The 60948-nt window shown below is 42.1% G+C and overlaps 1 protein-coding gene and 1 pseudogene across 3 annotated transcripts; both read left to right on the plus strand.

Moving 5' to 3' along the window:
- Window positions 1-12635: 12635 nt before the first annotated feature.
- Window positions 12636-60485, plus strand: fam169aa (family with sequence similarity 169 member Aa). 3 transcript variants are annotated; one of them, XM_086170038.1, is made up of 10 exons: window positions 12736-12834; window positions 40485-40621; window positions 43007-43192; window positions 43746-43920; window positions 44230-44409; window positions 44533-44655; window positions 46366-46499; window positions 46603-46618; window positions 46743-46839; window positions 47996-60485. In XM_086170038.1, the coding sequence occupies exons 2-10, from the start codon at window positions 40487-40489 to the stop codon at window positions 55443-55445; spliced, it is 8496 nt and encodes a 2831-aa protein (XP_086026164.1). In that variant the 5' UTR covers window positions 12736-12834; window positions 40485-40486; the 3' UTR covers window positions 55446-60485. The 3 variants fall into 3 exon arrangements, with proteins under 3 accessions (XP_086026167.1, XP_086026164.1, XP_086026165.1); XM_086170039.1 differs by lacking the exon at window positions 12736-12834 and adding an exon at window positions 17019-17036; XM_086170041.1 differs by lacking the exons at window positions 46743-46839; window positions 47996-60485 and having other exon boundaries at window positions 12636-12834; window positions 46603-46719.
- LOC147221787 (uncharacterized) lies at window positions 30282-35242 on the plus strand (annotated as a pseudogene).
- Window positions 60486-60948: the final 463 nt, after the last annotated feature.

A 60948-nucleotide genomic window follows, 5' to 3' on the forward strand; every position in this document is an offset into this window, starting at 1 on the left:
ATCCTCACACTGCCACCGATTGAAGATGGTTCAGTTCCACCACTGGATGGGCTTTCCTCACTATCTTATTGAGCCTATCAACCTCACCACTCCTGTCACTGCCACCACACACCAAAAAACCTCAGTTTCCTCTGGAGGACCATCCTACTCTGACCCTTCCCTTAGAGTGCATCAGTGGTGTGTGACCTGTCCAGTTTGTTAATGATGTGGACCCCAAGGTTCTATCTAGTCCACTATCTCCATCTCTTCACCCTGGATGGTGGTTGATACCTGTCTCCTGCAATTCTTCCAGAAGTCCACAACAACCTCCTTAGTCTTGGAGACACTGAGTAAGAGGGGATTCTGGTTGTTCCACTCAACAAAACTCGCTATCAGACCTCTGTACTGCACCTCGTCGTCATGGAGGAATGGAGACTGGACAGTACCGTGGGGGACTCCTGTGCTGCACACCATGGCTTTGGAAACCCAATGCTAACATGCTGCAGCCATCCTGTGAGGTAGTCCAGGATCCAGGCAGTGATGTCAGACTAAAGTTGTGTACTCAGCCGCTTATCCTTGAGGAGGGTGGGCTGGACGCTGTTGAAGGCAGTAGAGATGTCAAATACGGTGACTCTCACAATGCTTCCTGAACCCTCAACGTGGGATAGGGCTTTACGAGAGAGGATGATTGCATCCTCCACATCTATGTGCCGCCTGGATGCAAACTGTAGAGCAGGGGTGTCAAACTCATTTCACATCGCGGGCCACATACGGCCTTGGTAGATGTCAAGTGGGCCGGACCATTAAAATGATAGCATACTCAGCAATAAATAACCAAAATATCATGTCTTTCCTCTGTTTTGGTGTAAAGAAGTACAAGGACATAAGGAAAATTTTGGAATTTAATGAACAATCCTTTTACAAAACATTTCATGAAACACCTCATATTTCCCTAGACAAAAGTGCAATTTACTTTTATCATTCACATGTTTGCATTGTGATCATGCGATCCCACTGATCTTGCAAAGGCACAAAACTTTAACAAGTAATTGGTATTGAAAAATATAGAAGTGCACTTTTAAGATTAAATGACACATATAAAGAAAGGGATTTTTAAACTATTTACACATGTGCATATAAAATCTAAATTGAATCACTGCCTTCACCCTCCAAACTAAAAAGAGTGCGATTAAATGTGTAAGGAAGAAAGTATTTACCTGTCCTGTAAATGTGTAAACTTCATACATGAAACATAAATACACATACAACACATACTGAAAACGCATGGAGTTGCATGAACAGTAGAATTCCAACATACTCGTTTGTAGTGAAGCTGGTGACTAACGTTAAATTGCACATTTTCGCTAGCAATTAGCTAGCTGGCTTTCCGCTGCGACACTGATTTCTCGGCTATGGGTGAAAGTGGACGCAAGTTTCTTCAGACCTGCCAGCAATTCGTCGATCTTATCTCTTCTCAGTTTCTTTGCAAGCTGTCATATTTTTCGCTGTGATGAGTCTCGTAGTGGGGCCGTATATGATATTCCTTAAATACCGAAACTTGTTGCAAACACGCCAAGCACAAAGGTTTCCCGTGCGTCTCCGTAAATAAATAGGACGTAGTCAAATTTTCTTTGAAAATTCAACACTCTTTAATTACTTGTCTCTATTTTGATAACGACATTTTGGCTAATGAGGGTGTAGCGGGGAGGTCAAGAACAGGGTAGAAACAACGTCATAACAAGCAGCAGGTGGTACATTGATAACGTCTGCTGATTGGTCCGTCTCAGTGATGCGGATTGTCGTCTACTCTGACCAAAATAGTGCGCCTCCTAGCGGAAAATTCTTGAATTGTACTTAATAAAAAAAATTAAATCCTTGTCTTTTATGCATTTTTTCACTTTCAAATTATGCTGCGGGCCTGGTCGAACCCCCTTGCGGGCAGGTTCCGGCCCGCGGGCCGTATGTTTGACACCCCTGCTGTAGAGGGTCCAGGGATGCGGACAGCCAGTCTTTCAGGTGCTGGAGTACAAGCCACTTGAATGACTTCATGACATGTGACATTAGTGCCCCCGGCTTGTGGTCCTCAAGAGTATTTGGACGTCCCTTCTTGGGTACTTCCATCTAGAAAAAAAAATGCCCAGGTGAGATAGTTTCTCTTCCAGGACATCTGGAATGATAGTGCTGAAAGCAGGGCTGAAGTCCATGAAGCATCCTGGCATAGTTCCCTGGGTGTTCTAGATGACTCAGCACAGTGTGGAGTGCCATGCTGATAGCGTCATTGGTGGGCGTGTTGTTTTTGGGGAGTTGTGTGTATGTGGTTCATCACTTTCTGTACATTCTGGCTCTGTAAGCATGCTTAATATTTAAATAAGCATGGTCAAGAGTTTTATCCCCTCTAATGAATTAACTATGTCAGACCAGAATACAGTTTTGCTTTTCATCACCACAGCGTTACTTTTAGTTATTTCACATTGTCCACTATGAGAAAAAACCAAAGCTATTCTCAGACTTGCGTAAATATGGATAATATTAATGTTGGTAAGATGGGTTTGAGACATCAGTGCAGTTGACTGAGGCCCAAAATTTCACTACCAAGGGCATGCACAATTATCTTGTCTTGTTCTACTATGGTCAATTCTACCTGAATAGAAATGTTTTTATATGAACAGACATGACGTTTGCATTGTGATCAATGATAGCAATATTGGCACGCTCCTGACATTTTCAGCTGGATCTTGGTGGATAGACCTAATGATGCACCAGTATGAAAAACATGTGTAAGGTGAACAGGGAAACATGAATGTGGGAAATATTGTGAGGGAATTGTACCGACGTGTCACTGCTTCATCAGACTCCAGTGGTTTGGCCATGCCCACTCACCAGTTGCAGCCCAGGCTCCAGTCTCTAACTGATTAGGACTTGCTGTTCGACGGCCCAAACCTGTTCTGTGTTTCTCTAATTCAATTCACTTGTTTGCTCCCTTTAAAAGAAACCCAAAGACCAAACATTGGTTGTGTGGTCTTTTTTTTGTTGTTAATAGGACCCCTTCAATTCTTGTGTTCTGGCTGCTCTCAGGATTCCCTGGCTCCTGTTTAGGACCTCAGGCCAGTGTTGTTTTGTGTCTCAGGCTGCTTTTTTTATTCCAAGAGGGCAGCCTGTTGCAGCAGCTCCAACCATTTTTACCTCTTTACTTTGTGAACTTATTGATCTAGCCACTCCTCTTTTGCTGATAGGACAAAACACAATTTCTATTGTGCATTGTGTTGCTTGGCACAGTGTTCCCCCTACCAAAACTAAGAAATATAAGACACCTGGGAGGAACTTTTCTAACTAAGGAAAAGCGGTGGACTCCCTGCTGTGCACATCCCAGAGGAGCTATGGCGGAGCACCCACTGGGGGTCGAAAGTCGGTGCGAAGGTGAGAGTGGACCGAGAGATCGGTGATGCAAGCCCTTCCTGACCTCAGTCATCATGGGGAATGCACGGTTGCTTGTCAACAAGTCGGCCTAACTGGCAGCCCTCATCGACGGCCATTATGTCCACGGGAAATGTAGCATGCTGTGCTTCAGAGACATAGCTACAGATTAACCTACCAGACTGTGTCATTGATCTGCCCGGTTTCATGCTGATAACGCGCGGACCGCGGGAGGCAGAGCGACAAGGGGAGGGCTTTCTGTCTACATTAGCAAGAAATGGTCTAACTCTGGTCATATCACCATGACTGTCTCTGTGCGCAACTCCAATGTGGTGCTTATGTCTGTAGGATTTCGCCCCTGCTACCTCCTGAGAGTTTTCAAACTCATCCTGCCACTTGTCTGTGGCTGAAGCCAGTGCTGGTGACATCATCCATCCGGTGATCGCAGATGTGCCAATCCTGTGCTCTCATCCTGGGGACTTGAAACACGTCTCCCCCACCCCATACATGGACTGCATAACGAGTGGGAATAAAACCTTGTCTTCCTGTATGCAAATGTGAGGGATCCATAAAATTCTTCCCCTCTCCCCCCTCTGATCATAATCTGGTGCTCCTAAACACCAATGGTGAAGCGGCAGGCGGCCAATCTGGTCCAAGACCACAGAGGAGGCCCTGTACCAGTGCTTTGTCACAAACTGGAGAATTTTTGCAAAGGACTTTGGCAATGCCAGTGCGGGCTTCTCCCATTGCATAACGGACCTCATCAAATTCTGTGAGGACAACATAATCCCATCAACAAAGGTCTGTGTAATAAATCATGGATTCACAAGGACATCAAAGTGCCTACCAGGAAGAAGAGGTCCTTCATAGCAAAGGACCACCGGAGCCTTGGGGCTGTCCTGAGGGAGGTAAAATTCAACTATGGAGAAGGTTGAGTCCAAGATGGAGCAGACCAAAACAAGAGGTTCAAAGGGAGCTGAGGACGATGACAGCTCCAGATTGTGGGGAAAACCCCAAACATTTTAGCAGCATCTGTGGACATATCGTTCCTCATTGTTCGGAAATTTGAAAGATTCAATTCAATTTTTTTACACAACATAGGCTTTAAAAGTTAGTTGAGAATCAATCAACAGTCCGAGATACTTCTACAGGGTGACAATCTCTAGCTTTTCCCCTGCAACAAATATTTCTGGATCTGGAGAGTTACTGCGGGTTTTGCTGAAAAACATACCCATAGTTTTAGAGACATTCAGCTGTAAGCAGTGCTCATATAACCAGGATGTGCCAGAGGGGGAAACCTCCCTTCAGGCTCAATTTTCCAACCTCTGCCAGGGGAAAGAGTCCATCGTGGAGTACGCCCTACAGTTCCGGACGCTAGCAGCCGCCAGTGGATGGAATTAGCCAGCCCTACTGGCCAAGGTTCGACAAGGCCTGAACACCTCCCTGCGCCTCCACTTATGATGACACCATGGGGTTGGAGAGGTTCATCCAGCTTGCCATCCGGGTGTCGCAGCGGAGAGAGGCCTGTTTCTCTGGCCTGGGAAGGCCTACCACGGCCACAGGACCATCCCGGAACCAGCTGGAGCAAGCAGAAGAGGCCATGGAGGTGGATGCCCTCCAAATATCAACCACCGAGAGACGCCGACGCGTAGACAACCGCCTCTACTGTGGAGATAAGGATCACCGGATATCTCACTGCCCCACGAGACCTCCAAAATGCCAGGTGGGCGCTGTGACTAACAGCTATTTAACTCCATTGAATATCCCAGTCCAGCTTGGTGCATCTAACTCTACCCACCTTGTGCATGCACTCCTAGACTCGGCGAGGGAACTTCATCTCCGGTGCACTCTGCCGACAGCTACAAATTCCGCGGATCCCATGTTCCCTCTCCTTCATCGTACGATCAGTGATGGGAAAACCTCTATCTCCCAGGCAAGTCAACACACAAACTCCTCCCCTCAGCTTAGAATAGGGGTTCTACATGTGGAGAACATTTCATTTCATGTCCTGGAGGAGTCACAGCTGGATCTGGTGCTAGGCAGACCTTGGTTGATTGCGCATGAGCCTACTGTTTCCTGGGGAAATCCTGTGCTGGGGTGAGAATTGCAAGGAGCAATGTTTTCCCCAGCTCCCTCTAACGAGAGTAGTGCCTCTCAACGCCACATCAGTGGAAAGCCCCAAGCCAGACCACTGGGCCCAGATCCCTTCTCAGTATGTTGGTTTTCAGGACGTCTTCGGTCCCCAACGTGCCGCAGCACTGCCTCCACATCATCCCTGGGACTGTGCGATCGCTTTACTTCCAGGCCATCCTCTGCCGAACGGAAAGATCTACCCTCTCTCTCCCAGAACAAGCTGCCCTGGAGACCTATATAGAAGAGTCCCTGCGCCAGGGCTATATTCGACCATCGAAATCCCCTGCGGCCTCGCCATTCTTCATTGCAAAGAAGGTAGGAGGGTTAAGGCCCTGTGTGGACTACTGGAACCTGAACCAGGCCACTGTAAAATTCAGTTACCCTCTGCCTTTGGTGCCAGCTGCTTTGGAGTCCCCCCGGGGGTCCAAAATATTCACCAAACTGGACCTCCGGAATGCCTATAACCTGGTACACATCCAAACAGGGGATGAGTGGAAAACTGCCTTTGTAACCCCCTCTGGTCACTGGGAATAAAAGGTCATGCCATACGGCCTAGCCAATGCCCCCTCCGTGTTCCAAGGCTTCATGAACGAGATATTCAGGGACTTCCTCCAAAAATTTGTGGTCGTCTATATACATGACATCCTGGTCTGTCCAGTCACATTCGCCATGTCACCCAGGTCCTTACCAGGCTTCGCGAATGCCAACTGTTCCTCAAGGTAGAGAAATGTCTGTACCACTGTCCAGTTCCTCAGCTACCACCTCCATCCACAGGGAGTGAGTATGGATGGAGACAAGGTCAGTGCCGTCCACTCATGGTCTCAACCCCAGACCATCAAGCAACTCCAGAGGTTTCTGGAGTTCGCTAACTTCTATCGACGGTTCATAGAGAACTTCAGCCGACTGGCTACGCCGCTCACTTCCCTGTTGCCCGGCAACCCAACACCTTCAATGGAACCCAACTGCCTTCCAGGAGCTCAAGAGAGCCTTCACGACCGCTCCTCTGCTGCACCACCCGGACCCAGATCTTCCCTTCACGGCGGAGGTTGTCATGACTCATCAGGTCCCCGGCCAAGCTGCACAGCAATCAAGGCAAGGATCTGCCGCGCCTGGTGAACATGCCACACCAGGGAGCAATCCTGCTAATTAGGCCAGAAGTATAAAAGCGGACCCAAAGTTGCAGACATTGTCTGATCTTGTCGCTATGAGAAGTTGGCGTTGTCTTCTACCTCACGTGTGTATGACGAATCACTTATTTAACCATCTATGATCCTGTGTCTGTCCTCCTGGGAGCCAAGTGTAACAATGACACTGAGTTGTGATCATGGAAGGTGAAGCAAAGCTATGTTTTTTTGTTTTTTTTTTTCCCTGACAAAGTTTGTTAATGCTGTCGCTATTACTGTTCTGGCAACTGGACTTTAATTTCTTCACTTGAAGACATTTCATCCCTCACCTGAGGGGCTTCTTTGGTTCTAGTGGCCTGTGAGGAGTTGCCGACCAGAACTGCCAGGGTCGTGGATGGGTCTAGGTTATGATTGCTTGTTATGCAAATGGTAGAGTTGACCGCCGAAACTAGATCAATGGGAGTTGTTATGCTTCTGGGGATGTTAGGTGGGTATCCCAGTATGCCCTTAGGTTGGTGAAAGTTACTTGTTGGAGCCTGTCTCCTACCTCGAAGATATTTAGGCTTCAATCCGCATATAATTCAGCAGTCAAAATAAAGTAGGCGGAGCACTACTTCTCCCCCAAGATGTAGCTTCTGCTGATTGGCCCGTCATTATCCTTGCATCTTTTAGGTTCCTCCAAGTGGGGCCTGCATCTTAAAGTTTGTGTTTGCAGCACTCCTCTCCCCTATCTAAAGAACCCAGTACCCAGCCTCTACAGTACTGAATTGTTTGTCTTTGTTTAGCATCTACGAAGTTGTTATCCATTTCTCTACAATCATGTTCCTTTACTTGAGGCCCTGTGCGGTCAAGTATAACAGTTTCTAGAGATAAAGAGCAATGCACTGTACTTCTCCATCCTGAGCTGCCCTTACACATAATAATGTTTTGGTTGAGGACACATTGTCCTGCTCCTCATGACTCCATAAGGTTTTGTGATTTAGCTTTATGAACATTATTGTAATGATTTTTTAATGACTAATAGCATGTTGACAATGGTTGAGCATGAAAGTGAAGCTGTGCAGTATAATGCCATACTGGGATCAATACCGAGAGGCATAAGCACACACAGGCCAGGCCAATCTGCAACCTGCAACTAACCTGTGGAAGTTGCCAGGAGGTGGTTCTGGTGGCTTATCCCTCCAGGAGCCTCAGTCATTCAACTTCTGAGAAGTTTTGTCTTTTCCTTTACACATTCTAATCCATGTAATCCCCCAGGAGGTCTTTCATACCTAAGGCTATCAGACTTTTTAATTCCTCTTTCTTCAGCCGAAGGGAATATTCAAATCTTTGTACTTTTTAAGACCTTAAAACACTTTATAGCCTTAACTTTGGCACTTTATATTCTATTTGTATTTCTTATTCTCCCTCCTTCCTACTATTATTGTTATGGTTTACTTGAAACTCTGGCACAACAATTTCCTTCGCGGTAAATAAAGTTATTCTTAAATGTTGGTCCTTTGTCCCCACCTAGCAACACCCTATTAGCACAACAACCTCCTTCAACCTAGTTTCTGCTGATCAACGCTACCGTTTTCATAACAAGCAATCATAGTCTAGACCCACCCAGACAACGCTGGCAGTTCTAGTCAGAAACTTCCCATAGACCATTAGAACTAATGGAGTTTTTTCAGATGAGGAGGGAAACCTCTTCAAGTGAAAAAATTCAAATCCAGTTGTCACGACAGGAAGATTCTGACAAATTCACCATGACGTGCATGACTAAGAACTTGTAAAGACAACTCTGTCCCTAATTTTCCCTGCCACCTCCAGACCTGTTCCTCCTCTCCTCGGAGATCCTATGTGCAACATGTCCTTTACTTCCTACCTTCCAGCATGGACAGTGCGGAAGCGAGCATTCCTTCACTGGCCAGGAGTGAAGGGGACAGTGCCACCAATATTTGCAGTGCTGGGCACTTCATTAGGTTGCAGAAGGTACCACTGGAACGACTGCTCTTCCAACAATGTCAGCACTCAATTGAGTTTGCTCAGTAGTTTGTTTGCTGATTTTTTTTTTTTTTTTTTTTTTTTTTTAATTCTTTTAAAAGGCCTGTCAAAGAGCTGTCATTTGGTGCTGATAAGTGTGTGTTCTTTGAGCACAGGGTGTTGTTAAACTACTATTTCAGTAGTTAGAGGGAAGGTGCAGGCCTACTTTGTCTGCTTTCTACCTCTTGCTTTCAGAACTGCTGCTGGCTAGCCCTTTTGGTGAATGTACTGGCAGAAGACTGATGCATGAGTTGTTTTTTCAAAGTGTCTCTGTCACCAAGACTCCTGCCAGGCCTCCTCGTGGCACACATGGTAAAAGGCTAATGGAGCACACCCAGACTGATTGTTTGTGTTCTAACTTTTTCATCGAAGGATGACGTAAAGGACCACTTCTGCCAAGCATTAGATGAGGCCCTCTGGCATTGAAATCACCCAAGAAGACCTCGTCCTCCTTGAGTATACGACAGAGTGGGGGAAGGACAACAGGGTGTGGGAGGGAGTCATTGGGAGTCACGGTATCATTCAGGTCTGATGGCATGCAGCTGTTCAGTCGGTGTTGAGCACAACTTGACCATCACAAACACCCTCTTCCAGCACAAAAACAAACAAAATATCCTGGATACTGTCAGTTACACAATATATCATGCCACCAGAGGTTCCTTGTAGTAGTGTAGTACTTTTGCTTCGGTGATCTGCTGTCTTGACTTTTTTTTTTTTTTTTTTTTGCCTTCTGGGGCCTTGCTTATATGATCACCATACACAATAGTCCCAATTTCCTGTCGGAGTTTGTCACCAATCTTTCAACAAAGGGCATCACTGGAATCAAGACCACCGTTTTCTTATTCCAAAGCCAATGGGAGGGTTTGACAGACTCTGTCATTTGAAAATGCGCAACTACAGGGGTAGCTCACATTATGCTCTTATATCTTAATTGTAATAGTCATTAAGTTTGTTGCCTGATATTACTGGGATATTTACCTTTCTTGTGTAAAAGTTTTTTCTACTGGTAACTGTCAGTACTGCCTCAGGGGCACACATGCCAGCGTCTTTTTGAATCAAGCCAGTCCTAAGCCCAGATAAATGCAGAGGGTTGCACCAGGAGTGGCATCCAGTGTAAAATTTGTGCCAAATATGTAAATCAAATCTACAACTTACAGACTAGATCAGTGTAGGCCCAGGTTATCAATGGCTGACATTTGTACCAATAATCCACAGGCTACTTGTGGAAATTGAGATGCTGTGGGTCAAAGAAGGAGAGGAGGAAGGGTTGTTCAAAAGTAGAGAGAACAAGCAAGAGTCTGGGACTAGGATTAGGGACTTATTAGGACAATGGTTGACATGACCTTTGTCAATCGTTTTTTTTTTTTTTTTTACTTGAAACTCTGGCACAAAAATTTCCGTCGGGATTAATAAAGTTGTTCTCATCTCATGACCTAGAGAAGGAAAGTGGATATATTGTGGGTCCAGGAGACCAGGTAGAAAGTTAGCAAGGCTGAGAGAGTGGAAATTGGTGCGGACTTCAATAGACATGTTGGTGAAGGCAATAGAGGGGATGAAGAAGTAATGGGCAGATCTGGTATCCAGGATAGGAATGCAGGAGGACAGATGGTGGTAGATTTTGCAAAAAGGATGGAAATGGCTGTAGTGAACACGTTTTTCCAGAAAAAAACAGGGACATAGGGTAACTTATAAGAGCGGGGGTAGGAGCATGCAGGTAGACTACATCCTTTAGAGACAAGGTAACCTGAAAGAAATCAGTACTGCAAAGTAGTTTTATGTGAGAGTGTAGCCATACAGCATAGGCTGGTGGTTTGTATGATGACTCTGGTGACAAGGAAGATCAAGAGGACAAAGGCAGAGCAGAGGACAAAGTGGTGGAAGCTGAAAAGGGAGGAGTGTTGCATGGTTTTCAGGGAGGAGTTGAGAAAGGGCCTGGGTGGTCAGGGTGAGCTTCCAGATGATTGGACAACTACAGCTAGTGTTATCAGGGAGACAGGTAGAAGAACTTGGTGTGTCATCTGGAAGGAAAGTAGATAAGGAGACTTGGTGGTGGAATGAGGAAGTGCAGGAGTGTATACAGAGAAAGCGGTTAGCGAAGAAGAACTGGGATACTGAGAGGACTGAAGAGAACAGACAGGAGTTCAGGGAGATGCAGCGAAAGGTAAAGATAGAGGTAGCAAAGGCAAAATAAAGGGCGTACGATGACTTGTATGCTCGGTTGGATAGTAAGGAGGGTGAGAATGATCTATACAGGTTGGCAAAACAGAGAGATAAAGATGGAAAGGATGTACAACAGGTCCGGGTGATTAAGGACAGAGAGGGAAATGTATTGACAGATGCTAGAAGAGTGATGGGAAGATGGCAAGAGTACTTTGAAGAGCTGATGAATGTGGAAAATGAAAGAGAGGCAAGGGTAGAAGAGGTGACTATTGTAGACCACAAAGTTGCAAAAATTAGTAAAAGTGAAGTGAGGAAGGCATTGAAGAGGATGAAGAGTGGAAAAGCAGTTGGTCCTGATGATATACCTGTGGAGGTGTGGAAGTGTCTAGGAGAGGCAGCGGTAGATTTTCTGACTAGATTATTCAACAGGATCTTAGAGAGTGAGAAGATGCCTGAAGAATGGAGACAAAGTGTGATGGTGCCTATTTTTAAGAATAAAGGGGATGTGCAGAATTGTGCCAACTAAAGAGGGATAAAGTTGATGAGCCATACAATGAAGTTATGGGAAAGAGTAGTGGAAACTAGACTGAGAGCAGAGGTCAGCATATGTGAACAGCAGTATGGCTTTATGCCTAGAAAGAGTACTACAGATGCAGTATTTGCATTGAGAATGCTAATAGAAAAGTAAAGAGAAGGCCAGAGGGAGCTGCATTGTGTTTTTGTAGACCTAGAAAAGGCATATGACAGGGTGCCAAGAGAGGAGCTCTGGTATTGTATGAGGAAGTCTGGAGTGGCAGAGAAGTATGTTAGACTGGTGCAGGACATGTATGCTAGCTGTGAGACACTGGTACGGTGTTCCGTAGGGGTAACAGAGAAGTTCAAGGTGGAGGTGGGACTCCATCAGGGGTCAGCTCTGAGCCCCTTTTTGTTTGCAATGGTGATGGATAGGCTGACAGATGAGGTTAGACAGGAATCCCCATGGACCACGATGTTTGCGGATGACATTGTGATCTGTAGTGAGAGCAGACAACAGGTAGAGGAAAATCTAGAGAGGTGGAGGTATGCTCTGGAAGGGAGAGGAATGAAAGTTAGTCGCAGCAAGACAGAATATATGTGTGTGAATGAGGGGAACTCGGTTGGAACGGTGAGGCTACAGGGAGTGGATATCAAGAAGCTGGAGGATTTCAGGTACTTAGGGTCAACAGTCCAGAGCAATGGAGAGTGTGGAAAAGAGGTGAAGAGACGGGTCCAAGCAGGTTGGAATGGCTGGAGAAAAGTGTCAGGGGTACTATGTGATAGAAGACTATCAGCCAGAATGAAAGGATCGGTGTACAAGACAGTTGTGGGACCAGCGATGATGGATGGACCAGAAACTGTTACAATGACCAAAAGACAGCAGGCAGAACTAGAGGTTGCAGAGATGAGGATGTTGAGGTTCTCTTTGGGAGTGACCAGCATGGATAGGATCAGGAATGAGTCTATCAGAGGAACGGCACATGTTAGATGTTTTGGAGAGAAGGTCAGAGAAGCCAGACTGAGACGGTCATGTACAGAGGAGGGATAGAGAAGATATTGGTAGACGGATGCTGGAATTGGAGCTGCCAGGCAAGAGGTCTCGAGGAAGACCAAAGAGAAGATTTATGGACATAGTGAGGGAGGATATGAAGGTAGTTGGTGTGAGAGAGGAGGATACAGAGAATAGGGTTAGATGGAGAAAATTGACCGGCTGTGGCGACCCCTGACGGCAAAAGCCGAAAGAAGAAGAAGAAGACGTAGGAGAAGAAAGATGTGACATCTCAAGAGGACGGTATCAGTACTCGGTGTAATTTGGGCTTTAAAGGATTTACCCGTTACGTAACACGGCACAAGCTTGAGGACAAGCGTGACGCATGCGCGTTGTAACTCTCGACGACAACACAAATCATAAGCGTATATACGGAGTGTGAACCGAGGAGTGAGTTTTTTGAGATAAAAGGGAAGCGTCCCTCCAGCACCGAAGGTATGCGTCCTTATTTCTGAGTGTATTTGAACATATGCGTTGACGTTGGTTGTCTTTCTCGATGAAAAGGTCGACCGCGGCATCTGATGGAAACGGGGCAGGTATTAAATGTTGCCCGTCGTATGGAGGCTCCGGGCTGGGGGAAGGTCTGTGGCAGCACCGAGCATTTTGGATACAATGCTTCCCCCTTAAAATTCCCATTGTTTAATTGGCTACAGTGAGAGCACATTGAGGCTCATTTTGTAAAGCTCATCTGTTAAGATTATTAAGAAGTCATGATCAGGTTGACTTAAATCCAACTATGTCGATTTCACTTTGGTTTGGGGCAAGATTTGTTACGCAACGCTACTATGTGAATCCGCGTCTGGATAACTGTTTTTAATAGTTATTTTTGTTGAAGTTAGAAGAGCAGAAAATTAGAATACACATTTTTTTAGTGATGGGCTTGTCCGTTTGTTTGATTGTTTTTTACCATTTAGTGTTTTCAGCGTTCGCCTCGTGCCTTTCCCCCGTCCCGCACGCACGCACACACACACACATCCACACACACACACACCCACCACACACACACGGCGGCCCGTCCCGCTCCTAACGAACGACACTTGGGAACTTTGTGTTCCCTTTGGCTGAAAGGCAGTTTATGACCATGGAATATACACTTTCCCTCCATCGAAGCATTTTATTTTTTTTGCTGCTTCTCTTGTGCGCCGACTGGTCACCGGCTGCGTTTGAGCGCGAGAAAAAAAAGTGCGCGCTCAGCGCTTTGCTTATACATCTTGGCGTTTGCATTATAATCTGTATCATCTCTGCAGCTCTGGGGTCAGAACACTTGTCTTAAATTTTGCCTTTTAGTGTTAAAGTACTGTAAATTATTTGAACGAGTGGAAGTAACTTGTGGCCAGTCACATGTCCCAACCATGTTCCTGGAACATCATGTACCATCAGTGCCTACTGGGATTGTATTCTCAGCTTGAAAAAAACTGATGGTCTTTTGTTATGGAACCTCCCCCATCCATTATAAATGGCGCATTAGCACTAAGGATGATCTTCAGATATAGTTTGATATACAGTTCTCAAATGGTGAAGAGGGAGCGGAGCCAGAAGGCGGAGCTCTCAATTTAATTGATCTACATTCCTACCCTTACTTATGATCACAAGCTGTGGGTAGTGACCAAAAGAACGAGATCGTGGATACAAGCATCCGAAATTAGTTTTCTCTGTAGGGACTGTCAGAAGTTCTGTCATCCAGGTGGAGCTCATGGTAGAGTCGCTGCCCCTCCGCAGAGCGGAGTCAGATGAGCTGGCTTGGACATTTGGTCAGGGTGCCTCCCAGGGGAGGTATTCCAGGCATGTCCATCTGGGAGGAGGTCACAGGGAAGACCCAGGACACGCTGGAGAGACTGTGTCTCAAGGTTGGTCTGGGAACACCTAGAGGTCCCCCCAGAAAAGCTGGACCATGTGGCGGGGGGAGAGGGAGTTCTGGGCCTCACTGCTTCAGCTGCTGTTCCCGTGACCTGACTCTGGATAAGCGGTGCAAGATGGATGGATGGATATTTATCGCAAAATTTGTCTCATATTAAAGAAATACTTTACTGCTGAACCACAGACTTTATTACAAAAGCTCTCCATCATACTGTAGAAGTCAGGTTGTTGATTTTGAAATTGACAAATAACTCCATAAAAGTTCACCTTAAAAGATTTAGTTGGTTTCCCTTTAGCACATTTAAATTCAGATTTTGGGAGATCTTTTTTATTAAACCAAATCAAAGTATGACATGTGATTTGTGTGCAGTTATCATCGTAATAATCATAACTTATTAATCCCTCACCGGGGAATTCCTTCTCTACATTTAACCCATCATGGATGAACCATGAGCAGTTGTCTGCCGTCTATCAGGGCCAGGGGAGCAGTTAGGGGTTCAGTATCTTGCTCAACAACACTTGAACACACTAGGAGGAGCTAGGAATTGGATCAGGAATATTGGGCTCCAAGGATAATTGCTCTACCTCCTGCGCCACGCCGTCCCGATGTGATTTGTATTTCTACTATTTAGATTACCCAGTGGTCTCAGAGTTCAAAATCGAACGACAGAGCATCCCATCCATCCATCCATCCATCCATCCATCCATCCATCCATCCATCCATCCTCTGTCACTTATTCTTTACACAGGGTCTTGGGGGATGCTGGAGCCTATCACAGCTGTCATCGGGCAAGAGGCAGGGTACATACTGGACGCCAGTCAATCTCAGGGCCACATATACAAACATACGATCATTCACTCATTCGTGTCATTTTTTTCCCAATTTTCTTCCAATTAACCTGCTGCATGTTTTTGGACTGTGGGAGGAAACTAGGGGAAACCCATGCAGAACATGCAAACTCCACACAGAAAGGTCCCCTTGTCGGAATTCAATCTGGTGGCTTCATGCTGTGAGACCGAAGCGCTAACTACTGCGCCACTGTGCCACCCAAAACCATCACTCTTGAAAAATGTTTTATGTTTCCGTCTTGTATTTCTGAGTAGAGCTGAAAGTAATAACATAAAATGCTGTAGCTTCTGCAAAAAAATTCTGTCACTAAATTAAAGTTTTTTTTCTGTGAGAATTTGAATTGCCATTTGTAAGTGTATACATACTGTATTGATGATCTAAGTCTTTACCTGAAGGAAACACAACTAAAGAACCATTTTGGGAGTAAAGCCCATCATGCTAATATTAGGAATGATGCTCATGCCAAGTCAGGATTAGGACTAGACTTGCAGAGTGCAAATCTGTCCACTAAGCACCAACAGCTAAACTTTTCATACAGCTCGCATTTGAAAAGGAAGTTTGCACAAACCGTGTTTATTGAGCAGTGAACGTCATAAACAACTTTGTCAGTAGCAATGTCTGTAGGAATTGAACAGTAACAATTTTTTTCAATTTCTTCACAACATTAAAAGTATTTTCAGCTTCCTCCAAAAATATTTGTGAATAAGGAGTTATGACTTAACACATGATAAACTTAAAACGTTATTTGTGTTGAGAGTTCTCAAATATATTTTGAATTTGGATTATTTTTGTGATTAACTGTTTTCTCTAATCAATTGACAGCACCTCATCTATTGCCTCAATTTTTTGGGGTGGGCCATATACAGTAATAGGCCTTGTAGGTTAATGCGCTGTCAAGCTCACTGTCAAAACTCCTCTCATCAGCTTTTCACAACAATTTTAGCAGTTTGCTTATCAATTTTCAAATGTCGTCCAGTGTCTCAATCAGTCCAGTGTCTCAATCATAGCCCTTAATCAAGATTCAAGATTCAAAGATTTGGAGTTTCTATTGTCATATGTACAGTGTGGAAATGTGTTTCCCCGGTACAATCAAATTCCTAAATTGCTGTCCAGTGCATTTGGATTTGTATTGACAATGAATAGGCAATGTAAACATTATTATATATATGAACGGTGTTGGCAGTGCAAGTAAAATATTGAATGCAGCTTGGTGTGCAACTCACCGAGTGCAGGCTGATATGGTGAGTACAGTTCAAATGTGCAGTCTGGCATTTAAAGTGCAGAAAAGAAGAACGAGTGTCAGCTGTTTAGGAATCTTGATGACAGTGGGGTAGAACAAGTTCTTCAGTTGTGTCCTTTTACATTTCACATTCCTATATCTCTGGCCTGAGGGTTGGAGTGTGAACAGTCTGTGGGTGGGCGAGGTCCTTGGCAAGGGAGGCAGCCCTCCTATGAATTCTGCAGTGAAGGATGCTCTCTAGATGCTCTGCAGAGAAGGCAGCGGGGTTCTGGTGATCCTCGCTGCCGTCTTCGGCAACTTGCCAAACCTCCTCAGGAAGTACAGCTGCTGTTGAGCCCTCTTAACCATCTGCGTGGTGTTGAGGGACCAGGTGAGATCCTCACTTACTGTGGGGCTAAAAAGCATTTAGTCAGCCACCAATTGTGCCAGTTCTTCCACTTAAAAATTTAAGTGGCCTGTAATTTTAAGAGGCCTGTAATTTTCATCATACACCTATCATCTTTTTAAGTGGGAGAATCTGCACAATCGGTGGCTGACTAAGTACTTTTTTTGCCCCAAGGTATGTGGATACTCAGGTATTTGAAGCTGCTCACCCTCTCAACCTCAAGACCTTAGAGGAACAGTGGCTGATGAGGTCTCCTCTCCTTCCTCATGCAGACTGTTATCTACATGGTCCTGTCCGTGTTGAAGGTGAGGTTGTTGTCCCCACACCAATTCACCTGACTAGCCACCTCCATCCTGAAGGCTATTTAGTCTCTGCCGGCGATATGTCCATTCACTGCGGTGTCATCTGCAAACTTCAGGATGATGTTATCCTCATGGGAGGCAACATGGTTATGGGTGAACAGGGTGTAGAGCAGGGGTGTCAAACTCAGATTCACAGTGGGTCGAAATTAAGCAGTGAAATAAAGTCACGGGCCAAACCCAATATTTAATGAAAAATCAACTGCAACGAATATGTAATGTTTAGCCTTTTTATATGGGAACAAACTTTAGTTATGCTTAAACTGAGAATCTTGAACAACAAAAGCTTGATATTGCAAACACATGAGCAATTAAATTTGACATAAAAGACACATCAGTGTTATTCATTTCTTATTTAAATAAATAAATAAAGTATGTCTCTTCCTGTACCCTTTTCAGGTTACTTTTTAAAGAAACTCTTTTTCAAAGCCAACAACAAAATAACCAAAAATAATAATTTCATTCAATAAAAATCCAACATTTCAACTATTGACAGACCATGTCTTGCAGTAGAAAAAGTGCGTAAGAAACATATATTCAAGCTTAGTTTACTACACTCTGATTTACTCTGCACATTTGTCTAAGCCAGATACCTGGCATCTTTTCGAAGATGCAAGTTCATCAATGTCTGGGGTCAGGGTCTGAGTCTAGTAAATCCTCAGGACAGAGGGAAGGTGTTCATCAGTGAGTCTACTTCTGTGAGTTGTTTTGTTCACCTATAGCATTGAGAACAGTTATTGACATACATATGTGCTGCCGAACATTGAGAGCATTCGGGCAGCTTGGGTGCTCAATTGGGACATTGTGTGGGGTAGGAAACATGGAAACTGCAGCACCAACAGAGTCATATTTTGATTTGAGCATTTCATTACAACGGAGTTCAATTAGCTCCATTTGGAGACAGGTTGGTTTCCACGTCGATTGCAAAAGGACTAAGCAGTTCAAATCTCTCTTTCTGAGCCTCAAAGTCAGCAAATAGGCGTGAAAGCTTGGCGCTGAGGTTGTTGATTTTTTTCAGTAAACTGTGTGCTAGGCAGCGCAGCTGGAGAAATTTGCTCTGCCATGGTTTGGCAGCACAGGAAATTACCCAAGTTTCCTTGCAGCATCTGAGTCTTCCACAGGCTTATGTTATATTCTTTTGTCAGGCGCTAGCTCCGCACACAAGACAAACAGGTCTGTCCTTTATACTCATGAACAGATAATCTGCCTCCCGCCTGTCTTGAAAGCTCTTATTGTCCATCTTTCATTTGTCCATTTTTGTGGAGGGGGAAATTAATTTGCCCAATGTGACTGTAGCATGGTTGTTAATGACTGTTACCAGAAAAAAGGAGCGCTTGCAGGTTTGATGAAGTGCCAATTTACTAGCAAAGCTTTTTGGGATTTGTAGTATTAGTGGTACATGCGGTGGGCCAGCTTTATTGGACATTTGATATGATCTCACGGGCCAGTTCTAATTACACTGCGTGCCAAATTTGGCCCACGGGCCTGAGTTTGACACATGTGGTGTAGAGGATGGGACTGAGGTCACATCCCTGAGAAGGGCCAGAGGGCCAGCCACTTCTATTTTCTGAAGCGGCTGAGGTCCTTCAACCTCTCCAGGACTATGCTTAGGATATTCTATGAGTCTGTGGCAGCCAGTGCTATCTTCTATGCTAGGGTGTGCTGGGGTAGCAGGCTGAAGGTAGCAGATGCCACCAGACTTAACAGGCTGATCCTCAAGGCCAGTGACATTGTGGACGTGAAGCTAAATCCTCTGATGGTAACGTCAATAATTAGAATGCTTCACAAAGTGAAGGACATGTAGGATAGTGTGTCCAATCCTCTCAATAACAGGAAATAATTCCTGCTTGTGGCCATCAAACTGTACAACTCCTCACTGAAGGATTCAAGGGTTTTTATTAGCATTCTTCTCTGACAGAACGGAGCAAAATTTGTTTTCTCAGGTCCAGTACACAATAAGGAGTAGCGATCGAAGATCATAAAAAAAAAGTTGTGTGTGACATGCACGGTACATGAAAAATAAAAAAAAAAAGAATATAACAAAACTCTACTAAACCATTATACAGTATTAACAAAACTCTACTAAACCATTATACAGTAAATAATACAAAATGAGTATAGATGATAAATAGCATTAATATGATAAGGTGCAAAATGGGAAAATTGGCCAGGTATGAGAATGACAGAGTGAATGGTAGTCTGTTTATGTGGCCCTGCCACCCTGGGTGTACCAGGGTGCTCGTGCCCGATGCTCGGATAGACTCCAACATCCCCTGCCACCCTGAGTAGGATAAGTAGTGGACGATGAGTTGTTCTGTCAAGCAGCCTATTGAGGGGCACCACTGTTCAGCAATCTACAGCAATGCTGTGGGGAAGAGACTGATGCATCTTAGTTGACTGGCTTCATCAGTGTGATAATTTCTTCTGTGCCATAGCCATAATTAATGTTAGTTTAGTGCAAGTGAATTTAGTGAATAACTACAGTTTGTCCCTCAGTGATACCGTGGCATGATATCGTGTTACAGCTTGTGGCACGTTTGTGGGGGACTGATCGTGCAGACAAGGATTGACTTGCTGAAGATGTACTATGTTTTACTGTCTTGAATTTGAGTGGGAACTGTACAAATCATTGCCTAAGAAAGTGGTAAAAATGATTGGAATGATACAGAAAATACATATACCGTATTTTTCAGACTATAAGTCGCAGTTTTTTTTCATAGTTTGGCCAGGGGTGCGACTTATACGCTGGAGCGACCTATGTGTGAAATTATTGAGCTCTCTTTGTCACGGGCCGCAGGGCGGACTCGGGCAGGGAACCACACCTTCAAGGCTGAAATCAGAGTTTGAGCTCTTTTATTTAGGTAGGCAGGGTGTCGCTGACAATTCCCTGGCCCCGAGACAGAGTTGCACAAGGCCGGGTCTCACCAGGCTGGGTCCCAGGCAGAGTTGCAGGCAGGGCATCTCGGGAAGGCAGAGTTGCAGGAAAGGGCCCCAGGCAGGGTGGCAGGAAGAGGTCAAGGCAGGATCTCAGGCAGAATTACAGGAGGGGCCCCAGGCAGGGTTACAAGAAGGGCCCCACAATCCTTCAGCCCTGGGACCTCTAGTCAATCCCTCCTTCGAGCCTTCTTGATCCCTTGTGAATTCCCCGGCCCTGAGCAGAGCGTGCCGCTGCTCTTTATGGGGCCGGGTAATTAGCGGCAGCTGGCGCAGATTGCCAATTTGATCCAGCAGTGTCAGACCCTGACACTCTTGCTCTTATGTGTTTCTGTCTGTGTCTGCGTGTGTGTCAGCGATAGTCACACACGCCAACCAATCAAAATTCAGCAGGGGCGGGTCATGGCAGAAGTGCGTTGTGAAAAAAAGATGCTACCAGCGACTTCCATACCTATGAAAATTGATCGTTTCAACATTTGCGGTAACTTATAAAAACAACTGAGAAGGGCTGAACAAAAATGGCACTGAAAAGAAAATCATATTCTGCAGGTTACAGGCCGGAAGTAGTGAAATATGCAGCCGAAAACGGCAATCGGGCAGCAGAAAGAAAGTTTGAAGTTAGTGAGAGACTTGTAAAGGACTGGCAAAAAGCCGAGGTTTCTCTTACTGAAATGAAGAAAACTAAAAAAGCTAATTGCGGGCTAAAACCTCGCTGGCCATAGCTAGAGGAATGAGTTCACACATGGGTGCTTGAGCAACGTGCTGCTGGGAGAGGCTTGTCAACAGTACAGTTGCATCTTCACACCCAGGTAGTTGCAAAGGAGATGAACATAAATTACTTTGCGGGAGGACCTTCCTTGGTGTTACCGCTGCATGCAACACAGTCGCCTCTCTATCAGGCAAGGACACCATCCAGTCGGGATTCAGAAAGGGTGGAATAATTGGAACTGCAAGTGACAATGACTCTGACGTACCGGTAGAAGAGGAAGCGGTGCATTGTCTACCTTCGGAGTTGGCGGAGTTGTTCAGAAGTGACACCGAAGAAGAAGATTTTGTTGGACTTAGTGATTAAGAGTGACACTAATTGTTTGGTTGTAGCATGTGCTATATACGATAATTATTTGAATAACTCTTACCGTAATATGTTATGTTAACATAGCCTACCAGGCAGTTCTCAGTTTGTTGTTTATGCGTCATATAGGCTATACTAGCCTTTACTTATTCAGCCTGTTGTTCTCTATTCCATTTTTATTTTAAATTGCCTTTCAAGATGTAATGTCTATTCTTGGTGTTGGATTTTATCAAATAAATTTCCCCCCAAAAATGCGACTTATACTCCTGTGCGACTTATATATGTTTTTTTTGTTCTTTATTATGTATTTTTTGCCGGTGCGACTTAAAATCCGGAACGACGTATTGTCCGAAAAATACGGTAGATCAGTGGACAAAAATATTTATTTGTGTTATCATTATTAGTTAATTTTTCATTTGTTGCTTCCCCTGACTGCACACAACTGGTTTGATGCACCTCAGAAATTAATATGGTACAGGTTGCTGAGAACAATGCAGCCCTGGGGGGGACAGGCCAGTGTCTCCCTGAGCACAAAGGCCCAAATTTGCGTCAGGAACGGCATCCAGCGTAAAACTTGCGTCTAAACCAAATATGCGAATCGAACATAAGAATCTCATACCGAATTGGTTGAGGCCCGGGTTACCAATTACCGACATTTGTTCCGATAGCATACGGGTACCAGTTGAAAATGGGCTACTGTGGGTTGAAGAAGGAGGGGAGGAAGCCGTGTTCGGAAGCAGAGAGAGAAGAGGAAAGGCAAGAGTCTGGGTCCGAATGTAGGGACTTTTAATATTGGGACAATGACAGGAAAAGGTATAGAGTTGGTTGACATGATGCAGAGAAGGAAGGTGGAAATACTGCGTGTCCAGGAGACCAGGTGGAAAGGTAGTAATGCAATAAAATTAGGGAAGAGACAGGAAGAGAACTGGAATAGGAGTTATGTTGAAGGAGGAGTTTGTGAGGAATGTTTTGAAAGTGAAAAGATGTTGTTTGTGGCTCTACGCCACAGGTGGTATGTGAGTTAGAATTGGAGAAGTTCTGGAATGAAAGAGCTTCAATGGACATGTTGGTGCAGGCAATAGAGGGGATGAAGAAGTGATGGGCAGGTTTGGTAACCAGGACAGGAATGCAGGGGGACAGAAAGTGGTAGTCTTTGCAAAAAGGTTGGAAATGGCTGTAGTGAATACTTTTTTTTCTAACAGCGGAAACATGAAGTGTTTGTGATGCTTGTTTAACATTAAATTAAATAAAAAGTTTAATAAAGTTTGAAAAGTTCAGCTTGTGGCTAGCATGGAGCTAATGCTAACAAAGACACACATAAACATAGAACTCACGTGTGTGTGTATGTAATATTGTTAGCTCCGTGTTAGTGTCCCAGCCCTCATTTTCCCCGTTCTTGTGCGTATGTTGCGCCAGGACGTGTATTAAGCGCTGCTGCCTTCCCCGGTGCTGCTACAGCGGCAGGTTGTTTACGTCGGTGGTTTACATGTGTATTCAGGCAGGGGCTGGGCACTGTGGGCACGGTCACGTTGCCGGTATAGTCCAGGTGCTTCGAAGCATGAGACAGACAGACCTAACTATTTAGCACTGAGGTAGTGCTTACACATACAGCGGGCTGCACTAACAGTAAACTTTCATATTAAGGTGGGGGCCTCAAACTATCGTCCCGCGGGCCGCAGTTGGCCCGCGGGACGATAGTTTGAGGCCCCTTATGTAAACAGTGCGTAAACAGTGCCTTCATCATTGTGTTCAGTTGAGAGGAATAAGCGTGGATTCAAGCGTGGATAGACAAGGCAGTGACAAACTCATGTTGCTTTCAATAGCTGAAACAAATGTGTTTCAAGATTCAACTATGCCTCTAAACGAATACTCTTATTCGATAAATTGTTGAGTGCATTTGGCACAGTTAGATGTATCTGAGGCTCATGTTTTTTAGTTGATCATATTCAAGAGTGTGTTTTGGTTTTTGTTTGTGAAAAGAAGCTTATGTGTCAGAATATTTTACTTATCTATTTTATGATGCTGATTAAAATTTGATGTTTTTTTTCTGGCTTTCAGTATTTGTGTGGTGTGGGGCTTTAGTGGCACTATTACTAAATCATTGGCACTGTGTCTGAGTCCTGTGGTTGTGTAGCCTTTACAAATATATATATATATATATATATATATATATATATATATATATTAGGGGTGTAAATCAGAGCCATCATCACGATTCAATCCGATTCGATTTCTCAAGGCAACGATTCGATCGATTCGATATGATTTTTTTAACCACGATTTTTTAATACGATATGTTTTTGGCCCTTTTTGAACTGCTCGGTAACTTTTGTGGGAAAAATGTACTCAGCTGGGCAGGGCGCTGTGCTTTTTCTGAACATTCGCCTTCAACAACACCATGCCGTCTTTTCAGGTGAGCCGACAAATTAGAAGTGTTGCCACAGTAGCTAACTTCAATTCGACATTCTTTACATATCGCCACATCCTTTACCAATTCTTTCCCGTTTTTGGGGAAGCCGAAATACTTCCACACGAACAATTTTAAACCTACAGGAGTGTGTAAGTCCGCGTCCTTCTCAGCCATATCAATGTCCGCCTCCCAAATGTTTAAATGCGAGTGCTATGCCAAAGAGGGTGTGTCCGCTGAAAGACTGTGCTGAAAGAGGGTAAGGGAAGCGAAGTAGGTGGAGACAAAGTAGGTTACCGCAACCCGCAGCACGGAGTGAGAATTACGCCTCAGAGCAGACTAAAAATAGACAGGTAAAATGCATACATGGATCGATACTCTTGCGGACGTGTCGATGCATCGGATCGTCAGCTGTCGCTAATTAGCAGTGTAAAAAAAATCGATATGTATCGATATACCGATCCGATATATCGATATCGATATGTATCGATATATCTTGTAGCGATATATCGATACATATCGACATATCGATATATCTTGTAGCGATATATCGATATCACAGCACAAAAGACCCTGGTTCGATTCTGACAGGGCACCTTTTTATGTGGAGTTCACATGTTCTTCCCATGTCTGTGTAAGATTCCTCCGGGTTCTCTGGTTTCCTCCCACAGTTCAAAAATATGCACACATCTGAGAAAACTGCCCAGATATGTGAATGAGCAAGTGAATGGTTGTTTGTCTATGTGGCCCTCTGATTGACTGGTGACCAGTCCAGGCTGTTCTCTTGCCTGATGTTCCAGCAAGCTCCAGCATCCCTGAGTAGGATAAGTGGTAGACATTGGATGGATACTGGTGTTATACAAGAAAAATATTTTATTGAGGTAAGAGTGTGTTGCAATTGCAGTGATACAGAAGTAAAATTATAATTTGGGTTAATGCTACTTTCATCTTACTGGTTGAAAATACAATCACTTCTTCAACATTCTTGATAGATGTTAGATAATTTGTGTTTAATTTCTAACATTTTCTATTACAAGACTGTAGCACAACTCTCACTGTCACTTTTAGTTCTTGTAAAAGCTTGTTTTGACAACATTCCATGCTAGGCAGTTAGTGTCACGGTAAGTTACCCTATTAAGAATAATTTGGTATTTTTAAGGGTCTTGTTTCTTCATGGATGGTTGTGTGGTTTTTCGGCCTTGCCCCAAGGGAATGCCATCCTGCTTTAATAAGAACTGCCATGCATCTGCTTACAAAAACACTTTCAGCTGCCAGCTTTGTTTCTTTGTCACTAACAAAGATAGTTCCTGCTTCAGTGTGTGTGCGCATGTGTTTTTGTGAGTGGGAGACAGAAGCAGCAAGGATTGCTAGCCCAGTAGTTTTGCTGTCCTCTTAATTTATAGCCAGACGGTGACCATTTAGTCACCCACCTATTTTTCCTTTGCAGTTATATAACCAGAAATGGCTGTTTCTAGAGAATTTCTACAAATGGGATTCTATAAGATATCAGAGTTGATTTGTGGTTTAACTTGATCTCAAAATGTGAGATATAGTATCTGGTGTGGCACAAAGTAAGAAGAGGGTGAATGGCAAATTGAACTTATCCTATGACTGATAACTAATTTTTTCAGAATTTCCCAATGTATTTTTTTAATTATATTTATTTACCTTTATTTAACCAGGAAAGTCCCATTGAGATTAAAAACCTATTTTCAAGGGACTCCTGGCCAAGAGGCTGCAAAAGAATACAGTTACATTTGAAATGAAATTAAAATGACATACAAATCATATAAAACAGTTACAAATAAGTGAAGTGGTCTCAAGTGCTCTCAATCTGGACTTCAATAAAACAAGTTCCGTGAGTTTCCAATCCTTTTGCAACATGATCCATGTAGAGGGGGCAGAATAGACAAAAGCCTTTTTTCCCAGTTTCATGCGGACAAATGGAACAGAAAGAAAAAGCTGATCATTAGGATGTAAACCATAAGAATCAGCACTGCTCTGTATAATCAAGTTACAAATGTAAGAGGGCAAACATCCCAGCACAGTCTTGTAAAAAAGTGCACCAGTGAATAAATCTCCTGGTGGACAAAGAAGACCCTCCAACTCAAGAATACAGCTCACAGTGATGGGTTAAGGCCCTAGAGTTAGTTACAAACCTCAAAGCAGCATGATACACTGCATCAACCTTACTCAGACACTTAGCTGAAGCATTTATATACAAAAGGTTTCCATAATCTAAAATGGATAAAAAAGTTGCTGTGACAAGTTGCTTTTTGACCTCAAAAGAAAAACAACATTTATTTTGGAATAAAGGACCAAGTTTCAATTTGAGTTTCTTCACAAGATTCTCAATATGAGGCTTAAAAGACAAAGTGTCATCAAGCAAGACACCAAGATATTAGTATACATAAACCACATCAATTTCACTTTCCTCAAAAGTGGACACTGTGGGGATAACTTGCTGGCTCTTGCTGAAACAACATTAGTTCGGTTTTGTCAGTTTTAAGGACTAATTTTAGTTGCAAAAGTGTGTGCTGGACCACATTAGAAGCTTTCTGCAGAGATTCAATAGCAGCAGCAGGGGATGAGCCAAAGCAGTAAATTATTGTGTCATCTGCATAAAAATGCATGCCAGCATTAGAGACATTTTGTCCTAATTCATTCATCCACTCCCTTGTGGATGCTCAAGAAATTACAACACAGGTCATTGGATTTAATACACTGGGTCCTGTCACTCAAATAATTTGTGAACCAGGAAATGACATGCTCTGAAAGACCAAAACTGATGAGCCTTTGTTTTAAGACTGTGTGGTCCACAGGGTCAAACACCTTTGACAAATCAATAAAAAGTGCACCACAGTACTGTTTTTTATCAAGAGCTACTAGTATATCATTAATCACTTTTGTTGCAGCAGTAATAGTGCTGTGTTTTTTTTCCTAAAGCCTGATTGCAACTTTGATAGACGCTCATTGAAGAATAGAAACTCTTTAAGTTGATCACACACAAGACATTCAAGAATTTTGGACAAAATGCATAAATTAGAAATTGGTCTATAATTTGATAAAACTGTTGGATCACCTCCTTTTAAGGGAGGGACAATAAAGCAGACTTCCAAACTAAAGGAATTTTTTTGTTTTCAATTGACAAATTTAAAAGCACGGCAGGAGGCTGTGCAATAAAATCAGCTGCCATTTTCAGAAAATAAGGCTCAATTAGGGGTCTTTCTGTGATTTAAACTTTTTAGAGCCTTATGAACTTGCTGTACAGTAAAAGGCACAAATGCAAAGGGTTCTTGTGAAAATATTTGAGTGTTTGTATAGTGAGGCACAGAAGTTACTCCTGTAGAGTCAAATAATGAACCAGATGCTACAAAATGATCATTGAAGTAATTTGAAATCTCAGCTCTATCATATATTTGGACTGAGTCTTTTAAAACAAAAGTAGGAAGCACCTGATCGCATTTGTTCACAGATAATGACTTAATCACTTTCCAAAATTTCTGTGGGTTATTAAGATTCTCAGTAGTGACAGACAAGTAATATTCAGATTTAGCCTTTTTAATAAAAGAAGTGCATTTATTTCTCTGTTGTCTAAGGATAGACCAGTCACTAGCAGAAACACTTTTCCTGGCTTTGGCCCATGCCACATTACGCTGGGGAATGAGATCAGATAGTTCAGAAGAAAACCAGGGGTTTTCCCGCCCCTTTACCCTGAATTTCCTCATAGGAGCATGCTTATTTACAATTTTCTCAAAGTGGTCTCAAAAAAAGGTCCAAGTGATCTCAACATCTGGTATTAGGCCTATTTGTTCCCAATCGACCAAGGACAAATCATGATGATAGGCCTGTTCATTAAATTTCTTCAAACTTATAAAAATAATGTGCGGTTTAAATTTGGGGATTTTTGTGTCTCTGCATGCTGCTACAACACAATGTGCACTCAAATCATTGCAAAAAACGCCTACAGATGAAAATTTATGTGGAACATTTATCAAAATTAAATCGATCAAAGTAGACTTTTCAGGGCATTTAACATTTGGCCTAATTGGATGATTGATCAACTGGCTAAAATTTGCAGAATCACAGAAGGATTTAAATTCTTCAGAAGCTGTGTTTAACCAATCCCAATTGAGGTCTCTTGCCATTAAAAACTCATTGTAGTTTAATTTGGACAGAAGCTGCCTTAAGGATGACATTGCCTCTTTAATGGCAGATGAAGGTCTATAACAACCAACTACAGTTATAGAAAGGGGTTTGGTATTTTCTACATTCAAGGCCAGAAACTCCATTTGTTTCAAAATGGACTTAGACAGGACAACTGAAGTATTAAATTTTGATTTTACATGGATGGCTACACCACCACCTTTTTGTAGGCCTGTCAGTGCGATAGACATTGTATCCATTTATACTAATGTCATGGTTTGTGATAGATTTTGTCAGACATCTTTCAGAGATTATCACAATGTCCGCACCAGTTGATTTAACCCAAATTTTCACCATGTCCATTTTAGGTAATAAACTGTGCACATTAAGATGAATACTTTTGAGACCAGACATTGATTTGAAATCAACAGGAGTCTTGATACATTGCAGTCCAGGACCAGGGTTAGGCTGCACATTTCCAGATAAAAGCAAAAGCACGATAATCATGAATCTTTGCTTCAGATTACTTTTTGGAACAATATTTTTGTTTGTTGACTCCAAGCAATTCTTATCACTAAGTGTGAGATCATACAAAGTTGGAACATTTTGAAGTTTAAGTAGCTCCCTTGATACATCGAACCAGGAGTTTAAGAACCAGACCAAATGAGTCTGTGATTGCCCGTACACAGTATTACAATCAGTTCCACTATGGTAAGTGTCCAAAAACACAACACATTGTTATGGGTACTCAACCAGGAAACATTGTTTGGTCTCATGTCACCGGCTGCCAATAAGCATACCAAAATAATGAAAAATGCCATTGTCCTTCACTTTAGCTCCAAGAGAAGTGTAGCAGGCTCCAGGAGAAGTGTAGGTCTCCTGGCCCAACTTGGAGGACTATCGACCAGAATGAATGGAAAGGTGTACAAGACAGTGGTGAGACCAGCGATGCTGTATGGCCTAGAAACAGTTGCAATGACCAAAAGATAGGAGGCAGAGCTAGAGGCTGTAGAGATGAAGATGTTTAGCTTCTCTTTGGGTGTGACCAGGATGGATACGATCAGGAATGAGTCTAGCGGAGGAACAGCACATGTTAGATTTTTTGGAGAGAAGGTCAGAGAAGCTAGACTGAGATGGTTCGGTCAGGTATAAAGGAGGGATAGTGAATAAATTGGTAGACGGATGCTGGAATTGGAGCTGCCAGCCAGGAGGTCTTGAGGAAGACCAAAGAGAAGATTTATGGACATATTGAGTGAGAATATAAAGGTAGTTGGTGTGAGAGACGAAGATACAGAGATTAGGGTTCAATGGAGAAAGTTGATTCGCTGTGGCAAGCCCTGAAGGGAAAAGCCGAAAGAAGAAAAAGAAGAAAAGATTAATATTATTTAATTTTTTAATTTTTTGACACAGTCTGTTATGCTGCTGTGACAAAGGAATTTCCCCTATGGGGATCGATAAAGTTTATTTTCCCTTCTCTTATCTTATCACGAGTACAATCTAAAAAAACTCATGAATTACCTTTTCTGTAAGAATGACAAGCATGGGATGCTCATTCAATATACAGTTTATTTAATGGGAATAAAGTGTGCCAGAATAAAACTTGTTCACACACTGTGCTTGCTTTAGCAGTGAAGTGGAAAGTTGTGTAGTCTGTAGTTGGTTTATGCATGGGTCTCTGGTATTCAATCCCCCTGCCCTGAGGGCTCGGCTCTCATACAAAAACATAATACATAGTGAGCTTTGTGGTTGCCCGACAGTGGAGTCAGTATGTGAGGCCACATTAGTATATGACACAAAATATAGTAGAGGTACTTCTCTACCAAGCTGTACATTAACTCTTCATTTCATTAATGTATTCTTGCAAACACCAGACAATATGGAGTGTGTCTGGATCCATTTATTTGTTTATGCAAAGCCATTTGACGATAAAGAGGCACAGCAGTTAGGAGGATCTGTGAGTCAGTTCCATGGGAAAGGCAAGACTGAGGTTGTTGCAAAATGTAGACAAACAAGCACAGTCACTGGCATCCCCTCTGGACACCTGTGTGCTGTATTGACATGTCTTTTAGTGCAGCACATTAAAAATCTAGGAAGGACTGAACGTTTTTTTGTTTGGAAGTTAATAGTGGGATTTCACCTTCTCCTATTTTGAAGCAATACCATTCACATAAATGGTGCAGCTTGGTCACATCCTCGGTGAAGAACCAAGGGTCACGGGGTGGTCCGGGTCTCAGATATTCAGACATCGACACCTGGGCGGCCCAGCAATGGATGATCAACCCCCGGGCTTGTAACTAAGCAGCATACTACTTCATGGATCCCCCCCTCCTTATCCACAGCTGCCTTGAAGCCTTCTTTGCAGCTATGCTGATGTTCTTGGTGGCTCTATTGTCCTGCAACCCTCTAAGACCAAGGAGCTTGAGAGCTTGGTGCAGGAACTACTGTAGAAATCTGCCGCAGCCCATCTCAATGGGCTCGCAGCGGGCCTTCCATTCATTCTCCCTCCTGCAGGACTAAATCAGCTCTATGTACTCAACCCTCTTCTGAACTTGGGCCTCCTCAATCCATTCTTCCTGAGGGACTGTGAGTTCAGAGTAGTACCTCTTGCCTGGAGGAGTCAGGTGTTGACACTATGTCCTGCCTAAGTGCAGATTTGGCGATCTGCTCCACTCTCCCTCCCAAGGTCCACTTGCTGCACCAAGGCAAGGGAGGTGGGCAAGCTGGGGTCCTCTGTTGTTTTGGAGTACTCTCACCAGCCCTGACAAGGGTGACATTATCCCTTCCTGGGCGCTGGTACTTGCTCTGCTATATGCCAGTGCAGATGGTTTGCAATAAGGCATATTAGTAATAAGCATATGATATAAAATGTAATGTTTTTTTCAACATTAGTAAAATCATTCATGCATAAGCTGCTTTTGCCTTTTCTCTTGTTTGTAGTGTGTATCATATTTCAGCTGGGTTTTTAAGTACTTAGGATCAGCAATTGAGAGTGTAGAAAAGAGGTGAAGAAACAGGTTCAAGCAGGTTGGAACAATGGGAGAAAAGTGTCAGGGGTACTATGCTAGAGAAGAATATCAGCCAGAATGAAAGGAAAGGTAGGAGTTGTGGGACATCATTTGTTTGATGTTTTGGAGATAAGGTCAGAGAAGCCAGATTGAGATGATTTGGTCATGTACAGAGGGGGGATAGTGAATATATTGGTAGAAGGATGCCTGGTTTGGAATTGCCAGGCAGGAGCACTGGAGGAAGAACAAAGAGAAGATTAATGGACTTAATGAAAGAGAACATGGACATGGATGAGGACATTCACATGTTGTGCATGTATCACTATTTAATGTTTATGACAGTAAATCTTGAGACAGATACTGTGCAATAAGTAATTTTGTCAAAAATAACTTGATAATCTCATAACTGTAAGCACAGCTGATTTCTCCAGGAACACTGCTATGAAGGTTTCATCAGCGATCAAGGAGTATTAACTGGGATTTGTGGTGGCAGATGGATTGCCTTCAAATTCAAAGCAGCTATTTATGGAGCACAATACTGTTTAGACACAGGTTAGCTTTTTTTGATAATATCACATTTTTTACTGTATATGTAACACAGGTGATACATTTATTATTGCGCCCATAAGTTAACTCAGCTGAGTTCGGCTGAAATGGCCCCAGTCACTTAAGCAGATATTGAAAAACAGCATGAAAATGTGGGAACATTATTCGAGGACCACTATTAGTAAGCAACTCTTTGGCTTTTCACAAATCAAAGTTTGTGTATCACTGCTGCTTGTCATATTATGACTAAGGCACTTTTCTAAAACAAGGAAATTAGATAAGTGTTTTAAATTTAAGGCCTTACTCTTTTGTAGGGAATTTGTAATTGCATTTTGAAGAAACAAAATATCTTTGTAATTTACTGGATTACGTGATTCATCTATGGAATATTTGAATGTTAAGTTATTAAATTACATCATTTGCTAAGGGAATAGCATACGAATTTAAATATTTTGATTTGCCCTTCACTAACAATTCAACCCAGAGTCTTTAAGTGAGATTTTTAGTGCGATTGGCTACAAGACCACATTAACTGAGACCAAGAGTTGACTGAGACCAGAGGGTACCAATACCAAGACTTAAGGGGCTGAAACCAAGTGAAGACCAAGACCATTCACACACACACCTGCACACACACTCACACATGCACACATGTTACATGCTGTCCCAGCCATCTGAGTACTACCTTGCAGATCTTTGTGTGTCCTCTCCTTGGTTGTTTTGAATGTGTATTCTTTGTGGCTTATAATGCCAAACTTAATTACTATAGAACTTGTAAACATATCTGTGGCTTCTTCACATCCACTGCGCTACTCTTCGTCCAACCTCTGAGTCAGGGCGAAGGGGGAGGAAAAGAGTGGCAGCCATTGGTGAAAGTAATGGAAATGATGTATCTTTTAAGAGCCATGTTTTTAAGAGCAATTTTTTTCCAACTAACCTTTTGACAGTTTTTGGACTGTGGAAAAACTGGAGGATCCCCACACAGACAGAACATGCAAACTCCACATAGAAAGGCTCTCTGTGTGAATTGAACCACTGTCCTCAGCTGTTTCTACAAAGGACAAAAAGCCCACGAAAACTGAGCTCCACAATTATTGGGACATGCAAAACCTTTCCACCACAAGAAGATGGTGGGTCTAGGAGAGGATTTTGAAATGAATATCCTTTATAATTCCTTGAAAAAGATCTCCCAAAAACTACCTCAGAAAACATGTGTTTTTTTTAAATCTCTTTTGAGATTCTTTTAGCATTTAATCATAAGAATCTGCCATGTATCCTGTTCTCTCACACCAACTAACTTTTTCATGACATCCATAAATCTTCTCTTTGGTCCTGCCCTAGTCTTCCTGCCTGGCAGTTCCAACCCCAGAACTTATCTCAAAAATGTCTAACGTGCTTTCCCTCCGATGGACTCATTCCTGATCTTATACATCCTCGTCACTCCCAAACAGAACCTCCACATCTTCAGCTACCTCCAGCTCTGCTTCCTCTCTTTTCTTCCTTCCAAAAGCATACCTCCACTTCTGTTTTTCCTTCACCTGTTCCCTGCTCTCACTACAGATCACAGTGTCATTTGCAAACATCATGGTCCATGGAGATCTGTCCGCCTGTCCATCACCTCCTGACTGATGTTGTCTTCTTCTTCTTCTTCTTCTTTCGGCTTTTCCCGTTAGGGGTCGCCACAGCGAGTCAACTTTCTCCATCTAACCCTATTCTCTGTATCCTCCTCTCTCACACCAACTACCTTCATATCCTCTCTCACTACATCCATAAATCTTCTCTTTGGTCTTCCTCGAGACCTCTTGCCTGGCAGCTCCAATTCCAGCATCCGTCTACCAATATATTCAATATCTCTTCTCTGTACATGACCGAACCATCTCAGTCTGGCTTTTATGACCTTCTCTCCAAAACATCGAACGTGTGCCGTCCCTCTGATAGACTCATTCCTGATCCTATCCATCCTGGTCACTCCCAAAGAGAACCTCAACATCTTCATCTCTGCAACCTCTAGTTCTGCCTGCTGTCTTTTGGTCATTGTAACAGTTTCTAGTCCATACATCATCGCTGGTCTCACCACTGTCTTGTACACCTTTCCTTTTATTCTGGCCGATAGTCTTCTATCACATAGTACCCCTGACACTTTTCTCCACCCATTCCAACCTGCTTGGACCCGTCTCTTCACCTCTTTTCCGCACTCTCCGTTGCTCTGGACTGTTGACCCTAAGTACCTGAAATCCTCCAGCTTCTTGATCTCCACTCCCTGTAGCCTCACCGCTCCACCCGAGTTCCTCTCGTTCACACACATATATTCTGTCTTGCTGCGACTAACTTTCATTCCTCTCCTTTCCAGAGCATACCTCCACCTCTCTAGATTTTCCTCTACCTGTTGTCTGCTCTCACTACAGATCACAATGTCATCTGCAAACATCATGGTCCATGGGGATTCCTGTCTAACCTCATCTGTCAGCCTATCCATCACCATTGCGAACAAGAAGGGGCTCAGAGCTGATCCCTGATGGAGTCCCACCTCCACCTTGAACTTCTCTGTCACCCCTACAGCACACCGTACCAGTGTCTCACAGCTAGCATACATGTCCTGCACCAGTCTAACATACTTCTCTGCCACTCCAGACTTCCTCATACAATACCAGAGCTCCTCTCTTGGCACCCTGTCATATGCTTTTTCTAGGTCTACAAAAACACAATGTAACTCCCTCTGGCCTTCTCTGTACTTTTCTATTAACATTCTCAACGCAAATACTGCATCTGTAGTACTCTTCCTAGGCATGAAGCCATACTGCTGTTCACAGATGCTGACTTCTGCTCTAAGTCTAGTTTCCACTACTCTTTCCCATAACTTCATTGTATGGCTCATCAACTTTATCCCTCTGTAGTTGCCACAATTCTGCACATCCCCTTTATTCTTAAAAATAGGCACCATCACACTTTGTCTCCATTCTTCAGGCATCTTCTCACTCTCTAAGATCCTGTTGAATAATCTAGTCAGGAAATCTTCCGCTGCCTCTCCTAGACACTTCCACACCTCCACAGGTATATCATCAGGACCAACTGCCTTTCCACTCTTCATCCTCTTCAATGCCTTCCTCACTTCACTTTTACTAATTTTTGCTACTTTGTGGTCTACGATAATCACCTCTTCTACCCTTGCCTCTCTTTCATTTTCCACATTCATCAGTTCTTCAAAGTACTCTTTCCATCTTCCCATCACTCTTCTAGCATCTGTCAATACATTTCCCCCTCTGTCCTTTATCACCCGGACCTGTTGTATATCCTTTCCATCTTTATCTCTCTGTTTCGCCAACCTGTATAGATCATTCTCACCCTCCTTACTATCCAACCGAGTATACAAGTCATCATAAGCCCTTTGTTTTGCCTTTGCTACCTCCATCTTTACCTTTCGCCGCACCTCCCTGAACTCCTGTCTGTTCTCTTCAGTCCTCTCAGTATCCCACTTCTTTTTCGCTAACCGCTTTCTCTGTATACACTCCTGCACTTCCTCATTCCACCACCAAGTCTCCTTATCTACTTTCCTTCCAGATGACACACCAAGTACTCTTCTACCTGTCTCCCTGATAACACTAGCTGTTGTTGTCCAATCATCTGGAAGCTCACCCTGACCACCCAGACCCTTTCTCAATTCCTCCCTGAAAACCATGCAACACTCCTCCCTTTTCAGCTTCCACCATTTTGTCCTCTGCTCTGCCTTTGTCCTCTTCATCTTCCTTGTCACCAGAGTCATCCTACAAACCACCATCCTATGCTGTATGGCTACACTCTCACCTACAACTACTTTGCAGTCACTGATCTCTCTCAGGTTACCTCGTCTATACAAGATGTAGTCTACCTGCGTGCTCCTACCTCCGCTCTTATAAGTTACCCTATGTTCCTGTTTTTTCTGGAAAAAGGTGTTCACTACAGCCATTTCCATCCTTTTTGCAAAATCTACCACCATCTGTCCCTCTGCATTCCTATCCTGGATACCAAATCTGCCCATCACTTCTTCATCCCCTCTATTGCCTTCACCGACATGCCCATTGAAGTCTGCACCAATGACCACTCTCTCATTTCTGGGAATATTCTGCATCACTTCATCTAACTCATTCCAGAACTTCTCCTTCTCTTCAGATTCACATCCCACCTGCGGGGCATAGCCACTAACAACATTGAGCATCACACCTTCGATTTCCAGTTTCAGACTCATAAGTCTATCTGACATTCTTTTCACCTCTAGGACGTTCCTAACAAACTCCTCCTTCAAGATAACTCCTACTCCATTTCTCTTCTTGTCAGTACCATAATAGTACAACTTAAAGCCTGCTCCTAAGCTTCTAGCCTTACTACCTTTCCACCTGGTCTCCTGGACACACAGTATATCCACCTTTCTTCTCTGCATCATGTCCACCAACTCTCTACCTTTTCCTGTGATAGTCCCAATATTCAAAGTCCCTACTCTCAGTCCCAGACTCTTTCCTTTCCTCCTCTCCCTCTGCTTCCGAACACGCACTCCTCCTCTTCTTCTTGTTCTTGTTCTTCGACCCACAGTAGCCCAATTTCCATTAGTACCCTGTAGGTCATCAGTACCAATGGCGGTCGTTGTTAACCCGGTCCGCGACCGATCCGGTATGGTATAGTTTTGGTTGTCTCGCATATTTGGTTTTGGCAAAAGTTTTACGCCGGATGCCCTTCCTGACGCAACCCTCTGCATTTATCCGGGCTTGGGACCGGCACAGGGAGACACTGGTCCGTGTCCCCCCAAGGCAGGCTTGGAGAGGCACGGGCCAGTGCCGCCCTGAGGCTGCATTTCCTGAACTGATGTTGTACTGAACCTTATTAACAAACTCCTCCTTCAAAGTAACGTCTACTTAATATCTCTTCTTAGTAATGCAATGATAGTAGAACTTAAAACCCTCACCGAAGCTTCTCACCTTGCTACCACCAAGGCAAGGGGGCTGGGCAAGCTGGTGTCCTCTGCTGTTTTGGGGTACTCTCACCTGACCTGACAAAGGTGATATTATCCCTTACTGGGGGCTGGTACTTGCTTTCCTGTATGCCACTGCAGATGGTTTGAAATAAGTCATATTAATAATAAGCATATGATATATAATGTAGGTTTTTTTTTCAACATTAGTAATTATTTATTAGTAAAATCATATTCATGCATAAGCTGCTTTTGCCTTTTGTCTTACTTGTAATGTTTATCATAATTGAGCTGAGTTTTTAAGTGTTTAGGATCGATTCAGATTCAAAGCAATGGAGAGTGTAGAAAATAGGTGAAGAAACGGATTCAAGCAGGTTGGAACTGAGGGAGAAAAGTGTCAGGGGGACTGTCCCTCTGATGGATTAATTCCTGATCCTATCCATCCTTGTCACTCCAAAAGAGAACCTGGTCGGCTGGACACACAGTATATCCACTTTCCCTCTGCATCATGCCAACCAACTCTTCGTCTTCTCCTTTCGACTTATCTCTTCGGGGGTTGCCACTGCGAATAAACTTTCTCCATCTAACCCGATTCTCTGTATCCTCGTCTCTCACACCAACTACCGTCATATCCTCTCTCACTGCGACCATAAATCTTCTCTTTGGTCTTCCTCGAGGCCTCCTGCCTGGCAGCTCCAATTCCAGCATCTGTCTACCAATATATTTACCATCCCTCCTTTGTTCATGACCGAACCACCTCAGTCTGGCTTCTCTGACTTTCTCTCCAAAACATCTAACATGTGCTGTTCCTCTGATAATCTCATTCTTGATCCTATCCATCCTGGTCACTCCCAAAGGGCAGCTTAACATCTTCATCTCTACAACCTCTATCTCTGCCTCCTGTCTTTTGGTCATTGTAACTGTTTCTAGGCCATACAGCATCGCTGGTCTCACCACTGTCTTGTACACCTTTTCTTTCATTCTGGCTGATTTGGGTACTATGTGATAGAAGACTGACACTTTCCTTCAGCCATTCAAACCTGCTTGAACCTGTCTCTTCACCTCTTTTCCACAACCTCCATTGCTCTGAACTCTTGACCCCAAGTGCCTGAAATCCTCCAAGTTATTGATCTCCACTCCCTGTAGCCCCACTGTGTAGCTCAGTGGTAGAGTGCATGCTTTGCATGTGTGAGGGTCATTGACTCTATTGGCATCCCCACTGTAAGTTGCTTTGGAGAAAAGCATCTGCCAAATGACTGTGTTCTATTCTCACCGTTCTACCTTAGCTCCTCTCATTCACACACATATATTTTGTCTTGCTGTGACTTATTTTAATTTCTCTCCTTTCCAGCGCATACCTCCACCTCTAGATTATCCTCTATCTGTTTTCTGCTCTCAACACTGATCACAATGTCATCTGCAAACATTATGGTACATCATGGTTCATGGAGATTCCTGTCTAACCTCATCTGCCAGCCTGTCCATCACCACTGCAAACAAGAAAGTGCTTAGACCTGATTCCTGATGGAGTCCCACCTCCCCCTTGAACTTTTCTGTTAGCCCTACAGCACAACACACCACTGTCTCACAGCTACAATACATGTCTAACATACTTCTCTGCTATTCAATACTTCCTCATTCAATACCAGAGCTCCTCTGTTGGCATCCTGTCATATGCTTTTTCTAGGTCTACAAAAACTCAATGCAGCTCCCTCTGGCCTTCTCTGTACTTTTCTATGAGCATTCTCAAAGCAAATGTTAGATTGAACATGTGAACATGTAGCTCAATGGTAGAGCGCATGTTTCGCATGTGGGAGGTCCTGAGTTAAATCCCCGGCATCTCCACTGTAAGTCCCTTTTGACAGAAGCGTCTGCAAAAATGACTGTATACTGTATACAGATACTGCATGTGTTGTACTCTATTCTAGTAATGAAGCCATACTGTGGTTCACATATGCTGACCTCTGCTCTCAGTCTAGTTTCCACTACTCTTTCCCATAACTTCATTGTATGGCTTATCAACTTCACCCCTCTATAGTTGCCGCAATTCTGCACATCCCCTTTATTCTTAAAAATAGGCACCATCACACTTTGTCTCCATTCTTCAGGCATCTTCTCACTCGCTAAGATCCTGTTGAATAATCTAGTCAGAGAATCTACCGCTGCCTCTCCTAGACACTTCCACACCTCCACAGGTATGTCATCAGGACCAAGTACCTTTCCACTTTTCATCCTCTTCAGTGCCTTCCTCACTTCACTTTTACTAATCTGCTAATTTGTGGTCTACAATAGTCACGTCTTCTACCCTTGCGTCTCTTTCATTTTCCACATTCATCAGCTCTTCAAAGTACTCTTTCCATCTTCCCACATTCTTTTAGCATCTGTCAATACATTTCCCTCTCTATCCATAATCACGCGGACCTGTTGCACATCCTTACCATCTTAATGTCTTTGCTTTGCCAACCTGTATAGAAAATTCTCTCCCTCCTTAGTGTCCAACCAAACATACAGGTCATCGTACACCCTCTGTTTTGCTTTTACTACCTCTATCTTTGCGATACCTTGTATCTCCCTGTACTGTCTGTTCTCTTCAGTCTTCCCAATATCCCACTTCTTCTTTGCTAACCGCTTTCTCCGTATATACTCCTGCACTTCCTCATTCCACCATCCAGTCTTCTTATCTACTTTCCTTCCAGATGACACACCAATCGCTCTCCTACCTGTCTCCGTGATAACACTAGCTGTTGTTGTCCAATCATCTGGAAGCTCTCCCTGACCATCCAGAGCCTTTCTCAACTCCTACCTGAAAACTATACAACCCTCCTCCTTTTCAGCTTCCACCACTTTGTCCTCTGATCTGCCTTTTACCTCTTGATCTTCCTCATCACCAGAGTCATCCTACAAACCACCATGCTATGCTGTCTGGCTACACTCTCATCTACAACTACTTTGAAGTCACTGATCTCTTTCAGGTGACCTCATCTATACAAGCTGTAGTCTACCTGCGTTACTCTATGTTCCTGTTTTTTCTGGAAAAAAAAGTATAGCATTCACTATAGCCATTTCCATCCTTTTTGAAAAATCTACCACCATATGTCCCTTTGCATTCCTATCCTATATAACAAATCTGCCTGTCACTTCTTCATCCCCTCTCTTGCCTTCACCCACATGTCCATTGAAGTCTGCACCAATTACTACTCTCTCATCTCGGGGGGTATTCTGCATCACTTCATCTAACTCATTACAGAACTTCTCCTTCTCTCCAAATTCACATTCCACCTGTGGGGCATAGTCACTTACGACATTGAGCGTCATACCACCAGTTTCCAATGTCAGACTCCTAAATCTATCTTATATTCTTTTGACCTCTAGAACGTCCCTAACAAACTCCTCCTTCAAGATAATTCCCACTCCATTTCTTTTCTTGTCAGTACCATGATCGTACAACTTAAAGCCTGCTCCTAAGCTTCTAGCCTTACTACCTTTCCACCTGGTCTCCTGGACACACAGTATATCCACTTTCCTTCTCTGCATCATGTCAACCAACTCTATCTTTTCCTGTGATAGTCCCAATATTCAAAGTCCCTACTCTCAGTCACAGACTCTTGCCTTTCCACTTCTGTCTCTGCTTCCGATCATGCCTTCCTCCTCTCCTTCTTTGACCTACAGAACCCAGTTTCCCTTGGTACCCTGTAGGTCATTGGTACCAATGGCGGTTGTTGTTAACCCGGGCCTCAACCAATCCAGTATGATCTGGTCATTATGGTTAATTTCGCATGTTTGGTTTTGGCAAAAGTTTTACACGGGATGCCCTTCCTGACGCAACCCTCTGGATCTATCTGGGCTTGGGATCGGCTCAGGGAGACACTGGTCCGTGTCCAGCCTCGGGGAGACACCGGCCAGTGCTGCCCTGAGGCTGCATTATTATGGCAACCAACTCTAGCTTTTCCTATCATCATCTTCATTTTCAAAGTCCCTATTCTCAGTCCCAGACTCTTCCCTTTCCTGTTCTCTCTCTGCTTTTGAACACACCTTCTCCCTCTCCTTCTTTGACCCATTTCTTCTCTCTTTTTTGTCATACGCAAGTAGTTAAGCACATCTCTAATAGAAGTGTTACATAGTAACTCCAGGAAAGACATAATCAAACTTCATTAACGGATTTGTCATTTTCTTCTTGAGGCCCAGACAATATGTTAATTGCACTTAGATTTGCAGTTAATGACAAGGGATGGTGACTGGTGTGCACTGGCTGATAGCTGATTTGTTAATTTTACTTAGGTTTGCCTTTAATGACAAGGGATGGTGACTGGTGTACACTGGCTAATAGCTGATTTGTGTGTTTTAGGGATGAAGTTCCCTGTGGATCTACTGGCTGATGTCAGCCAGGGGAAACTGCAAGAGCTGGCCGAAAACTACATGAACACCCTCCTGTACATGAACCCCGACAATGCTGTGTACCTGAGCCTCTCTGATTCCACCAAGGTAACACACACACAAACAAGGCAATTGTGCACTCACACATGAAAGGTAGATGCTGTCCAACCCATCTGTCCATTGGGTTTCAGAACTTGGTGTTTTTTGGGTGTCTTTTTCTGTTTGTTTTGCATGTAAATTCTCAGTGGTTTAAAAAGGCCAAACCTAACTACTGAAGAATTGGCAGACATATCTGCTACTCATCCATATCTAATTCATTACTCATACATGCTGACCAACATGCTGTAGCTCACCAATGGTTGAGACACTATGGTGGATTTCTATGGCACATGGGCCTTGTGAGGTCCATTGAGTAATTTAGATCACCCTAGCCTTGTCACCTTCCAGACAGATTACTACAACTCCATTATTTTCCCCCCACAAAGTTTAGCTCCACCAGATTTCTGCAGTTCAGCTCATAACTGGGACTGTCCCACAGAGAACACATCACATCTGTCCTTCAACAGCTACTCTGGCTGCCCCCACAATCCCAACCTGCTTCATATTGCCACTTTCTTCCATTACATTACATTACAGTCATTTGGCAGACGCTTAGACGCTTTTATCCAAAGCGACTTACAAAAAGTGCAATTCAGTCACCGAAGATCCAAAGTACCGGTAGCCGGTAGTCAGAAGTCACCACTTTACCAAATAGCCATCTCAAAACCATATACATACATACATTCATTTCTTTTTTTTTTTTTTTTTTTTTGGGGGGGGGGGGGCAAGTGCGAATAGTGGGGTAGTGCTTGGTGAAGAGGTATGTTTTCAGCTCACGACGGAAGATGGGTAGTGACCCTGCTGTTTTGACCTTTTTGGGGAGTTCGTTCCACCACTGAAGAGCCAAGACCCAGAAGAGCTGAGACCGGATTGATTGGCAGCCAGGGGCTCTGAGTGATGGGGTGGACAGTCGCTGAGAGGTGGCAGATCGGAGGGGACGGGTAGGGACATGTGGCTTGACCATATCCTGCAGATAAGACGGGGCTGTCCCATTCACTACTCGGTAGGCGAGCACCAGGGTCTTGAACTTGATGTGGGCAGCTACCAGGAACCAGTGTAGGGACATAAGAACAGGAGAATTTGTGGGAGAATTTGGGACGGTTGAACAGCAGGTGGGCTGCCGCTTTCTGAATAAGCTCCAGAGGCCTGATGGTCACCGCTGGAGCACCGGCAAGGAGGGAGTTGCAGTAGTCCAGACCAGAGATGACTAGAGCTTGGATGAGTATCTGCGCTGTATCCTCCGTGAGGAATCTGCGAATCTCCCTGATGTTGTAAAGGAGGAATCTGCAAGAACGTGTGACTGCTGCGATGTTTGCTTCTGCTCTCTCAGGTCTTCATCTGGGACTCAAGTTGATATTACTTCTTCCCACCTTAGTACCAAGTGATATGAAGTCATTCTGCTAGCCAGCGCTGGAACTAGCCAGCGCTGGAACTCACTCCTCAATGACTTAAGAAATGCAGACTCTCTCAGTTTAAGTCAAAAATCAAACGCCGTCTGTTTACAATTGCTTACTAACTATAATGTTAATTCCAACATTAAATCTGTAATTATTTTTCTTTAAATCTATTGTTTTTTGAATCATTTTATCCACTATCTTTCTTAACTTTTTGTAAGGTGACTTTGGGTTGAGAATGGCGACCACAAATAAAATGTAAATGTATGATAAGTTTAATTTGAAATAACGGCAGCCAAGAGTAAGGCAAATTGCCAAAGACAAAAAAGCTGAAAATAGTTTACCAATATTACAATCAAAAAACAGATGAACCAACATGTTTTGGAAATCTATTTTCATCCTAGAAATCTCTTCAAATATTTCCATTTTCCCTATAGAGGTCCCCCAGACCAGTAATATGAATACATAATAGTGTTATAACCCTAATTTTTAAGAGGTAGCGTGCCAGGACTGTGGGTGTTTCAGGTTACGGTGTAAAGAATCAAAGAATCTTCCAGTGAAAAGGATGCCGTTCCGGCAGGACAGGAGAGACTTTACTTCATACTTACGGTACAGTCAGGTTCAACCTGCGCCAACCGGAACCTCCCTGCCCTCTCACCCGTGCGCCTTTTAAACCAGTCTCCTCAAAACAAGGGCCGGTAGAACCAATCACCCCCTTTATTTTCTCCCCAATGCATCTCTTTAGGCAACTGCCAACCACGGCAAACCAAATTGAAAGAGCACCAACATACAACCCATAATCAAAATAACACATAATTTACATGGTTACAATGTGATGAAGATATCCTTCCTTAAAAGTCTCTAAAATGTGCCAAATATTACAGAAACACAAAATCATTAGCTGTAGCTCTATAAACCGAGAGATATGTCACTATATATTGCAAATACTTCATGTTGAGGAAGTAGGGATGGATGTCTATGATATCTTGTCTGTTCTCAGGTCAGGATAGAGAGTTCCAGTGTGGGGTTTGTTCCCCTTTATGGAACCAATGATAAAATAAGGATCCTGGCCCTCTTCTCCCCTGCTGACCCACTCAATGCAGTGGCTCTGTACCTGCTGGACCGCTGGTGGACAGTGAATGATATTCTCAAGACAGCGGACCGTGCTCGAGATGGAGCAATTGTGGTACGAGGAGAGGTTGTCTTTGTCATCTCAGCGCAGGTTTTCCATGACAAATGGGAATCCTGTTTATGTATGTACATCATATGAAGTGCAGTCTTATTTTTCATCAGTGCCAATTTCAACAGCAACACAGTGTTTGGTCCAGGGGCACCAGCCCTTACGCGACCCTGACTGTAGGATAATCAGTATAGATAATGAATGAATGAATGAATGAATGAATGAATGAATGAATGAATGAGTCTATAATGGGGGCTATGATTGCCATAAAAGCAGTTCAGACACAGGTTGTTGACAGAGCCCAGATGTAAAGACCAATTTGAACAAAGCAATCTTTTTCTGTGGAAATTGTTAATTAGAAATAGTAGCTTTCATATGTATAATTCCATGGATGAGTACATTTATCAAACAAAATATGACTTGTTGATTGTAGATGTTACTTCAAACATGAGTGTTTACAAATGTGTAGTTGTCAAAACTTTACATTTTAATTTGTAAAAAGCAAAAAACAAAATCACAAGCTTTGCTTATGTCAACTTTCTATGCATGTGTGTCTCAGGTGGAGAGTATTGGGGAGAGGATAGTATTATACATTCTCAATCGGGTGATCTACAGAGCTAAGGAAATCGATACGGAGGAGGAGATTCCCTTTCTCTGCCATGGGGAAAGGGATTATGCAAAAGTCTTCTGGAATAATGGGGAAGCCGTTGGATTCTACTCAGTCAAACCCTCAGGTAAGCTACACTAAATTTCCCTGAAAAGGTATTGTGAAAATGTCTAGATTTAAGTTTTATATAAAAAGAATCTTGATGAATGCTTTGGTAGCAGTGTCAAATACTGAGTGAATTGTTAAACAGACAAAACATTTAAAAACAAGTAGATGTATAGGAATATACCCAGATAATTGTTGAATTACTGTTTGAAGAAGTAATGCATTTTAAGAGCTGCTGAAGTAAAAGGAGAATATGGAGGATGTGGTTTGCTTAAATAATCTGAGAAATAGGAGAGAAATAAAAAAACAGCTTCTCTTGTTTCCCTTGTAGGCACATCATATGAATCCTACTCAACCAGAACCTATCAGCTTCCTGTGATTGATTCCATCTTTGTCCGGAAACATCACAGATGTAAAGGCTTTGGCCTCCAAATGCTAGAAGATTTTGTGCTCACATTTGAAGAGGATTGTGTAGGTTTGAGATACCCCCTTACAAAAGCTATGTGCAAAGGTATTCATGACTGAGATTAATTAATGAAATCAACCAACAAACAGTTACTTCACTCTTTTGTGTTTTTAAGTTTTCTTAAAAAAAGCATTGCTGATATGAGAAATCCGTAATCTCTCATTGCAGTGTGCGAGAAGTACCTGTGCAAGTACCCAGGAAAGACAAACCTGCTATGGGAGGTTGAGAGTGAAGGGTGTCCCAATCAGAGGAGCAACATCTTCAATAAGATTCAAACCATGGACCTGAGGGGTGAGGATGTAGATTATAGACCAACAGATAAAAGTAATGCAGAAAAAATGGGACATGACTTTAAATATACCCTTCTAAATCAACTAAGCACTCTAATTTTTAATGAAAGGGAGCTACCTGCATGCGCTTTTTATGCACAATTTGGTTTTACAGAATAATTGAAATGATGGATGTGGTTAGTAAATCCATTGTTTCCCCTTTCCACTGTCTCCTACGCATAGGTGTTTATGAAGGTTCATCTAATCCAATGCTTCTCAATTATTACGGCCCCCCCAGGAAGAAGTAAACATTTCAGGCCCCCCCCACTCTCCGCCGCAACTATAAATAGTATGATTTGTATTTAAAATTGTTCAATGTACACAACTGCACAACATTGTATCATCATTAACATTAAAGAAAAGAAAAAAGAAAGAAATATAAATCAACTTGCAACAAATAACAACTTTATTAACATTTATTAACATAACAGTCCTCGCTGGTTTACTGAAGTGGATTTCACAAAGTGGGATGATTGTTGCCGATATTCTGCACGTTTTCACTGAAAAAACACATCAGCTGATCAGTGTAATTGGGGTGTAATGCCTTTAGGCTGATGCCTTAATTTATGTGCCGTCATGCTGTCCACTGGCAACATTTTTAGACACAGTAAAAACATCGGTCTTTCCTCATCTCCCAGTAACAGTGAATCCAAGCACTACATACTCTTCGTCATATTTCCTCGTCTTAGCTTTTGGGTGACTTTCGTTTGTCTCATTATCTCCGTTTCTCACCGCCTTTCTTATCATCCCTCTTAAATATTTTTCCATGGTGTCTCTTTAGGGTTTATTCACTGCACATCATATCTCCTGCTCTGTGCTTTGTTTGTGCGCATGCTTGGGAAAAAAAAAAAACCTACACCACAGAGCTAATACTACACCATAAGCATGTTTTCTGGGGTCATCCCCCCTCCTCCCCCCCGCCATTGCATCATTATTTGAGAAGCAATTATCTATTATCTAATCAACAATTAGTCAGTGAGCAAATCAAACTTGTTGTTTCAAACTCACTTCATCTTTTAAGATTATGATCATAGATTTTTGAGGGGAAAAGCATTGCATCTTGTACTGGTATAAATAATTAATATAACCTACCAAGAACTTTCACTTTCCGTCTAGTTCCAGTTAAACAGTTATTTGTCGTTATCTCTGACTTAGGCTATATCTTGGGAATGAACAAGACTGGCAGTTTTAGTTTGTTGCCAAGGTTATCAAGTCTGCCAATCCAGATGTTCACATGGCAACATTACTGCTGGAGCTTTATATCTGAAGTTATTCCATTTGCTGGGTTGACTAGTGACACCTTCACATACACTACGAATGTAGCATAAGCGCTGGCTTTTTTCGTGTCCCAATCAAATTCATAGAAGAATAATTTTAGCTGTACACACTTCATTTTCTTTTGGAAAATGGAGCAGCACAAAAGCAAAAGGCACTGTTACTTCCTATCAAATTAGAGTTGAAAACAATTTTTTTTTACATTTTTTTACATTTGAAGATACATTGGACTGAGTCATGCTGCAAGATCTTTTCCAGAAACAGACTAATGCCAATGGCAAAGCATCTGTAACAAAAGTATTGAGAAATGAATAAAGTAAATGTTAAAAAGTGTTTTAGGCTTTCTTAATGTCCTGTGTAACAATTGAAATGCTCTATTGACATGTCTGTTTCTCAGCTCTTTCCAAGATTCTCTCATTTGTGGAGCAAGCACATGGAAACACTGAAGTGACAGAAACAAATCTCGTCATGGAGACAGTTACCACTCAGATAACAGAAGCTGAATCGATGGAGTGCACAGTTGAGATTTTGGTACAGTGCTTTGAGTATATTAATTTGAGGTGTCCATGTTCTACATAGTAGGAATTATTTTGCCAAGTAGCATTATCTAATACATATTTATGTTGCTTTGTAGGAAGAGGTGACTGCAGGTTTGTATTTTAGCCCCTCCATCCAATTTTCTTCTCAACTTTTGTAGTCCTCCTTTCTGTACATTACATGTTACTGTGTTTGAAATTGTTCCATTGTAATAGTGCACATTCTCACAATTATCAGAGGCTGATGTACCTGTTGCAGCTTGGACAAGGAGTAGTGGTTCAAAACAAAAGAAGTCTACAGAAATTGCAGAAGAAAAGTCTAAAATAGATATCAGGTAACCGCTCATATTATTTCTTAACATTCACCATAGTTTGAAGGAGAGATTTCGTCTTTTTGTTGATGAGAATAAAAAATAATTATTAAGTAATGAAGTATATGTTTTCACATATTCACCACTTTTTGAAGGAAAAGTATCTTCTTTTTGCTGTTAAGAGTAAAATCGAATAGTCTCTGGATCAGTTCCCGTTTGATACATGTATAACAAATAGATTAAGGCCCTAACCATTAAGATTACTTAGACAATAAAATAGTTAATTAGTCTTGAATACTATAAAGCATACCACAAGATGAAATATTTTGACAATTTGTTACACATTTTGTATTAAGGTATAACACTCCTTTGATTTAAAATAGGATTCCATTGTTGCCAGGAGAAGTTTAGTAAAGATTTCATATTAACTAACAAAAGCATTTTTTACTTGCCCTTAAGCCACTATATATGTTTTTAAATAGTGCTGTTGCAATCTCAAAGTCCTTTTCCATCATGGAAGTAATGGAAAATGATTGACCAATTTTCCAGCCCTGGAAAATGCATGGAAAATAAGGCAGGAGGCTTGGGGGGCTAGAGGGGCATCAAATGTCCTGGAAAAGCTGATGTTATCCTGGAAAGTTATTTCTTCTTATTTCTGCTTTGGCCAAACAGGCAGTGAAAACGAAAGACTGACATGTTTATTCAAACCACTGGCAGTGAAATTACTAATGTTGTTAACATAAATGAATAGAATTTAACATGGCTTAATGACTATTACAACTTTCAACCAGTCAATTTCACTTTTTTTAGACAACGTATCATTTAAATCGGAGCTCAGAATTGTTTGATTTTTGAGGGACATACTACAATTCTTTGTTTTGATTTTTCTACAGTTAGGTCAAGTGTTTATATTATTCATAATTACACTAGATATGATAATTATTAATATTTGTTTTATGTAATACATATTTGATACTGCTTTTAAATAAACATGACTCAGGTGAAACAATTCAGTAGAAAAAAACTGCAAATATCAAGAATAGTTGGGCTTTGATAAAAATTTAGGATTAATTCAAGGGCATTCTCAATATTGTGGCAGAAATTTAGTCATTTATTTTCTAGTCAAATCTTTTGAAAGAATGACCTCTGACATTAAAACTGAGGCTCTTGCATTTGATAGAATCGAGGATATTGAAGCAGAATCCCAAGACAACCCCAAATCTCAACAACAGATGAAATATGAAATGTATCATGTTTCTGAACTAAGAAACGTGATGAAAGAGTTTCTGGAAACTGAGAATGTAGCACCTACTGTTGAAGAGTCAAGAGAAACAAAGGAAACTTCAGAGGATCTCAACATTACAACCTGTGAATTAAATAGAAAAGTTGAGAATGTAGCAGTAATTAATGAAACAGAGAAAGGGCCTCAAGGAGACGAAAATGATGTACCTGTTGTCTCTGAACATGTTTTAGATTTTGTCAATGAAGCCAAGGTTCTGAACAAAAGTAACGTGGCACCTAAAATTGAGGTCTCTGATAATGAGTCAAAAGACAGACCCAAAAAGCAAGAGCTGACACCCAGTAAAATCCTCAGGCGGAGATCTCAGCGGCACCACAAAGTAAAGGGGGATGAGGGAGAGGAACTTTCATGTCAGGATACTGCAAGGCGTTTAAGGGGGAGAACTATTGTAAACAGCCCATTACTCAAATGTAGGCGCTATAGCCAAAAATTGTGTCATAAAAAGAAGGAGCTTGAGGAAGTGGAGCCAACAACCGAAGTATCAGTGGACTCCACTGTCACTGTGTTTAAACAAGCAGAGAAAAGAGCAAACAGAAAACCTGCAAATAAAGTAAAAACAGAACAGCTTACAATAAACCATGAAAGGCCATCTGTGGAAGAAGCTGAATGGCTTCTAGGTGGAGAAGAGAATAATAATTTTAATGTAAAAGGTAGAAATGTGGTGGCAGCAGAAACACAGATGCTATTGGAAAATGATGAAGACCAGGAAGAGCCACCTGTTGTGTCTTTAAGAGGCAGATGTAGAGTTGCTCCGAAAGATACACCCAGCAAACAACACAAAAAGCAACAAGAGAAGTACATAGATGGAGCTGATCTAAAAACAAAACATTGTTCAATTAAAGCAGCATCTGTTGAACAGCTGCAGGAATGCATGTTGGTGGAACAGGGCAATATGTTTATTGAATCAAAAAGAGAAGTACCAGCTGAGGGACTGACTGCTTTAAACGAATGTGAAGAGCAAAGAACAGGGAAAGATGTAGTTCTTCCTTTGGCTGAAGGGAGACAGGTGGAGGAGGATGAATTACAGATAGAGAAAAAAGGAGTGACACAGACTGTGCTTTTGTTGGAAGAAGAAAAAAAGGTAGATCCTGTTGCCATGGTACAGGAGCCTAACAAAGATGAGACAACATCTGCAGAGCTTCAAGTAAAGAACATGTTGTTTCAAAACCCAACTGTCATCATAAGGGACCTGAAAACCTACCCTTATGATATAACAACAGAAATACCTCTTGAGAAGGATGTCACGAGTTCACTTCCAGAGGAACAAATGTCAAAGCTGGAAAAGCTGATAAAGGAAAATGAGGAGGGAAGAGAGAAGGAAGAATATTGTAACAAAGAAGCAGCAGATGAGGTGGCAGAGAAAGGAGACTGTGTAATATTGCCTAAAAAGCTGATATTAAACAATCATGGGGATAAATACAGCGCTCAGTGTGATGTAGAGATGGAGAAAGGGCAACTTTCTGCAGAATTGAAAACTATGTCAGAAGGAGGAACTATGCAAAAAGCAATAGAGGAAAAGGAGTACTCAGTGGAACTGGCAGGTGCAGATGCACTTCTACGAGAAGGAAAATCTGATCAACCACCATTGAAGCCTGCTGATTCTTTTCTACTCACCACATGTGAAAAAGAAGCACCATCCACAGAAGACAAACAAAAGACTAAGGAATCGACACCACCGCTTTCTGATGTCAAAAGAATGACTATAGTCTTAGTGGACTTGAAAAACATGTATCACAACATCCGTGAAGTAACAGCAATAGGTATGGAGAACCCCCAAGAAGAGGTTGCAGGAAATAATGGTTCTTGTGAGCAGATAACCAATCAGGAGGGCAGAGAGAGGTTGGAGTTGAAGGAGGATACTTACCAAGAAGAAATGAAAAGAGACAAGACACATGAGACCATTCTTACAGAAATAGAAATTGAGGCCAAAAGTTTTCAAGAGGATGATGAACCATCAGGTTTTGGAAAAGGGAACCTCAGGAGTTGTGGGAGAACAACAAGGTCCACAACAAGTAGCAAAGTAGCAACAATTCCTGAGGAAGAAACAACAGGACTACAAAGAAGAGTTCTTACAAAGGGACAGCCTGTTGATACAAATAAATCGACTGAGGCGGTGATAGAGATCCCAGTTACAGACAAAGAAAAGATATTCAATGAAGAAGGATCTCGAGTTTTTGAAAGTGCCCCTTTGGAAGAAGTTGAACAAACAACTAAGAAAGAAAAGGTGTCCAATAAAGAAGAAACAACAGGAGTTCTACAAAGTGTTTGGAAAACAGACACAAAATTTAAAAAAGAAAATGAACAAAATGCTGAAACAAGAGTTTTGAGGAGAAGAAGTAAATCTGTAGCCACCACTCTCAGACATAAATCTAAAAGACTCTGCAAGCAAGTTCAATCAGAGGAAAAAGAAAAAGATACTGGTGACAATGAAGACATGAATAAATCACAAGAACAAAAAGTGCTGGAAGTAGCAGAGAAACACATAGAGGACAGTAAGGAGCAAACTGAAATCGAGAGAGAGGACATTCTTGAGCCAGAAGATGACATGGAAAACAAGGAATCCTTGGCAGAGACATCTCTGACACAGCAAGACCTATTGGTAGAGGAACAATTTACCGATGCAAAACCAGTGACACCAAAGGTGGCTGATGTTCCAGTCACAGAAAGTTCTGAAGCCACAACTGTGTCAGATGCCCCAAAGGTCCCAAATGAAGAAGATACTGTATTTGTTGAAAAGCACCAGGAACATCATGCTGATTCAAATACATTGACAGAGAAGGGAGAGATAAAGACACCTGATACTTTAGACATATCAGTTCTAGAAGACTGTAGCGAATTAAAAACTGTTTTGGTTAAAACTGAGACATTGATAAATCCACAAGCTGCTTATCCAGAGAACCCGACAGACATAGAAATTCCTGTTCACACAACTACAGAGGTGCCACAAATTTCTGACAAAGAAAAGTCTCCCAATGATGAAGAAAACCAAGTTGTAGGTACTAGGGTTCTAAGAATTGCTGCAAAAGCCACAAAAAGGAAACAAGCAGAAAGTGAACCAAGAGTTCTGAGAAGAGGAAGAAGGTCTGTTACGTCAACTCAAAGACATAATATCCAAAGAATCTGCAAGCAAGGTCAAACAGGGGAGGAGGAGGAGGAAGTAATGGCTGCACATGAGGGGATAGAAGAAGTTTTTACTCGAGAAGTACTGGAAGAGGGTGAAGAAAAAATAGTAAAAAATGAGGAAGAAGCTAAGACGGAGTTTGAAGAAACTACTGAACCAGAAGATGTAATGGAAAAAGAAGAACCTGTGTCAGAGGAATCCCTCACAGAACTAGAGACATTGGCAAAACGGCTTGCTGATTCCAAAACAATGATACTGGAATTGGTAGACATGACTGCGAGTGAAATTTCTGACACCACTCTGGCTTCAGATGAGACAAAGGTTTCCAATGAAGTAGAGACTACAGTTGTTGAAACTGAGATATTGGAAGAGGAGCAGGCAGCTGATCCAAAGACATTGACAGAGAATGAGAGAGAGAGTGCTGTTACTTTAGTAGTGTCAGTTAATGAAGAAGAAAATGTCCTCAATGAAGTACAAACTTCAGTTGCAGCAATTCAGACATTCAAAGACCAGTTAGCTACAGAGACTTTTACAGAGGAGCACCCAGATAAGCCTGTTAACACAGTTATGGAGGTTACACAAACTACTGACAAAGAAAAGGTCTCCAATGCGAGTGAGAGGGAAGAACGTGCTGGGTCCGAAGTTGAGATTGGAAAAGAAGATCCTTTAGCAAAGGAATCCCTGACACACCCAGAGACATTTGGAGAGGAAAAGACAACAGTTTTCAAAAATTCATTGTTTTACAATCTGGAAGAAACACCAGTTGAAGCAAAATATAGTCAACCAGAAGGATCTTGTTTTTATGCAGAACAGATTACCGGCATGTCTGAGACAGAAGCAACACTTCAGAGGAAGAGATGGAAGTCTGTTCTTGCCACTGCAGAACAAAAATCCAAAAGACTCTGCAAACAGTTTGAAAAAGAAGATTATGATGAGAAGGAGGAGGAGGAAAAATTAACCCCAGGAGTTGAAGACATACAAGTAGATCAAGCTAAGGAAGAATTACAAGAACCACAAGAGAAAACAGAGAAAAAGATTTGGAAGGATGTTGTTACTCGCAGTGATGAAACTATTGAGTTAGAAGCTGTGGAGAAGAAAGAGGAATCTGTGGCAGAGAAATCCCATGCAGAAGCAGAAACATTGACAAGAAAACAGCATACTGATCTAATACCAACGTTTAAGGAGGTAGATTATTCTGTTTGTGATGATTCTGAAGAAACATCTATCTCAGATGAGGCAAATGTCCCATATGAGGAAGAAGTTGCAGTCCATGCAACAAGAGGTCTTAGATGTGGTGGAAAGACAGTGAAAGGCACAAAAAGCCAGCAACGGGAAAGTGGACAAGAAGCTTCCACTTTCAAAAAGTTCACAGATAAAGGTGAATCAACAGCAAAACGAATAGTTATAAGAAGAGGAAGGAAATCAGTTGCCACCTGCTCAAGGCATACATCCAAAAGAATCTGCAGGCGACTTAAAACAGAGGACGAGGATGAAGAAACTGTTGCAGAGGGAGAGGTAGATGAGGCACAATCTCATGAAGAGGTGGGAGTAGCTCAGGGGAAGATAAAAGAAAGCAATGAGGAAGAGGCTATGACAGAGAGTGAAGAAAGTAGTGTACCAGAAGCTGAGATACCAAAGGAAAAATCTGTGACAAAAGAATCTGCAACACAAGTAGAGGCATTGGAAAATGAACAATCTACAGATTTGAAAATCCTGACAAATAAGTATATAAAACTTCCTGTTCACACTATTATGGAAGTGATTCAAACTATCGACAAAGAAAAGGTCCAAAATGAGGAAGAACAATCAATTGTACAAACAAGAGTTCTGCGGAGGGCCAGGAAAACAGTAAAAGTCACAAAAAATAAACAAGAAGAAATGGAACCAAAGGCAAACACAAAAGCTACAATGAGAGGGAGATGGTCTGTTGCAACAACTCCAACACCAAGATTTAAATCCAAAAGACTCAGCAACAAAGATCAAACAGAGCAGGAAGAAGAAGGAACTGATGCACTTCAAGATATAGAAGTCATAACTCAGAAAGTGTCGATAGAAGCTGAAGAAAAAACAGAAGACAATGAAGAAGAAGTTGTAACTAAGAGTGGAGAAACTACTAAGCCAGAAGATGAAATGGAAAAAGAAGAGGAATTGCTCATAGAGCCAACCACATTAGCTGATGTGCTTGCTGATTCTAAAACATTGACACCTGAATTAGTAGACATGCCCATGCCTGCTACTGAAAATTCTGAAACCACAACTGTTTCAGATGATGCGAAGGTCTCCAGTGAAGCAGAGACAACAGTTGTTGAAACTGAGGTGCTGGAAAATGTGCAAGTGCCTGATTCAATGACATTACCACATTCTTTGTCACAGATGGAGACAGATGTTCCTTTTTTAGTACCAGTTATAGAGGAAAAACTCAGTGAGGAAGACACTGCAGTTGTTGATTCTGAGGCATTGAGAGGGGAGCAGCCTCATGATCTAAAGACACTGACTGAGAAGGAGATGGAGACACTCTTTGATGTAAAGATACCAGTCACGGAAGAAAATGAGGTGTCCAATGAAGAAGAAACTCCAGTAGTTGAAACTTGGACATTGGAAGAGCAACAAGCTGGCCATCCTGAGAAATTGACTGGTGATCATCTAAACACTCTTGTTCATAATATCCCTGACGTAACACAAAGCACAGTCAAAGAAAAGGCTTGCAGTGAGGAGGAAACTCCAGTTGTTGAAACAACAGTTCTACAAAGCAGAGGAGAGATGGCAACTGCCACTAAAACGGTTGATACAGTTGACACAGAAACAAAGTATTTCATGAAAGGACGGAAGTTGATTCTTGCCTCTCCAAAGCATAAAACCAAAAGAGTACAAAATGAATGTAACGCAGATGAAGAGGAACAGAATGAAAATATGGCTTCACATGTAGAGATGCAATTACATCAGGAAGAAGTGCTGGAAGAATGCCAGGAAACCATAAAAATTGTGACCCAGGGAGATTCAACCCCTGACCTGGGAAAAGATTCTGTGGCAGAGGAATCCATGACACAGCAAGAGATATTGGAAAAGACCATTGATTCACAAATACTATCAGAGAAAGCTTCCATGGATGAAAGCTGTGAAGAATCACGTGTTACAGAAGAGAAAGGCATCTTCAATGTGGAAGACACTTTAGTGGTTGAAACAAGAGCTTTGGTAAGTGGTGGGAAGACAGTAAAAGACACAAAAAAACAGCAAGAAAAACATCATCAAGAGACTGAAGAGATTGCAGTTGACAAAGCTGCTGAAAAAGCTGTTATAGATGACACTCAAGTTTCAGAAAATTGTACTTCTACACTAAACGTGGAGTCTTCGTTCCCACCTGCATGGGAAATCACTCAAGGAGAACTTGCCCCTGGAAGTAAAGAGGGAGAACCTCTGGTTGTATCAACTAAACTATTGCCTGCAGACTTTCAATACCCCAAAGAAGAAGCACATCAATCTATTCCGTGTTGCAATGATTCAACTCCAAAGACAGAGGTGTTAAATGCTGACGGTCAACGGGGAATGCAGGAAACATCATTTGTTGAGTATGTGCAGCAACTAACAGGTACTGCAGAGGATCATGTTGAAGAAAAAGCCAATTCTGTAGACAGTGTTGAAGAACATATGAGGAAAGAAAGCGAGGAGGATGAGAATGAGTCATCAAAACATGATGAAGGTAAAATTTTAAGGAGAAGTCATAGATATAGACCACAATGTGTTGTAGACCAAGCCAAAGCAGCAGCAGAAACTGAATCTCAGAAAAGAAGATCAACAAGGAAAAGACCAAGGGTCAATTACAAGGAAAGTGAGATGGACATCACATCTGATGACCAGGAGATTGGAATGGAACCACGTGAAACTAAATTGGACAAAATGGATGAAAATATCAAAGATATACTTATTACCAGTGAAACAAGTGACACTTTGAATTCAAAACTATGCCCTGGTGAAGAAGATGACTATATATCAGAGGATAAGAAGGAACCAGCGGTGATTGGAAACAGGATTCTAAGAGGGAGAAGTGTTCCTTTGATAATAATCAGTTCTTGCTCCAAATCCAGACACAGCATTGCTCAAGTTAGAAGTGCTGTAGAGTCATCATCTGAAGACTCAGCTCAGAGGAGAAGCCCAAGCAAAAGAAAAACGATTGAGGTTACTCCATCACACAGATTGAAGCGTCACAAGTGAGTTCTGGACACCAAAACACATGATTGGTCTATAGTCACAAAAGTTTGAGAATCCTAATATGATTTCCATTTGTTGTGCAAAGCTTATGTATTCTCTTCCGTTTTTTATATGTACTCCTCATCATGGGTGACAGTTTCAATGTTGTCTCAGACAAAATGAAACCATGATCAACAATAAATCATATGTAAATGTTTTATTTAAATGAAACATTGATTTAAATGAACAAAAATGGTATCTTGCACCTTTTTTTACTGTCTTGGCTGGTTCCCTTCTAACAGTCTATGTTGACCTGATGGTTTTAAAGATCAGTACCATCACATAAAAAGATCAACCCATGGTCTCAGAGGTAAAGTTATTTCCCTTTGAGGTCCCTTAAGATTTTACCATTGAAACTTTTTTTAGACTAAATTCTGTGGTTATGGAACCTGGTGTTACAAGAATTATCAACACTGTATGTCTGAAAAATGTCTTATTTTGTATACTTCAAGTTACTTTAATCTTAGAAGTAGTTATTACAACACATAGCTAACATCTTTCTTTAATCTGTAAACTAGAGAATTGTCGATTATGCCGTTATATAAATGTATTTTTTTCTAGTCAATTCAATGAAAGCTAGTTTCCTGGCAGATTGTATGGTAATGTGAACAATATAACATCCGTTTATAGGTACTTTCAGTTAATACAAGTGAGTGAAATCCTTATTGTTACGGAAAACCTCCAGAGCTGTGAAATCCTGTCATAGCTATACATCTCCTGAGAGCCAGTTGAATGACTCAGATGTATAAAGTTGTGTTTAAAAAAAAAACACATGCGCTTGAAGCAACAAGTCGCTACTGTTAATCGGTGCTTTTTTGAGTTCACTCTCATCTTATGAAATGTCTTATGGTAGCAACTGGATTTGATTTCTTCCCTTGAAGACGTTACACCTCTCATCCCTCAGGTTTCTTCAGTTCGAATGATCAGTGGGGAAATTTTACTGATTATGACCAACAGGGTTGGGTTCTAGTCTAGGTTATGATCGCTCGTTATGCAAATGGAGACCTCTGGGGATTTACCTGGATTAAAATTTGAAAAGGTGTAGACAAATTCTCAGAATGTGAAACAGAATGTGAAACAGAAGAGAAAAACCCATTGGATCACAGGACTGAGGCTCAGTTGATAATTACCGGGGTCATGTTCCGATGGTGGATCTTTCTGGGTGGTTTGGAGGGTGCAGACAACATCTGTGTAAGTTAATCTCTTGGGATGGATCCCAGTATGGCATTGTATGTGGGCGAAAGGTTGTAACTAAGGCCGCCTTGTCTGTTCAGACCGTTTTTCTGTTTCGACAAAGATTTCTTCTTTGACTTGTCTCTCGAACCATCTGCAGACATTGCTGTCTTCAAAGGAGCGGCCCCAAAATGGACTGACAGTGGTGGGTCTCCTGTGTTTTGGCATATTTTTGTGCCAGAGTTCCCAAACTCAACTTACCTGGGGGCTGCTAGAAGTAGAGTTTGGGTGAGATGGGGCCGTATCAAGAATTCCCCAAAAAAGGGTTTTGAGTACTTCAAAGAAAAAAATCAACCAATCCAGTCTCATCAATCTTTATTGATAACAATACAAAACATCCAGAACATGAACAGCTCTTCAGAACATAGGCTTGTCTGTGTGGAGGTTCTCAGTCATTCGGGTCATGGTGAATTCATGTTGAAATCTTGGCACGAGATCAAATCATGGCAGCTGGACTTGAATTTCCTCACTTGAAGATGAAGGCACGAGATCCGCTTGAAAATCCTGGAAAGCTCAGGGAAGGTGAGGGAAGGTTGTCCAAGATTGTCTGTTTTCTCACTAACCCCCCTGAACTAGGCATTGAGTTCAGAATTGCACTGCAGGTCAATTTGCTACATCTGAAGCACAGGGGGGCATCTCCACATAGAAGGAGAAACGGTCAGCAAAAAAATTTGAAAAATGTCTTAGTGTCTTGAAGTGTGTAAACCTATGAAATTGTTCCTGTAGCTTTATGGTGGCATCAGCATACTTCTCACATCTTAATGGTGTGCCCGAATCCATGAGTGCTTTGCTTGCTGGTAAACGGCAGAGGTTTCTCTGGGAAAGTTGGGCTTTCCATAACAAGCTTTGTGGAGAATGCACTGAAATTGTCTTATGCAACACTGGCAAGCTGGCCCTGTTCTTGTAACTTCTGCTCCTTTGTGATGTCAACAAGAAAATCCAAGTCCATAAGCCTTTTGGGATCACTTAGTACAGGAACTGTCATCCCATCTTTCTCTATGAATGCTTTAATTTCTGTTCTCAACTCAAAAATTCTCTTTTAGACCTTCCCCCTGCTCAGTCAACGTAACCTGGGTGAAGTACAGCACATCCGCATAAGCTGACTGTATTTCTTCCAAAAAGTCACAGAACTGCTGCCCTGGACCTGATATGGTTGATGGATTTGACATCACATTGTCAAACTTCAGCGTTTGCTGCATAGGACCTGCTTATGAATAATACAGCGTAGAGCCTCTTCCACAACCTCCTCCCCCAGTTTTCTTTGAACAAGTGCCACAATTTCTCCGCCTTGTATTAAATTACATTACAGTCCTTGTCATTGATGGCGTTCCATCAGTTGCTATTCCAGCAAAATTCTTCCATAGTAAGCCGACATCCACAAGTGAATCACACAGCTTGCTGAATATCTCCTGACCAGTGGTCGGCCATGCATTGGAATCATTGTGAGCAACTCCTCTGTCACAGCAAAATTTCAATCAACACCACGGACATATTTGTGTGCTGCGCAGTGTCAGTTTAATCGGTGCTCTCATCAAGAGCAACAGAGTATGTAACGTGACTTGACAATAACCTGAAATGTCAGAAATGCACTCTGCCACTGTGTTGACTGAAAGGCTGATGTTGCTAAACTGACCCTTCTTTTCCCTACAGACAATACTTGCAGCCTGTAACATACACTGTTTGATGAAGTCGCTGTCTTCGAATGACTTTCCTGCCTTAGCAATCATCTAACTCACAATGTAGCTAGCTTTGACTACTGCATCATTGTCTTTGCTTGCTTTCTTAAAAATAAAATTGTTGCCTCAGTGGACATGTTTTAAGATTGGCAACCTGATCCTGTTGCTCATTTCCCTGGTATTTTGCATACTCAGCAATTTCTACTGAAATTGTCTGCGATCATTGCTAACCTAAATTAAAATAAATTTAAGTAAGTACTTTAAGAACATTTCAAAAAGACATGACTGGGGTTGATTGACAGGACATATTTCCCCTTCATTCGGTAACAGTCAGAAATACGTGACAAGTGACCAACATCGCTAATTTGTGTTGTTGTCACGAGCCTGAGCTATGGAAGCACACAAGTGTGCTAAAAATTTAAAATGGCCAGGGCAACAACTCACGCAGGTGCATGTGAGAAAAAGCCCAGGGGCTGCACCAACACCAAGCTTTGATTTCAGGTAGGGGCCAAAAAATATCTTTCCGGAGGCTGTACATGCCCCCCGGGCTATGAGTCTGAGATCCCTGATGTGTACAGTTGTTTTGTCTCCCCAGTGTAAGACAACATCACAATCCTCTGTGTAGGTGACAGCATACACCATATTTTTGATCATGTGCCTGGGTGTTTTGTTGTGAGGTGCACCTGAGGACAAATCATAATCAGAAACTCCCCACAGTCTAGTCCTACTGAAGAGGCCTTACAGATGGGAGATTAAATGTCTTCAAAAGAAGAAAATCAAGTCTAGTTGCTACTTGGGGAACATTTTGGTAAGAATTAACCAATCCCTGAATAACTGAGAGCCTCTACAGACATGTTTATAAGTCAATCTTTTGTTTTTTTTTAGGTGGCAGTTGTTTGGGGGGTATTCCCCTCATGCTGATTGGGCCCCAAACAGTCCTGTATGAATAATTACTTGTGATTATGACTGAGACAAACACACAAAATCATTACATTTCTTGATTTTTTTTTTTCTTAAAATTGGCCTAACAGGACAATTTCAGTGAAAGTGTAATTTCAGACATCAACATTCCCCTATAATTTTCATTATTTGTCATAAAGATTAAAATCAGTGGGGTCACATTGGGATTAATGTCATAAAGCCACATAGTAATGCGTTATATTTATATAATTAGGAGTGAATTGCTATTTTTGTATAGTATAAGTGTTTCCTTATTTCATTGAGAAATGCTCTATTTTGCTTTGAAGTTAGAGATAATGTTTTCAGTCCTTTTAGCTTAATGCATTTAGCCCAGTGACAGACCACTCTTAAAAAAACTTTTTTTCTTAAAAAAAGAGATTAAAGGCATATATATATAAATGCTTTTTATCTCTTTATATACATATATATATATATACATATATATATCATACATATAAAATACATGATATATATATACTTTTTTTTACTGACAAATGGAAACAGTGATGCTGTTTTTATTCCATTCTTCATTGTGGATGAAATTATTCACAATTTACCAATATTATTTCTCTCTTTGTGGTTTGAGCAGAACTCCTTTTAATTTTGGGATTTAAGATACTATTTTTTAATACACATTTTACAACTCAAGATTTTAACTCAGTATTCTGATCACATAATGTCACCCATATACCCCCATGGATTCCCTTTATCCTTTGTCCAAAACATCCAGTCATTGTCCTCAACCTGTGTTACTTTGTCTATTAACAATGTGATGTATTTTGCATTGTGTCTTTATTTGTTTTCTTCTAAAATTCTACTTTTTCTCTTTCTGTGAGGTAGACATTTCATTGTTTTGTGTTACAATCAGCTATTAGTTAAAGGTGAATTTAGTGATTCAGTCATTTTTCCAATGGGCCTAGTCTTTGCTAAGAAACGTGATAACCATTCACTGCAAACAACTGGTGTTCTGAATATTTTTGGGGGGTTTAATAAGTCCAAATATGATCGGTCTTTTTCCAATCTACTGATCTCACCTTTCAGTGTAGTAAATCAACTGCTGTTTCAGTGACTTTTAACTTTCTTAGTAGTTTTCCATTACTATGTTTTGTAGTAAATAAAGTTTTCTTCAATGAAAGCATACTGCTCTTGAAGTGTGTTTGGGGTGTTTTGGGATGTTGTGGTGGGTTGAGAACAACTGAGTTTAACTGTAGACCCTGTCTGTGCAGCAGTGGAAGAATAGCACTTGGGAAAATGGATAAGCTCACAGCCAAAGTTCTTTTCTTTCTCCAATAATGGATGAAATCAAATCATTTTCCAGATGGAAGTGATGATGTTATTTAATTTGAAAATCTCTTAATTTTTATTTTAGAGCAAAGCCTCTCAAGCATTTTTACATCTGTTTAGGTCATTTGCTTCAAAAGAGTCCCCGGTTTCCAATGATGCTTTGTTATTTTTTGAGATGGCAATACACTTGGTCAAATTTAAAGGATTATCATTATAAGTCATTTAAATTCAATGTCTTGAGGTTATACCACAAATGCAAGGAGGCACCTTGCAAGGAGTCTGCAAGGAGGCACCAATTAATACCACAGACAAAA

The sequence above is a fragment of the Fistularia commersonii genome, chromosome 22 (assembly GCF_037954325.1).
Source record: "Fistularia commersonii isolate RoL2024-O1a breed Wild chromosome 22, RoL_Fcom_v1.0, whole genome shotgun sequence".
Taxonomy (NCBI): domain Eukaryota; kingdom Metazoa; phylum Chordata; class Actinopteri; order Syngnathiformes; family Fistulariidae; genus Fistularia; species Fistularia commersonii.

Coding starts and splice junctions, on each gene's coding strand:
- fam169aa (XM_086170038.1), top strand. CDS start 40,487: ATGAAGTTCCCTGTGGATCTACTGGCTGATGTCAGCCAGGGGAAACTG. Junction 43,193..43,745: donor CTCGAGATGGAGCAATTGTG/GTACGAGGAGAG, acceptor TGTGTGTCTCAG/GTGGAGAGTATTGGGGAGAG. Junction 44,410..44,532: donor TACAAAAGCTATGTGCAAAG/GTATTCATGACT, acceptor CTCTCATTGCAG/TGTGCGAGAAGTACCTGTGC.